This window comes from Gymnodraco acuticeps, unplaced genomic scaffold, assembly GCF_902827175.1.
Source record: "Gymnodraco acuticeps unplaced genomic scaffold, fGymAcu1.1, whole genome shotgun sequence".
NCBI lineage: Eukaryota > Metazoa > Chordata > Actinopteri > Perciformes > Bathydraconidae > Gymnodraco > Gymnodraco acuticeps.
This window is the reverse complement of record NW_022990621.1, coordinates 215,922-275,868: the sequence shown is the minus strand read 5'-3', so window position 1 is coordinate 275,868 and position 59,947 is coordinate 215,922. Positions and strand designations below refer to the sequence as shown.

The window sequence follows — 59,947 nt, the reverse complement described above, 5'->3', positions numbered from 1 at the left end:
ATCAGAAATATTTTCCTCTTCCATAAAACAGGTTTGAGAAATAAATGTTCCAATATAAAATCAATTACTCAATATAATTGACTCTTCCCTCCCCTTTCTTACATATGTCTCATATGAAATAATAACTTAGGAGTCTATTTAAGCATGGTGTAGTTTATAATCTATTAATCGAGAAGACTCAGTATCACCTGTGTGCAGCTTACAAAAAACAATTGTGAGAAACATATATTATGCAGGAAATGCATACCTTTGTTGAAAAACAAAGCATATCTGATTTGGGAGGAAAAGCTTCATCCCCTTAACATCTGAGTTACCACTGAAGGCATTTTGAATGATAGTGGGTGTCTGAGGGTGTTATTACTAAGAAATGTCAAACAAATTCAAAACCTTACATTCGAAAACAGGTTTGCATTCCTCCACTTAAAGTGACGTTATCATTGGAAACAATAAAAGCTAATTGTTTTGATGTAGAATCTATCAATTGAATCGTCAGAGCAGAACAGAATGGTCGTATTGTAGCCTGAGTTCCGTGCAGCCTTTAGTTTCACCAGGTGGAAACATTGTCCATATAATGTGAACACATGTAGAACTAGACATTAAGAGGCCCCTGACATTAGGCCTATTTTTTTAAATAGTAGGGGCTTTTAACAGCTTGCCAACCTACAGGCATCCTCTGCATAGCAGTATGAATAGCCTTAAAAAAACAACCCACTCTGCGGTAACGAGAGTCATATTTCTGAACCAAATGCCCTAAGCTAAGCCGTTAGTCCCATCTGACTGACCCAAGGGTTGGTGCTGGTGTGACCGGGAGGCTTCCAGGTGTTCAAAGCAGATGTCAAGCTTTCAGTTCATGGCTTGGTGGGGGGAGTGGCCCACGTGAGACAGTATTGTTCAGTTTGAGGAGCGGCATTGTCTCTGGGAATGTCATTTCATGTAGAGCAGCCATAGCATCTCTGTGACTGCACTCAGAACTGTGTCAGAACTGGGTGATTCTTAGTGAAATCGTCCAAGGCCATAGACAGAATGGAACCACGTACCAACAAAAGGGACACAAGGTCATCAATGTCTCTCTTTACCATTGGCCTAATTGCACAACAAATTAGTGGGAAAAATGTGGAGCACTAATCTATCATGTGAAATGTTGAGTTAATCTAAATAATTCCTTATGGGTTGAAATCAAATTAACATTAGAACTAAAGTCAGTCAAAATTGGACTTTGCACGGATCAGAATCTAATCAATACACCATTTTCCCAGCTCTGTAATGAAAAGGATAACAAGATTAGGTACATTACAGGAGTGTTTCAAATACCCAAACATGCACACGTATCTTATTCTAGTAGAGATTAGAGGACAAGGTCTAATTTTGTGAACAAAATGATCAATTCAAAGTTATTTTGTTTATTCTATGTTATGTACCTAATTAAATTTAATAATTAATCTTGAATTACTAATAACTTTAAAGAAGGCAACAATTTACAATTTGGATGAAGTGATTACTCATCCAAAGTGTGTGTGTGAGTGTGTGTGTGTGTGTGTGTGTGTGTGTGTGTGTGTGTGTGTGTGTGTGTGTGTGTGTGTGTGTGTGTGTGTGTGTGTGTGTGTGTGTGTGTGTGTGTGTGTGTGTGTGTGTGTGTGTGTGTGTGTGTGGTGTGTGTGTGTGTGTGTGTGTGTGTGTGTGTGTGTGTGTGGTGTGTGTGTGTGTGTGTGTGTGTGTGTGTGGTGTGTGTGTGTGTGTGTGTGTGTGTGGTGTGTGTGTGTGTGTGTGTGTGTGTGTGTGTGTGTGTGTGTGTGTGTGTGTGTGTGTGTGTGTGTGTGTGTGTGTGTGTGTGCTTGTCTGCCCAAGGTTTAAAACATTTGGGACAGCACAGCAGTGAGAATATTATGAGAACCAATCTGTTGTTTATACTAAACTCGAAGGAAGCTAGACTGGAACATTTTAAATAAATCAAAACACTTGCACATTAATTAAATACATTTCACATTTAGCTCGAGCTGGGTTCAATACTTTTCTTTATGGTATTTAAAATTGGGCTCGAGTAGAACCCCTGGATTTGGCTTGCAACACAAAGTGATACTGATCTCTGTAGGACTTGGAAGTGTTATGATTCGAAGTGTGGGCCTGTGGAAAAGAGGCCCTTGGAAAACAACATCTATTTTTTAACTGTGATTACTTATTTTAAAGAAATTGCAACATTATACTTTTAAAGAATTGCTCAATTAATTTAACACATTTATTATGCACACAATAAAAACTTCAACAAATATATTGATCCTGGCTTAACCAGCGACCTTTACTCTGTTGTTCATATGCTCGGTTTCAGAAAACTTGTCAGTAGTTTAACAACTATTTTAATTTGAGTATTGTCTATGGAGAAGCAGTTTAATAAAGAATGTTAAACTATTTTTAAAACTGTAATTGAACTTCAACTTATATTAATTACCTGATTCCAGTGGCCAGTTGGAACAGAATAATTAACACAGTTTCCATTTTGCAACAACAGCGCAAAAGGTTTCAACAACAATTAGTATTATGTCTGAGTCTAGTTCTGTCTTATCTGCTTTGTTTCGGAATGTGTTCAATACATTACGTTTTTATTCATTATTACTATACAATACATAGATTAAGAATAAATGAAACAAATAATACAACATTGACCTAAAAACAGATTTTGCAACCCTGATCTCCTCAGGCAGGTCTCTGAGGGTCTCGGGGCGCAGGACGGGCATAGGGTTTATACAAGGTCACAAAGATATCTTAACATACCAGCAATACCATTTAAGAATGGATTCTTAAAGCAATATAATCTTCTTTTCTTCTTACACCTACAGCGCACACCCTGCACAGTGGGCTTCTTGTTTACATTTTCCCCTGCACACTCAGAGGCGGGACATAAAAACACTTTTTATTTTTCTCAGGTCATTTACTTTTGGTGAGATAACTAAAGTTTAGTTCATTTTACCCTGTCTATGGACTGATTCATTATTGTTACAAAACATACACAAGACGGCGGGACAAACCAATATAGACCCCCATACAAACAATCAGACAAACAAAACATGAACTCGTAATAAACACCAGCGCGACAGCAAAGCTCATCCAGCTCAATTTAGTCTGGATTTTAGAGATATCTTAGAGGGGGTGGGGAATTAGTGGGGCGTCTTCTCACGCCTCACCCTTGTATACAAGTGATTTATCGGTGCCTGAAAGCCGTCCAAGAGCGATAACTAAGCTTATCCTCTTGCGACAACCACTAGGCTATTTGTTTCTAGTGGCGCTGTGCCCCCCCGATCGGAGCCCACAGACTTTTTCCCTGCCCTTTCTCTCCAAACAACAGCTCAGTTGACTGTAGTCCGTACGACCAGCCTATATCTACTCGCCATCGAGTTCACCTCAAGGTGAAACACAGTTTGCCTATGCTTGCTTGCCACTACACACCTCTGATCAATTAGCCTATAATTTTATGTATGCACTCCTGACCGCCACCTGCTCCAGAGAGCCGTAGCGCATCGGGTGATGCACGCACTTCGCGCTGGCCCGTCTAACCATGAGAAAAGCGGTCCTAAATAACCAGTGCTTTTAGACCGTCCCGTTTGAAGGATGGTGGTGCCGTGAGTTAAAACCTAGACAAAAAAACTGTGATTTTCTTCCTCTCAGCTATACTGCCCCAGCTCCACAAATACAGGGGAGGTGTTTTTACACACACTCCCAAGGCTGGAGCCGGAGCCGTTTTTTATAGAGAGGTGATAACAGTATGGTATCTCTTGGCTGCTTATTTTCAACTGCTATGTTTGGCCGATAAGACCCTCAAAATCCGGCGATTTGTCCAGTACAAATCTTTTACATTACATTACATTGCATTTAGCTGACGCTTTTATCCAAAGCTACTTACAATAAGTACATTCGACCAGGAAGACACAACCTTGAAGAAAACAGAATCATATAAGTACATCAGGTTTCATAGAGCCAAACATTTCAAGTGCTACTCAACTGGCTTTAGGTAAGCCAGTCCTTTATTAGTATAAAAGTGCTTCGTTAATAGTTCTAACGCTCGAAGTGGAGTCGAAAGAGATGAGTTTTCAGTTTGCGCCGGAAGATGTGCAAGCTATCTGCCGTCCTGATGTCAATGGGGAGCTCATTTTTACATTGCTTTCAATTCACACAGAAGCTCCACTTCACTGATGCCTTTCTTTAAGGTATCTCTAAACATGAGCTGTGTCCCGAGCAGCACACACAGAGGAAATCAGCCAGGACTGAGTCCCCAGACACTGATCTCCTGGGTTTATCATCCCCAAATGTTCATTAACCAAAAGGAAACGCAGCCGATCAGTTTCACAGGTAATTTTAGGATACCGTCAATCACAGATTCTGGTAAGGCAATGTCCAAAGTAGATTTGAAAATCACACTTACCAGAATCTGAAGATCTGTTGGCATCCTGCCGACAACGCCAATTTGTTGAGGAAACTTCTGTGTAGCTATGCAGTGGGAGTCACCGACTCAGGAAGGAGACACGGTAGGAGCAGCAGCTTTGATGTCAAACACTGATGGTTTATTTGGAGTTACGGCCGGAGGATTCACATCACAAGTCCAAGAGCCAGAGGTTCTGACTTCACGGTAGAGTTGCCACGTCAATTCTGGAGAGCCTCTCTCTTGCCAGCCCATTTAACTGGTTCCACAGAGAGTCATCAACATGTTTTGATAAGATAGCTTTAGATAGTTTGGGCACACTAAGTTACCAGCTTCCGCCACTTATGGCCTTGGATATGTCATGCCCTGGAGTCCTCAGACAACAGAGAAGGAAGTGTCTCAGTGTACCCACAATACAGACCATCTGTGACCCAGTATTGACCGGTCACAGAATGGGAACAATAACATTATTGGCTGAAACAGCCTGTGTCCTTAAAGGAGGTAAACAGACGTCAGGGTTTGTCCTGTATGTCATATCTTGGCGTCTATGATAATTATTTCCATAACAATAATAATAAAACATCATGCATATATGTGTTGGTTGAGTTTAAAACTACAATGTCAGCTGCAAACATAAACTTTGGAAACATTAATCAAGACTTTTCCTCTAGTTTTGACATTATTTCAAAAGTACTAACAGACCCAATTCTAAATAACTAAACAAGTTCTACCAATAACATTAATTAAGTTGATATTCATCTTTTTACATTAAAATACTTTCCCTTTACAGAATATCGTGCCTCCATCTCTTTTAATGTTTCTTTTCATTTCATTTTTCTCTTTCTTCATCTCTTCACTTCTCATCTGTTGCGAGGTAACTTCAGGATTAACTCTGGGTTTTCTGTCCTACGGCGCTGGTTCACTTCTTACTGGGGTAGATCTCCATGGTAACTTGTGCTGAACGGTTCCAGGGCTGCAGTCGAATAGTCCAAAAATCAGCTCCTAACGTCTAACCCTATCGTCTATTCCTTGACCTCTGAGTGAAACGTCACGGGGTTAAGGGATAGTGGATAGGAGAATTCAAAAGGACTTAGGAGAAGAGACTGCGGTACTTTAGAGAATCCGAATGCACTTTCACTATCCGACGTGTTTATGATGCGCCAGCGGACGTCATGAATGTGCGTCTGCTGCTGTGGGGAAACTATGGAAACTACAGTTTTCTATACAGCGGACTACAACATGGATGTTTAATAAGAACCACGGACTACTGTAAACTCATCTAGAGACTCTGTGCTCTGATGCTGTTGCTTTATGCTTTATGAACGTGGACAACAGAGAAACATATTCTTCAGGACCAAAGTTGGAATTGAAATAAAAAAGGAAAGTGAAACTTATGCTCGTCACCCTCTCCCTCCGGTCCACATTAATACAAATGATCCCAATACGTATGATTGTATGAAAAGATCTTAAAATCAATACAAATGTATTTATTATAAACATTAGTCCTTAACATCTATCACTGTGTATATCACCATTCAAACATCTTTTAAAAGTTGAACACACTCCACACAGCTCAGTAAAGACTGTGAGATGTTGACTTTATTTGATCATTTCAGTCAAAACTAACGTTCATATTTCTCTTTTTGATTATAATACTGATGAACGTTCAGAACAAAGCACTTTGGCAACTTACCACATACGTTTTAAAATGCTTAATAATAGGGATGCTCTGATCAGGGATTTTGGGGCCGATCACCGGAATCAGTATCGGCCGATCCGATCATAGGGTGGGTGGGGGCTATGGGGATCTTCCATTTAAAGTGATGTTTAAAACTCAGTTAATGCGGCTCATTTTTATATTGCTTCAGTTTATAATCGTAACGGATCGAACAGTTCAGATAATTTTTCAATACATGATGCGCTTCCAAAAACATCAACCAACATAATTATTACATTCAAATTAAGTACATTATTCAAGTTTACATTAACTTTGGATAATAACACGGGAGAAATGTTTGGAAGCGCTCTCTCTCTCCTCTCTCCCTCTCTCTCTCCTGACAGCCGGTCAGTATCTCGTGCAGCTCACTGATCCAGTAATGAGTGACCCGACAGTGAAGAATAAATATATTTATAACTAGTTTAGCTTGTTCCAGAGGTAAATCAAATAGCTAAGTGTGTTAGGTCTAACTCTTATGGCGCGTTTCCACTGCAGGCCTCGCTCGGTTTGGTTAGGCCTTATTAGGCCCGGCTGCGTCTATCGTTTTTCCAACCCAGTTTAGATTTAACCACGCCTACTTCCGCATTACGCAAGAATCGACGTAGCTCTACCAAGCCCCCAGGAAGTGCGCCGGACTCAGATGAAAATATTCGTGCTGGCCAAACGGCGGTACTACACTTCCGTTTGGTTGCTAGGCCCAGAAACACTTTTTCCCATTGACTTACATGGGGAAAGAGTGGTCTGTAACTCGTTGGATAATTTTTTTTAAACTAAATAAACTACCCAGTATGAACACTTGTATAGCCCTTTGTTACGTGCCGTAGTGTTTGTGTGGTCGTGTATGTGTGTTTCTCTCTCTCCCTCTGATTCCCCAGGTGCAGCCTGATTGTCCCCAGGTGCAGCCTCTCCCCAGGTGCTCCGAATTCCTAATCAGGGCCTCCATATAGGCCCGGAGGAAGACTGCAGTGGGCTCTCCGTTTTTCCTCCTCTGGCTGCATGTGTGCAGACCTGTGTGTTGCCATTTGATAGGAGGGGAGCTCCGTGCTATAATCGATGCTGTATAATTCTGTGCAAATTGGCTGGTGAGCCCGTGTTTCTTTTTTGGTCATTAAACGACTGGTGCGTTACTAAGAGATCGGTTTTCTCTCCTTTTTTTGTCGTGCTTGGTCATCCTTGTGTGTGGTTACTTCCCTTTGTACCCCCCTAGATTTAGAAGGGAACGTAACACCCTTATTAAAAACATTCGTTCCTCAAGTTGTAAAAATGTGCTAATAACGTTATTCTGAGAGTTATTTCCCTCTGCATTATGAACGTGCATCTAACCCACGGGACCGCGCCGCCCGGCACGTTCATGTTACGTGTCCCGACCAATCAGAGCACACTGTGCTCACAGGGAGGGTGGGGCTGGAGCTATTGGAGCTACAACGAGCCGTTAAAGGCAGAGAGTGAAATTCAGTGAATACACGTAGTTTACAGAGATGCTGTATGAGAAACCAATGTGAGTTGCGTTTATCTTTACCCATGGATGCACAATAAGAACGGATCCATATCGTCTTACTGCCATCCCACGGAGCTGTAATAATGGATATATTGCACATGTTTGCTGTAATTCATTATCATACTACATGGGCTGTATGATTAAATCTTGTACCGTAAATGTTGTATTAAATAAAGTTAATATTACCGACATTATTAACGTCCCTGTAGCTTCGTATTGCACTAAGAAGCTTATTGCACTGTATATAAATATATATATATATACAGTGCAATAATAATTTCATGCTAAATGAAGCTCTGTTGGATATCACTAGATCCTGTTACAGCGTAATATAAGTACATAACGATTGATGTGTACATTAGCATCATTACTAGCCGCTTAACGAAAGACGTTTTAAATATCTTATCAGCTGGTGTAAGTGCAGAATATTGAATATAACCTTGACTATTACTGTGTACTTCATTTATCTGACAGCATTATTTAATGATACTATTTTATATATATAGATATTTATTTAATGATACCATTTTATATATATATATATATATACACACATTTATTCATTTATAAACATATATATATAAACACACACTTATATGTACTCACACATGTATTTATTCATGTATACACACAGATGTATTCATTCATTTATACACACACTCACATATACACTTTATATTAATTAATTTGTACACACACATACATATATATATATATATATACAAAACAACACAATATAATAAAAACAGTTGCAATAATAACATAATATGGTATGATCAATTCTACCCTTTTGTTTTTGCTCCCATATTTCAATTAAAAGATTTTTTTCAAAATCAATATCGGTGGGGGCTCTTTTGCAAAGATAATCAATAACACCACCTGACAGTTGTTGCAGATTATACAGCATACTTGTTACTTACACACATGTGCGATGGTCTCAAAAAAGCCAAAATCTGCACTGTAAAAAAATATATACATTTATTAGGCACTCTGAATAAGGGTTGACTGTGTAATAATCATGCCTGTTATTAATGTAAAATGTTATATGTTGTATTATATAACAAAATATACATTTATAACATATTAGAAATGTCTATCTTTAAATAAAATATTAAATAGATACCTTTACATCCTAAACAGAAGGTCAAAACGTTAATATGTTACATGACAAACAAAAAAACGAAACATTATATATAGGCTATATACAGATGTTTGCTAATGTATCCCTCTTATATCCATCAGGAATTAATATTAAATGATAAATTAACATTACCTCAGCACTGCATAAGTGTGGTCGTCAGTCATATTGACAAAGAAGCACTATTATATTGTATATATTAATATGCGGCGTTTAAAAGGATGGTATTTCGCTTGTCAGATTCAGATTTCGCGGGTGTGCCGTGTCTATGACGCTATCGCGTAGAGCTACGTCGATCCTTGCGTAATGCGGAAGTGGGCGTGGTTAAATCTAAACTGGGTTGGAAAAATGATAGACGCGGCCCAGCTCACTTTAATGCTGCGCTTCCATTACAGTTTAGGAACTGGGGTAGTTACTATAGTAACGCAGTGTAGGCGGAGCCGTGACGTCATCTTCAATGAGCGCCGTTAGCTGTTAGCACTCAGAGCTCACAGCTCCTCATATCTGTTCAGAAACTAGACAAAAGTTAAACAAGTACAAACCACAGACTGCCTGTGTCATGGCGAATACAGTCGCTGGTTTATTTATGTCTGTATAGGCCGTTGTTGTGAGTGTGGACGGTCGGAGCATATATAATGTTAGCTTAGCCAATCTCCATTTAGAAAACAAGCATTTTAAAAGGGTTTTTCGCCTGCCGTCTGTCTGCAGACTTGTCAAAGCATTAATTCATGGTTTTTACTAACCGGTATCAGTATGTTGTTACTTCGGCATCATTTTGAAACGTGTATTACAATTAAATCACGGTCAAATATGTTCATCTTGTTGTAGTTGTAGCCCCCTTGCCAGCGATTCTCTCTCTAGTTTAGCATACTCAGCCCGACTCAGCCTGGTTGTTCCTGGCCCTAGAACTACGATTTTATGGGGCCAGAAAAACTGTGAATTAGGACCTGCTAGCCAGTACTAGGCCAAGTGGAAACGCAACCAAAAACGGGCCTCGCACGGCTCGGCACGCTTAAAGCGAGCTACCGGCTACAGTGGAAACGCGCCATTAGTGTGTGTTTTGCTCCGCTCACCGGTCCGTCACAGCGGGTGGAGCTGCAGGATTTCTGCTTTACACACATTGCATACCGCTATTTTATTGTCTTTTTCGGACACCTTAAAATACTGCCAGACCGGTGAAGACATTTTGGCGAGCTTGTTTTGCAGCGCACAGAGAAAAGTGTCATGTATTTTACGTCATGTGATCGGCTCTCCTGATCGGCCTTTATAGAGAGCACCGATCGGTCGGCCGATAACGATCGGCGGCCGATCGATCGGAGCATCCTTACTTAATAAGCACCGTAACTTTCATGATATGATTTCTCGGTCATAATCGGTTGTTTCCGTGAACGGCCGAATATTCCTTCGCCTTAACCTGTAAAGCCTGAGAGCCCCCGGTACCGGGGGCTGCGGGGGTTTTTTCTCACGAGACTGTGTCTCAGGGCTTCTTAACATTTATTAAACTATTAATGTTCCATACTCACTTAACGGGAAGAAACTCAGCTAACTGACGATACGAACCATTTTTACCGAAACAAATACAAGTCTCACAAGAAGCGTCTAAATGAGCCCTGAACGAAAAAATGCTATGCACTTAGCACAAAACTCACGGTAAAAATAACCTTATTACTTATCGTAACTGCACAAACAAGATATCGATTAGCAAGCTGAGATTCCACAGATTCCAGAAATATAAGTATCATCACTGAGCGATCCGAACTCGCGACAGATCCATGTGAATCACAACACGTAGCATTACGGAGCATTCACGTAACATCGTCTTAGCTGTTGTTCTGATCAAAAGTCATGTTCAATGGCATTAAAACGATAAAAACGCTGCTGAAGGTTAATCCAATGTGTCACTTTGAAATGATTACTGATAATCCATCCTTCCATTTTTATGACAATAACGGAGTTTTCTTATTAGCTGCTACGATAGCCACTAAAGTGTATCGCAGCTTCCGGTTCCGGGGCACTCTGGCTACGCATCACTCATTCACCAATGGGTAATGTTTAGATGGATTTTAGGAACTTCCCCTCCATTCTATTGGCTCTAACGGTTTAAAAGAGATGTCAATCATCAAAATCGAACGAGGGGGGCCAGAGATATGGAAGTAAGAAGTATGAAGTAAGAAGTATGTCTGCATGTCTCCGTACATGCACTCCCTTAGGATAGGGTGAGGGAAAAGAGTAGGAACTAAGATGTATGCACCACATCTATGTACCATGAGCGCATTGCTCCTAAAACGTTTTTTGGCACTGACACCAATCAACAGTTGTGCGTCGACTCTGCAGGGATCACGGCACGTATATGCCTCTCCCTGCTTCCACCGTCTACACACACACAACCAAATTACATTTATACCATGAGCGCATTTCTCCTAAGCCGTACTAGTAGAGAGAACCAAATATGTAAAACACTTTTTTGTTAATTTATGATTTTATGAGATGCGCATCGCATCGGCCTCAGTGATGGAGATGCACATCCCTACTCTGAACCCATCTGAACCACTATCTGAAGCAGTCACTGGCCTAAAACAATACAAGCCTCAATACGCGCTTCACCAAAAACTTCCTGGATAACTCAAACCATGCTCCGAAGCCTCGGCACGTCACATCACTAGTTCAATCAGGAGAGACGGTTTTGATGGAAGAATACATATTCATTGCCAGGGATACACAATGAATATAATGGTGATTTTAGCGATTAGGCCCCATTGTGCAGGAGTATCATTCGGGAGGGGAGAACCGATCCGATGAAACCCCCCGGGGTCTAGACTAGGGATGGGTACCGAGGTACAGAGCCCCGGGGTTAAACGGGCCCCGGTGCTGAATTATTAAAGACTGTGGTACCGTTAAGCTCCGACGTTAGCAGTCTTTTTATCGGTGCTGGAGACATCTAAAAAATGTCATATGTATTATTGCTACACAAACAATATATTGCAGTTTTAGTGTCGCCAACTCTGTTTCTAATATGCAAAAAGACTGCAAAATGCGTCTTTATTTGTAGTATTTTCGATCTTTCCAATCCAGACGAGAGATCTCTCTCCCCTGTCTGTGTGCGAGGGGGCGGGGCAGTTTACACATACGCAGCTGCTACATGCATGCAACACACACACACACACACACACACACACACACACACACACACACACACACACACACACACACACACACACACACACACACACACACACACACGCGGCTGCTACATGCAGCAACACACACACACACGGCGGAGATGGGAGGAGAGAAAGCGCACCAAGGTGTGGTTCAACGTTACCCGTCTCGATGTGGACAATGCTCGTTACCAAAAGTGCAATAAGAGTTTAGCAGGTAAGGGCGGTAACACGAGTATTTTGTCTAAACATTTAGCAAAAGTGCCCCACATTCAGACGGAGAAATGCCCCGTTTTCGACTGTCTTTCTAAAGAAATTCTACAAACATGGTTAGAGGGAACTGAGTTATTTATTTTGTTAAAGTTTCAGCTATTTTGTTTACAGTTCTGTCATCAGATTATTTAATACGATTTGTTAAAACATTGTTTCTTTTGATGTGAAATATTATGTATTTAATTTAAATAAAAAGCAATGTTAGTTTTGTTTACAATTTGTTTAGTTAGTTTACCTTTTTTTTTTCTCCAAAAGAACCGATGAGAGTACCGTTACAATACCGGATAAGCGGTATCGATAAAAGTAGTAGTACCATTAAAACCTTAACGATACCCATCTCTAGTCTAGACACTGGTGGTGGTGAAGGGATAGTTGGGTCAGTCTGAAGAGGAGTGGCTTAGCTTGACCCTGGATTCAGAGGGACAAGAGGTGAAAAGGGGTGGAGGAGGGTTGCGTTGAGTCACCTGAAATGACAGCTGTCAGAGAGGGGAGAGCAGATTTAAAAGGCTATGATAGGCTGATTGGTTAAACTGGGGAGTGATGCCCCCGATCACTTATTGAGAAGAGAGAGAGTAGTAACATGGAAATAGTAAATGAAGAGTAAAGACGGTCTTCCTAGTTGAACTTACGCTGAGCTTCATTTCAATCAGGAGAGACGGTTTTGATGTAAGGATACATATTTATTGCAAGGGATACACAATGAATGTAATGGTGATTTTGGCGATTAGGCCCTGTTGTGCAGAAGTATCATTCGGGAGGGGAGAACCGATCCGATGAAACCCCCAAAAGAAAATAAGTATTATGAAATGAGTTGTACGGGTTTCTTACCATACGAGCTGGATGCGGAGATCTATGGGATATGATGAGAGTTATACAGGGATGGAGAAGACGTGTTATTGAATAGCATAGAATTAAAGAGTGCTGCGTTCACACCGGACGCGATGCGAATATTCGCATTGCTCCAATTGCTCAAGTTTCACCGTACACCATTCGCAGCCCCGCCTCTTTTTATTTATTTTTCTATTTCTACGGTCTTGGTAATGCTGACTCATATGACTCAAAGGACTCGTATCATCCGGATCTCTTCAATGACTGACTCAGAAGACTCCGAGCCGGCAGCGGCGGCAGCAGCTTGGCGTGGGGGTGCCAGCTTCTCCGGTCGTACTAAATCAGAAGTTTACCGAACAACTGATAATAAGGTGATTGTGGAAGATGAACTTTTGAACTTCCTTGTCATCAAAATGAAAACTCTGAATCATGATGACATTGTTTTATTGGCCTCAAACAATTTCAACTCTGAGTGGATCGAAGCCTCGAAGAAGATACTGTATGAGCTGTGTCCTCAAACGACGCAGCGCTGTGTTACACACAAAGGAGCACAGAAAGACACTAACAATATAAAAGCGTGCTTGAAGGTGCTAAATGAATGTGGGGAGAATATACCAAGATTCGTCTCCCACTATCTGGATGACCTCCCACCAGTTTCTTACGACCACATTGATGTCTCAGCATTGCTGGGGCGGTTGGAACAGCTGAATAAGGACATGTGCTGTGTGAAAAAAACGCTTGAAGCTCAAACTGATGCCTGCGAGGGTCTGCGAGTGACGACCATGGCCATCGATGACCGGGTGTCTGCAATTGAGAAGCCCTGTGGATCTACCGGCGTGGTCCTAGGGGCGGGGTATGTGAGGCCATGCAATCAAGCGCGGCCAGCAGCTGTGTGTGCTGACCAGGAGGTAACAGTGGCTGGAGGAGGCTCCAGCAGCTCTGTGGGATCCGTGTCTACACCACAGCCACCAAAGTCTCCTTTGTGGTCCCGTGTTGTGAAAGAAGGACACAGAAGCAAGGTGACACCTGAGCATAAGCCAGCAGCAAGACAACGGGGAATGCAAGTCGGCACAGAGTAGGTTCAGCTCATTTCACGTCACTGCCGAATGCAAGGAAGTGGCAGAAATGTATGACCCAGAGCTGTGGCCAGCTGGCACCTATGTCCGACGCTATTATGAGCCAAGACGGCCTGCTAGTGGGGTGCTTGTGGGGGATAGCACTACTACAAACAATGTGGTCGCTACTGTACAACACGGGAATTATGCATCTGCTGATGTAAATGACTATAGTACATAAACAATAGGATGCGGGTGGTACAGTGCTGGTCATAAAGCGAGGCGGCTGGTTGTTGATAAACTGTTGGAGGAATGTGATATTCTGTGCTTATAAGAGACATGGTTACCTAAGCAAGATTTGGAAAGGCTGAATACACTACATGCTAATTTTCATGGAGTTGGAGAATCAACTACTGATCTCTGTGATAAAATTGCCCATGGCAGGATACCTGGTGGTGTGGCGATTCTCTGGAACAGTAAATATGATCCTTTGGTTACAGTGGTAAGATTGGACGTCGACTGGGCCATTGGTATAGAGATCAAGTATGAAAATAGGTCATTTATTATCGTAAATATTTACACACCTTATGAATCATATGAAAATGAAGATGAATATCGCAATAGAATGGCATTTGTTAACGCATTCATTAAGGATAATGCCACAACCTGTGTGTATGTAGTGGGGGACTTGAATGCTGACATTTCGGATGATAAATCTCTGTTTGGCAACTGTTTACTGCATTTTTGTAATGATAATAATCTCATACTGTCAAGTAAATCTCTTTTACCTGAGAAAAGCTTTACATATATTAGTGAAGCATGGCATACTGTGTCATGGCTAGATCACTGTATGTGCACAGCTGATGCACATGCTTCTCTGGACAACATTGACATTTGTTATGAGTTGGCCACTACAGATCACATTCCTTTTGTATTGACCCTAAATGTTGAACATATTCTGGTGCTATCTGTTGATGACAATAACACATACACAGGGAGGCTGGATTGGTCAAAGTTAAGTGAGAAGGATATGAATCACTATACCTAACTCACTGACAAATCATTAGACTTGGTTGTAATTCCTAGAGAAGCAATGCTGTGCAGTGACACCAACTGTAAAAATGCGCAGCATGGTAGTGATCTATGTTTTACATATGATCTTATTATTGGTGTGTTAAATGCCTCAAGTAAGGGTTTTTACAACAGTAAGAAAAAGGAGCATAGTATAAAACCTGGATGGAATGAACATGTGTCTGAGCTACACTCTGCTGCTAGAGATGCTTGTAAATTCTGGGCCGAATCAGGAAGGCCGAGACAGGGGTCTTTGTTTGAACATAAACAGTCCACTAATGCCAAATATAAGTATGCTGTCCGCTTCATTAAAAAAAATGAGGACACAATGAGGGCTGACTCACTTGCCAGAAAGCTGCGCAACAATAGTTGCTATGATTTCTGGAAAGAGGTCAAAGTCATAAACAGCTGTAAGACTCCCTTACCGTCTTCCATTGAAGGAGTGTGTGGGTCAGGCAGCATCGCAGAACTGTGGCGACAACACTATCATGAGTTGTTCAACGGTGTTAAGAGTGATGCATTTGTGGTTGAAAAGGTTGACTCCACTGAAAAATGTTACAGTTAGATCAGAGGAAGTCTACAACACTATAATGAATCTAGAAAATAACAAAGCTTGTGGCCCGGATCTCATCTCAGCTGAACACTTAAAACATGCCAGTCTTAGGCTTGCTCCTCTTCTTGCTCTGTGTCTTACTGGTTTCCTTAATCATGGTGTCTTACCAGATTCCATGTTATCTGTGCTACTTGTGCCAGTCATCAAGGATACAGCTGGGAAGATGAATGGCATTGATAATTACAGACCCATTGCTTTAGCTAGCATTCTCTCCAAAGTGCTGGAGAAAATTCTGTTGGATAGGCTGGAAAGGTATATTACCACAGCTGACAACCAGTTTGGTTTCAAAAGAAAACATGGCACAGATATGTGTTTTTTTGCTTTAAAAGACATTATAGCAAAATATAGAAGCCATAATTCCACCATGTTTCTGTGTTTTATTGATGCTTCCAAGGCATTTGATCAACTGAATCATTACAAATGATTCGACAAAATGTGCCAGAGAGGGATACCCAAGTACATAATAAGGATCTTAGCCTTTTGGTATGCACATCAGACTATGCAGGTGAAGTGGGGCAATACTGTGTCTGAACATTTTTATGTTGGTAATGGGGTCAAGCAAGGTGGGATTTTATCTCCTTTGTTGTTTAATCTGTACATGGATGATCTGTCGAGGAAACTGAACTTGTGTAAAACTGGTTGTGTCATCGGAGCTACTGTTGTCAACCACCTTATGTATGCAGATGATTTAATCATCTTCTCCCCGTGCAGTGCTGGCTTACAACAGCTTCTGAGGACTTGTTCCCAGTATGGCATTGATTTTAATATTAAGTATAACGCCAAGAAGAGTAGCATCATGATTGTGCGAAGTAAAGAGGATAAAAAGGCTGTATTTCCTAATTGTATTCTCAGTAGCAACATTCTTCTTGTGTGCAGTGAGATGAAGTACCTTGGTCATTATATTTCTGATGATCTCACAGATGACAAAGACATCCATAGACAACGCTGCAAACTATGCCCAGGCAAACATATTAATGCGTAAGTTTCACAAGTGCTCTGTAGATGTCAAGGTATCACTTTTTAAAGCTTTCTGTACACCATTGTACACGGCTCACCTGTGGAGTAACTACAAGGCTCACCTGTGGAGTAACTACACGGCTCACCTGTGGAGTAACTACACGGCTCACCTGTGGAGTAACTACAAGGCTCACCTGTGGAGTAACTACAAGGCTCACCTGTGGAGTAACTACAAGGCTCACCTGTGGAGTAACTACACGGCTCACCTGTGGAGTAACTACACGGCTCACCTGTGGAGTAAACTACACGGCTCACCTGTGGAGTAACTACACGGCTCACCTGTGGAGTAACTACACGGCTCACCTGTGGAGTAACTACACGGCTCACCTGTGGAGTAACTCGGCTCACCTGTGGAGTAACTACACGGCTATCCTGTGGAGTAACTACACGGCTCACCTGTGGAGTAACTACAAGGCTCACCTGTGGAGTAACTACACGGCTCACCTGTGGAGTAACTACACGGCTCACCTGTGGAGTAACTACAAGGCTAGAAGCATACACAAACTAAAAGTTGCATACAATGATGCTTTACGGTTGCTGATGAGGGTACCACGATGGCACAGTGCCAGCCAGCTGTTTGTTAACTTGGGGGCACCTACTTGTCACGCCCTTTTAAGAAAATTAATGTACAAATTCATGTGTCGCCTCGAAGACTCGGACAATTATGTTATTTCGATTTTAATTAACCCTGTGAAGAGTTCTACCCGGTTCTCTTCCATGATTTGGAGACATTGGCGCAGCAGCCTCTACAGACAGTGAGCATGTGTGGCTCGCTGTGATTGGACTGATTTTATGTTTTTATCTGTTTGTTTTTTATCTGTTTTGTGTTTAGCTTTTTATCTTATTTATTGATGTGTGTTTTGTCTTTTTGTGTGATATGGACCTTGAGTCTGGAATAAAGATTGGATTATGTCTTCATACAACTTTGTTTGATTTATTTTATATATATTATTTTTTTGTGCTGCAGGTACCTCGCTACTGGAGATTCATTCAGGACAATTGCCAACAGCTTCCGTGTTGGTGTCTCAACTGTCTCTACCATCATCCCTGATGTGGCCACTGCTATCTGGGACTGCCTTGTGGAGGAGATCATGGCTGTGCCCTCTACAGAGGAGTGGAGGTCAATAGCAGAGAAGTTTGAGGAGCGGTGGAACTTTCCTCTCTGCTGTGGAGCATTGGAGTTCTTTAACTACAAAGGAACATTCTCACTTGGTCTTTTGGCAGTTGTGGATGCAGAGCGTTCCTTTCGTGTCATTGATGTTGGGGGCTATGGAAGAACTAGTGATGGTGGCATTCTGGCCAACTCTGCTTTTGGTCAAGCCCTGAAATCTGGCTCCCTCCAACTGCCTGCTGGCCTGCCACTCCCAGCAGGTGACCACCTGGGACCGCTGCCACATGTATTTGTTGCAGATGAGGCCTTTCCTCTCAGGAAAAACCTCATGAGGCCATTCCCTGGGCGCAACCTTCCCAGAGAGCGCAGAATATTAAATTACCGTCTGTCTCGAGCTCGGCTTGTTGTGGAGAATGCCTTTGGGATTCTTTTATCTCAGTGGAGGGTGTACAGGCGTGTAATTGAGTTCCAGCCAGAAGTTGCAGAGAAGTTTGTGAAGGCTACCTGTATTCTCCATAACTTCTTGCGCAGGACAACCCAGGCAAATGTGGCACCCCTGGGATGTGTGACCACATTAATATAATTATAATTATTATAATTATTATTTAGAGTTAGAATATGCATTTATTTTGTACATCTGTCTATTTTCATTTCATTAACGGGGTTGAGCAATGCATTTAGTAGTATGGCGGAACGGTTGTGTTCCGGAGACCGGTTAGAGGGACGGACTTCCGGTGTTTCCTCAGAAGCAATCTGGAAGGAAACCCAATAACCTGTGTCCTCATTGCTCCTGTCTCACCTGCTCATTACAGGTTGGTAAAAGGTGCAAAAATCATACCCCCCCCCCCCCCCCTTAATGTTTGCATATATGGTGTGACGGTCCCATTGAAAATGTGGAGTGTTTGTAGCGCTGTTTACATGTTTAAAAGAGTATGAATGTGTGTGCGTATTAGCTTAGTTTCCCCGTGCGGCGCCACCTTGGGGATAACGTGGTCTGACACGGAGATGGTGCGAGTGAGATTGTGGCCGTTTCTCAATCTCGAGGAAACTGGCTTCCAAGCCAATATTTCAAGGATGCTACGTCATCGAGTGCCGCCGAAGTACTGTTCTAATCTCCAGCATACTTGGAATTCCACCGAGGCTGCGTCCTTGGTTTGGGGGAAATTTCGAGGCTGCACATGGGTAGACTTTGCGTCCTTAAAATCCCCACAATGCTTTGCGCACGGAACACTTTCAAAAACCCTTGCGGAGAATGGCTGAACCGACGCAGCACACATTTAAATGTAAGTATGTAGTGGCGTAGAACATGTGTTGGTAAATATGTTACTTTGTTACATTTGTTTGTTATCACCAAACATGTGTTCCGTGAAAGTAAAGCAAGTTCATAATTAGATAGACATCGTGAGGTATTTATTTTTGGTACAGTTTATGTTGAAACCGTTAGAGAGAGTGGCACACTTGTTAGCCAGTTCCATTCTTCTTCGTTTTCCGAAGCTGTGGCTTGGAAGCGTACTTGCTTCGTTTCTGAAGGAAGTGACTTGGAAGTACGCTACTACCAAGCCAGCATCCTCGAGATTGAGAAACAGCCAGTGTGTCTGAAGGCTCCCGCCCACTAAATATTTCCATATATGTGTAGTTATGAATGACGTTATGAATAATGTGCACCTTATGAAAGGTTTAGTTTGTTACACAGGTATGCTGTAGTGTTTGTAGCATTATGATTCTCTAGTTTAAATGCATTTTAGTGACCTGCAATGAATGGCAGAAGGGTAATAGTCGAAATTACAGTTTCAAGGGATATTTAATACAGGTTTAATACTGTAAAACAAGATGTACGAAAGGTACAAAAGATTAGTGAATGTAAAGTTCAGCTTAAATGTGTGTTTGTCACAGAAGGGGTTATTGACAGTGGATGGAGCTGTCAGGAAAGTGAATGTTTAAGTAAATACACTGAAATGCATAAGAGTATTAAGATGTTTGAATACGTTTGTGTAATAAAACTACCAGTAGAAGCAATCTGGAAGGAAACCCAATAACCCGTGTCCGCATTGCTCCTGTCTCACCTGCTCATTACAGGTATCATAACTGTTACTGTGGTCCTCATATCGGGGACCCGTAACACAAACACACAGAGGGCCTTCTCAGTTGCTGATGTGGAGCCACTGCCAGGTCTAGGAAGAATTGCAGCCAACAACTCTGCAAGAGAGGCCATCAGAGTTCGGGAGGTCTTCACATCATACTTCAATGCAGAGGGAACGGTCCCATGGCAAGACAACGTGTAATGCACCAGCACACATTAAAAGGCTCTTTTAAGAGCCACCCACTCATACTATTGAGCAACCTCCTGCAACATTTATATCCCAACACCAGATTTAGGTCTCCAATTCATATAATTATTTCTGTTAAATCCATGAATTATTGTTTTGTGAGGTAGTGCCACTTTCTCTTAATGTGACGACCCCTCCACACCATGATGGGTGCCGTCGGCTCTGTGTGTGTGTGATTACAGCAGTGGTTCTCAAACTTTTTCTGTCAGGCCCCCCCTTTGGTGAAAAAAAAAAGTCGGGCCCCCCCCAACACAAGTCAGGCTCAGTAGCGGCGCCAGAGATTTATTTTGTGGGTGCTGTGGGGTAGCTTGACGTTTCATAGAGGGTGCTCAAACATTTAGGGTTTCCCATTAATGTACCGGGCGCTACAGTGGAATGTTCTACTGCAACACTCCCCACGCATATACACAGTGTACCCGACTGTTACAATGAAGGCTCGATAATCAGCTCACGGCATATAGGTGTAAGCAGGGGTCAAGAGCTATTTTTACAGGTGGTGTGTGGACCTCACATAGGGGGGTCCGTGGGCAAGCTCCCCGGGAAGATTTATGTGTTTTCTTCACTCCGCTGGGAAACTGCTCTCATGTCAAGAAGCATCAGATCAGTGCATGCGCTGCATCAGTGAGCGATACACAGTAAGGGGGGCGGGGCGAGTATCTGAGGATTTCATCGGAGGATGGTTTGGTGGTTCCTCGATTATCGCTCCTCCATTATCGCTCCTCGGTCCTCCGGCAGAAATAAGACGCTACTCAAGATGGCGCAGACAAATCAATTTCCGGTGAGACCGAGGACCGAGGAAATGAAAATAGTCGACCTGAGACGGGGCCTCGGTCTCCACAGACAGCCAAAAGTGTGCAAGTGACACTTTACTCTTTTTGTCGTTATTTTTTTCTCACGCTGCGCCTCCCCTGAAGCTCTCTGGCGCCCCAGGGAGGTGCGCCTCACACTTTGAAAACCGCTGCTTTACACTACTGTGCACAATACAATCACCTTAATTACGTTATTAATTATGTGATGACCATAAATAAAAGTACCTGATGGCGAAAGAATAAAGGAACATACGTGGGTAACATTAAACAAAGTTTTATTTAGATATTTGAATACAAAATTACAATTTAAACATATATACAGTGATTACATTTTTAAAAAAAAAAAGCCTGGTTTGTTCCCTTCAAAGATTGTCAACCCATGGCAGGTAATCTATTCAAATTCCAAATTTAGCACAACTGTGCTTGCTTAATAAATTAATTAATGTATTTCAAACTTCACGAAGTTCTTCTGCTGCGTTGGCAGTCTTTGAAGGGAAGGAAGCAGGCTTTTTAGGAAAAGTTCATCCTCAGTTAGTGGGGCAGCAGGCAGAGCACCGGATCCCCGCATTGCCAAGGCCTCAAGGAGGCGTTCATGCACCTCCTTTTCCTTCTCTCTCACTGTTTCTGGGCCTTTTTCTTCCTGCATGACAAAAACACATTTTTAGTGAAGGTACAGCAATGCATCAATACAATAAAATGCAATCAAAACTGTCATGTACATACCCTTTGGTGCTCTGCCTTCACCACTAGGTCCTGCAGGGGCATCCGCAGGGACAGCGTGGTGATCCTCTGCCTCACTGCCTCACTGCCCTCTGAAAATGTATGTTGTTCATCTGTAAATATTGAAAATATAAGAAAGATGTCTTTTGTATTTCATTGAGGCAAATATAATGAGATAATAAAATGGAACAGGTAATGTAATTCTAGATGTTGTGTGAATACAACTTTTTACAATTGCACTTGTATTATTATAATTACTTATTGATAAATTAAGCAGTTATAGCCTTGATATTCTCTTAAACTTAGATTTGTACACAGCCCATCACAGTAGTGACTACTAGCCTACATGTAAAGATAGCATTGATATACATTTGTTTCTGTATGACTAGCTATGTAGATATTCTGTATGACTTTCTTATGCAGTGGCGTTTTCTCCCAGAGGCCAAGGGAAGCCAGGCTTCCCCTGTTTTTTCGGATTGTAGTTATAATTTAAATAAATAAATAAAAACACTTTGTTTTGTTTCGATAATTCTCCTTTGCTGTGGTGTTGCTGCCGGCCCGTCTCTCCCCCATTCTCCCCCAGTATTTTACAAAGAGTGAAACAGCGCCCCTCTAGATGTTATGGTGAAACAGTAGATTGCACTCTCTGTTGCGAGAGGAGGCCAGCCGAATCTGGCTTCCCTTGGTGAAAAAAAATGGAGGGATTGACCAATCAGATGAGGCTCACGTGATGCCCCTGCCAACCTGTGATTGGTCAGGGCCATGCCAAGGGAAGCCAGAGGCGGCTGGCTTCCCTCACAATCCAATCAAATCGCATCAACTTAGTATTGCAGTGACGCATCCTAAAATCCGGAAGTAAGCTGCGCTCGGTTTCCCTCATGTTTCCCTCGACAAAAAAGCAATGGGATTTCTCCATAGGATTTAGGAAAATAGCTCGAAATAAGGTCAGTGGAAAACGAACCTGTTAGATAAATGCAAGTTTTGTTCAGTCGGATAATATCCACATGTCTACCCTACTTTTATCATTTTCGAATCATAAATCTAATCGATAGAAGATAGATCGCGTCACTGCACCACTCTCACCGCCGTTAGAAAGTAGCAAGCAACTGAAGCAAGTGCAATTATGGAGGGTGGAGATTTGGAGTATTTAATCAAAAATAATTGTACTAAACTTCCGCTACAGCAGCAACTAAAATACAATCTGATGACAGGCCGATGCCCAAACTGGAGCTGTGTACAGCGAGGAAAAAAGGAGCGAATCGAACGTAAAACGTTAAAGGTCTCCTGATTTAGTTTGTGAATGAATGCTTATTAGAGTTTCGGCTGGAGAGTGCGTGCGGACCTGTCGGTTAGATCAGTGGTTCTCAAATGGGGGTACGCGGACCCCTAGGGGTACGTTGGAGTACTGCAGGGGGTACGTGACATTTATTTTATGTTAATGAAAAAAAACAAAAAAACAATTTCAGGAAAAGTAAGGAAGTTAGAGCAGTAGTGGGTTTTATATTAACAGAGTTACACATATTTCAAAACGTGAAGTGTAATAACTGCAGTTGCCTCCCTGTCAGAATGACAAAGATCCTCAGTGAAGCACAAGCCCATATTTCTCACTATATTGCAAGTACAACTTATTAAAAAGATCAGTTAAATGCAACTAATGTCGTCTCAGTGTTATTGCATGATGTTAAAATTGGTTTGCCATGAATTTAGAGATGGATTCTAAACATTTGAAATGTAGCATTTAAGTGTTTCTCAGTTACAATGTTGTTGTTTTAACAAATCAGACACCGATGGTGCAGCGCTGTACTGTACCTCTTTATATAGGCATTTATTCCCTAATAAAATGATTCTGCGCTGATCAGGGGGTACTTGGCTGAATTTTTTTTTCAAAAAGGGTACATTATTGAAAAAAGTTTGAGAATCACTGGGTTAGATAACAGGCCTGTAAGTCCTGTATCTGATACAAATGTGTGTAAAATGATACCGTGTGCTGTAATCACTCATCTGGTTACGTTATTACATTGACCACCACACCCCCGACCCAAAATAAAGGACGTATTATTGGCTTCCCCTAATTTTTTCCCCACGCCACGCTACTGTTCTTATGCAGTGAATGAGTGTCTCCACTTGTCAACCAACCTCTCCCGTCTACTCCCTGCGCTTCAGCTCCGTACTCTAAGGTCTTGTCTTCCTCGACACCATATTGCTGGTAGTTTTTCTCGGGGTAACAAATGGGTCGAGGAAGGACAGGACCGCAGAGTATTTCCATTTGTTATTGGTCCCTGCTGCTGACCCACTCCTCCTATCCTTCTCCCTCTTCTTTTCCTTGACATAGGTGTCCTTCAAACTCTTCCACTTCCTTCGGCATACCTCCTCTGACAAGAAAAAACCGTTTACAAACAGTCACTTTTAACCGTTATCTGCCGTTAAACCGGCAGTTGAGCTAACTTGGTTAATGCTAATGTGTTGTTGTCAACGATGACACCTGACTCGACGCCGAACCGAGACACGGACCCATGCCCTGGGTCAAATGACTAGTTAGCAAAGGGACGTGACACATGAATATATATAACGGGCTGTAAGTGCATCAAATGCATGAGATGGAGACACATCAATATCAGGCTTAAAAGTGCATGAAATGCACAGTGGTTTTTAACATGAGACGGTGGCACATGAACGAGTATCCGGGCTTAAAAGTGCATGAAATGCGGGGGGTTTTATGAGAATGGTGACATACATATATGTTGTAATCTTGAATGTAATGTTATTATACCCCCACTCATCCAGTAAAAATAAAATGATATAAAAAAGAAAGAAAATAAACCACATTAACGAGCTGGAAATAGGCCTAGTTAAAATGCACTAGAGCTCAAATGGAAAGGTATAACCATGGTGATACTTCTGTGCAGCCCCTGTAAAAACACATCAAATGATTTAGATTTTAATGTGCACATGTCAGTTTGCAGCTTCAACTTTAAAATAACTACTAAGATCAATACTTTGAATCAATGATTAGCTCAAAAATCACAAGTGGATCTCGGGAACAGCCGTTAAGACGAAACAATCTGTGCTCAGGTCCGTTTACAAGCTTTTGTCTGGCTGTCTTCTCTCAGCGAGTTTTCTCAGTTGTCATCACATAATCATGAAGTGTGAAACTTTGGTCACATGCCATTTGTTTTTCAGGTATCTGTGCGCTACCACATGTTTAACACGTGGATGAAGAGGGAGCAGAGAGTGCGGCTGCAGATTCCCCCGCCCTCCCACACCACAGCTCACCAACAGAATCTGCCTCAGCAAAGCCCCTAACAAAGAGACAATGTTGTAGTCCAGTTGGAGGACTCCTTCAGGAGGGCTGTCACCTGCGTCCGTACCCTCTTCAGGGAGCAATTACCAAAGGAGCCTTTAAACCTGAGAAGAGAACAGGTTCTGTACCTTTCTTCAAATCAGAGCAGTCATCCTAGAACCTATGAACACCCTGCTACAAGGGAGCTGACTGGACTTTTGTATGTGGTTCACAAAATCTGACCAACTCCTTAAACAAAGAATTCAAGCAATGAAGTATTTCAGAAAAACTGTAACTCTAATGAGTAAATTATCTAAGAATCTTGACTTCACCGTGAAGTGTTCAGGGAAACTATTTACTGAAGAAATAGTCCCTACAAACACTGTTCATAAAAATAAATTCATTTATGTGAACGTATGCAAGGTGATGAGACAATAGAGCAATTGTTCCTCTTTCTGGTGAAGTGGAGTTATGTAACAGTGAGTGGCAGCAGGACATGAACGATTTCTTCTGTAGCATTCTGAGTATACAGCAGTGCAAAAAAAGCTTGAGTTCGTTCCATTTACGTTGGAAGCCGAAGTTCAGAACTGGTAGTGACGTCAGGAAAAAGATGGTCACGGATTGTGAGCAATACTGGTTGATAACTACGCTTTATTTTGTGAATACAAACATGGTAGCATCATATACACAGATAGAAGATGAGCAGTGCCATTTGTAAAGTTGATATCATGGGACACCAATAATACAGAAGAGCTAAAAATGTTATCAAGGTGTTAATGTTCATATGTGCAGACTCCATGTTGAATGATGATCTTGGGTATGGCGAGGCGTCTGTCAGCTCCCAAGTAGGGAGTGCGACCTCATGGGGCGCTCCAGTTGACATTTCAGTGGGAACTCTGATATTCCCACTTCCCAGTACAACTGGAACACACCAATATATCAGCATGCAGGTAAAACGCTAACTATGTACACCATGTTACATGATCAGTAAGCATGCTGATGAAGTGTTTTCATTCACCCTGGTCCAGGATTGTCAGTTTTAACTACCTCAAATTGCTTCATGTTTTTCCAATGCTGTGAACAAATACAACTAAAACCACCTGCATTGCTACAAACCACTAAAATGTGTTTAAAAACATGCAAACGTTTTGCCAAGCAAGCCTATAACAGTAATTCTGTCCAACGTTCAGCTTCCTTCCTGCTCTGTTTCTCAGACTGTGAGACATTCACCACTGGGAGCACCTTCTAGAATTTCCCACCAAATTAAAATATAATTGCATTCTTTAATAATTAGAGCCAAGTGTCTGACCGGAGTGCATTTATATAACTTTATTATGACTGAGTTTTATTTCACACACACATTCATTTCAATAAGATCAAGTCAAGGCAAAGCTCTTGACTTGTGCACTGAGGAATACTGAGGTTGATGGTTTAGCTCTGAGGCATCGAGGCTCTCCACAGCAGAGGTTTGCACTCCAAGGCTCCGCAGCGTCACATGACGGCACAGCTCGCCTCATTGGAATAAATCCTTGAAAACAAAGCAGCAGCAGTAACATATTTCATCAGTGACCAACGGGGGGGGGAATGAGCGCTCCATGGTCCATCCTGAGAACAGTGAGGCAGCCCACTGTCTGACCAAGCACGTTCAGCAGTTTGTTAGTACAACACAGAGGCAGCCATCATGTGAAACAAGCCATGCATGTGTGACTACACATAGCTGCACAGCAGGTACAGGCAGGGGGGGGGGGGGGGGGGGGTACCTACTGTAGAGCACGCAGTCTGCTCTGCTCTCAAGAGACTGAACAACACTTCTTTCTCTTTGGCTTCAATGCGGGGAAGAGAAAAACAGTGACGTTAAGTTCCATGTACAAACTCTTTTTATCTGTAAGAAAACGTCCTCCTGTTTTTTATTTTTTTATTGAAGACACATAGAAAATACATTTGGTACATTGATAGGGACCACAGTTCAAAGCTACTAGTAACCATTTAGTCTCTACTATTGTGCATCAATTGACAAGTTATACATAGTTGATTTTCACTTGAAGGCATACAATATTTAAATCACCTTCATATCTAGAACAGACCAGATAGCTAAAATATAAGGGAGTGACGTACCGACTAACAGAACTAAACAAAAAAATAAAATAACTAAATAAATACAAAATAAAAATAATAAAATAATAATACTAAAACAATACAAAGACAACAAATAAATATAAATAATACATAATAAAGGGGGGGGGGGGGGGTGTCCATTAATCAGTAGACGAAAAAATGCGAGAGATTGGAAGAAGGTTAAGAAGGGTTGCCACTTAGAGGTTAGAGGTTACTTAGAGGTTGCGCCTCTTAAGGAATATTGAATTTTCTCCAATTTTAGAAAAAACATAACATCGCTGAGCCACTTAGCATTGGAAGGAGCTTTTTTGGATTTTTAGTGAAGAAGAAGTGAAGAAGTCGTCTTGCCAATAGCGAAGTAAATGCCAGAATATCCAATTGCCCCGAGTTGTATCTATTGTAATATTCTGGGCACCTAAATATGGGGACAGACTTTCACAGTGAGTGAGAGTATTTTTTAGATATCCTCAAAAAACTTCTGCCAAAAGGATAATACTAATGGGCAGGAGAAGAACATATGGGATAGGTTGCAGGGAGAGGCTTGACATTTGTCACAGATGTCAATAACAGTGGGATATATTTGTGACAGTCGTGCCTTTGAGAAATGAATCCTGTACAGCACCTTGAACTGTATGAGAGTGAGACGAGCACAGGATGAACTTGTATGAATCCTTTGAAGAGCAGCGTCCCACCAGTGATCATCTAAGTTTACACCCAGCTCAGCCTCCCAGGCAGCCTTGATTTTAGTGATGTGTGAGCTGTCATCGGTCAGGAGTTTGTTATACATTTTTTAAATAAGTTACTTTTGAAGGGGATCAGAACAAATAAACTCATCCCATATTTGATTAGGGGCTAGAGAGGGAAAGGATGGAAACAGGGATTTGGTACAGTGTCTAATCTGGGGTCATTTGGGTGTATTTGCCGTTTCTCTGGAACCCGATTTTGGTGATTGAAACCTCTTTTTAACCGTTAGAGCCAATAGAATCTAGGGGAAGTTCCTAAATCCACCTACACGTTACCATTGAGGAGTGAGTGTGATGCGCACGCAGCTTGCCCAAACCGAAAGCTGTTACGCTCTGAAAACTGAAAACTAGGCTTATTGCCATAAATATGATGATGGATTATCAGTAATCATTTCAAAGTGACAGAGACACTGGATTAACCTCCAGCAGCGTTTTAATGCCATTGAACACAACTTTTGATCAGAAAACAGCAAAGGTAAGAGGTATTTGCCGTTTTGGCTACGTAAAGCTACGTTGTGTGTTGTCTGGGTTTGCCTTCGCTGCCCTGAGTTCTGGTCACACAGTGATGATACTTATACCTCTATAATCTAAATCCAGTTTGTTCTTCAGAAACTATGGTTGGGAGAATATTTTCCAAGCGACGTGCCGAAGCCTTAGCAAGTATTTTCGCATCCACATTTATTAAGGAAAGTGGCCTATAAGAGCTGCAGAGATCCGGACCTTTGTTTTTTTTTTAAAAGCACACTTATGAAGGCTTGTCTTAAAGTGGGAGGAAGAGAGCCATTCCGCAGAGATTCCTTATACACTGAGTGTATTAATGGGGTCAATTCAGATTTACATCTTAAAAGAAATTCTACTGGGAATCCATCAGGGCCAGGAGCTTTATTATTTTGCATGTTATTTATAGCGAGGATGATCTCACCTAGGGTTAATGGAGAATCAAGTTATTTTGAAACATCAGGACCTATGGTAGGGAAATTGAGAAAGCTCCCATCTCAGAAGTGTTGGGTGGCGATTCAGACTTGTATAGAGAAGAATAGAATGAGCCAAAGACGGAGTTAATGGTACTTGGATCTGTATGCACCGTGCCTGATGAATCTTTTATATGGAGGATCATACGTGAGGCTGCCTGACAACGCAATTGGTGGGCCAAAAGGTGGCTCGCCTTATCACCATGCTCATGCTCGTACGTTGAACGTGAGCGTAAAAGAAGGTGCTCTGCATCAGTAGTTGTCACTTTGGAAACAAGTTTGGCATTGATGAAGAAATAATCAATTAGAGAAAAGGATTTGTGCATATGTGACCCGCTCTATCGAAATCAAGCGGAAGTCGCAATGGCTCATTTCAAAATAAACGCGGATTTGCGTAAAAAAATAGTTTTTCGGGTGTTTTGTTTGATTTTAAATAAACAAAGTCTTGGCTTTCAGAATATGAAACTTTTATTTCCAAAATTGCACGATAAATACATGTTTGAAGCTTGTAAAGGGAAGATGACAGCTCTCCCTCGCACTCTGCTGTTCCACAGCACCGCTTCCCCTCCCTCCGGGTGAAATGATGAATGTAAGGCATATAGTAATCATAGATAACACGGCAGGGTCCGTTACAGTTTGTTTTCATCTGATTTAAATTAAACAAAGTCTTGGCTTTCAGAATATTAAACTTGTTTCGGCAAATTCAGATGATAAATACAACTTTGAAGCTTGTAACGGCATAATTACAAGCGGAGAACGGAGCAACTTGACGTCACAGCAGGCATAACAACAGCCGGTGTTTCTCGTGAGTGTTTTCCCCGGGAAACAAACACAATACACACAAATGCAAAATTACACAAACACACGTATAAACACACACACACACACACACACACACACACACTCGCAAGCTTCCCCCAGACCAGTAATCCAAACGAAAATATCTTCCCTCCGTAGTATTTTGATCATTTGCTAATAACCAATCAGATCGATGGATTCCAGAGAAGAGAAAACTTTGAAGGCCTTTTTCTCAAAATGATGACTCGGTGACAGTCATTATATAATGTGACATATTTTGCTTAATATTTGGAGTACAACAACAATCCTGATATCATTAGAAAGCTAGGCATCTCCTCTTTCCAACAGTGGATACAACTCAAAATGTGTCTTTGGGTCAATGCGACTGATTTCGATGGAGCAGGTCACATATGAGAAAATATTAAGGAATATTCCTTAATGCAGGGGTTATAGAATCTCCAGGGATCAACGCAGCCGTTCTTGGACATGAAATCAGAAAGCGTTTTTGACAAGAGTGATGCGGTCAGCGTTTTAGGAGAAGAACGATCTAGCCTGGGATCGACAACGAGGTTCATATCCCCTGCAAATATAAGCAGGATTTTATGCAATGATGCAAAGCTTGTTCATGAAGTGTGGGTTATTAACATTTGGAGCATAAATATTGACTAACAATACAGGAACATGAAACAGCGTGCCTGAGATAATTAAATATCTGCCATTGTCATCCGCTATACACTTGGAAGATGTGAAATTAACAGACTTACCAATTAAAATGTCAACCCCTCTGGACTTAGAGTTGAAGTTTGAATGGAACACCTCAGAAACCCATGGACACTTAAGCCTGACCTGGTCTGTGCATATGGGTTTCTTGTAGAAACATTATGTCTGCATTAAGTCGTTTCAGATGAGCAAATGCCCTGGATCTCTTCAAGGGGCCTTTAATGTTCCAGCTTACTGTACAAACCTCACTGGTGAGCCAGTAGGAGCGATTCCTAAATTGCTAGTATTGGTGGACATTTACTGAGGACTTTCTATACAGAGAAAACTGAATATGAAGCTCCACCCCGAAAGAGACAGAGGGAAACAAAGCAATAATAAAAAAATAAAATAAAAATACCTCCTGTTTTGTTGGCTGGTTTTATAACTCTGTGTGTTTACCTGTCTCCGAAAGTGCTGGATGTCACTGCCTGCAACATACTCTTCATCAAACAGTTCAGTTTCCTCATCCCCTCTATGCTGCATACACACCCTGCGCTCTGCCATTTCCTGGAAAAGGGATCACATGACTCCGATGATGAGTTCCATTCTACACTAATAGCTGAGACAAAATTATTTTAGGTAGTACTCTAAACAAACACCCCTCCAAGATGGCGGCGTGCTAGGTGGCAGCAGCTCCTGGTAAATAATTTCCCAAACTGGGATCACTAAAAGTATATCTTATAATTCTTACAAATGGATGGATTGATGGATCTAGAACACTGATGAGGGTATGACCCAGATTCTCTGAGGCCACTGTGGCTCAGGGGGAATTTTCACCCATCGGTAAGGCGGTGGTTTAAACCCCAGCCCCTGGGGTCAACATGTCAAACTGTCCATACTGCAGTTTTTGTGAGTGTGTGTGTCAACATTTTTGGCTCCTTATGAGCACAGAATAGTACACTGCCATGAGTATGTGTGAGAACTGACTTTTGACTGCAGTGATTAAAGCAAACTCCCGGAATGTAAATACTGCTCAACCTACCTCGTGGTCCTGGTTGAGGAGAATCACCCTGACATCAGTGACAGGGACCCAGCTTGTCTGGCCCTGCAGAACCAGGTCCCCAGGATCAGCTTCCGCCTCAGCACCTGCTGCCCAGATCTGACACACACACACACACACACACACACACACACACACACACACACACACACACACACACACACACACACACACACACACACACACACACACACACACACACACACACACACACACACACACACACACACACACACACACACACACACACACACACACACACACACACACACACACACACACACACACACACACACACACACACACACACACACACACACACACACACACACACACACACACCACACACACACACACACACACACACACACACACACACACACACACACACACACACACACACACACACACACACACACACACACACACACACACACACACACACACACACACACCAGTTTGCTTTGTCTGCAGGGAAGCTGTGGAGAACACAGTAACAGTGAGCACTCACTGTGAGCGTCTGGCCAGCAGAAAGGCTGCTGGAGGGGGGGATGTGGAATGAGAGGTCTCCAGAGTGGGGGTACAACCTCCGGACCACCCAACCCCCCAGCGGTTGCTCCTGGAGACGATGACATGAGACAAACAAGCAGTTTAATATATACATGTCATTTTGTTGCATAATATTGATGTTCTGCAGGGGGTCCCACTTTGAGTCCACTCAAAAAGCTATCTGAACACATCATGAGAGAGAGTGAAGCGAAGCAGTCTGAGAAGGGGGGGGCTGTGTATCATAATGACATTAGGAATAGGCCTACGTCACACTTCCTGCTTCCGGAACGTTAAAAATCGCAGAGCAGTGTACACATACCTCCGGTAGTTAGTTACCATAGTTACGTGACAAACTATGGCCGCCTCCTCTCGTCGCTGTTATTGTAGTGTACCGGTCTCGAAAAGTGGGCGGAAGAGGCTAAAACCCAGTCTTACTCCAAGCCGGTTTCCCTGGAATAGCTGGGGGGAGAATCGGAGGAGGAGCTTCAGGCTTGCACGAACAGCCCACAGCTGAAGACGACGAGAACCCGCCTCAGACCACAACTACTACGCCCGCAACTCCTCTGGTGTAGTGGATGCCGCTGCTACTGAAACCAACAGGCAACTGGAAGCTAAGATCAGGAGTTTAGAAAGTCAACTGAGGGACATTTCTTGTACACTGAACATCAACAGGTATTGTGCGACTGACGAGGAATTCCGATTCTACACCCGATTTCCGTCAGAGAAAGTGTTTTGGTAGTTTTGGGAATCCGTCACCCCCTCAGCTTCCAGATTAGTGTATTGGAGCAGAGCCCAGAGGACAAGTGATGCCATAGTACTAGAGAAACCGAGCCCTAACAGGAGGCTAGCACTTGTGGATGAACTCTTTCTCTACTGCTGTCAAGTTGCCGTTGGCATGAAAGAGAAAGTGATTGCTGACATCTTTGGCATCAGTACCACTACAGTGAGCAGAGGGATAATTACCTGGACCAATTATCTATACATTGTTTTGGGGTCAGTGGCAATTTGGATGACAAGGGAACGGGTGCAAGCAACAATGCCACAAACATTTGTTAGTTACTGTCCAAATGTGCGAGTGATTCTAGACTGCACAGAGATCAGATGTGAGGCATCATCATCACTCACCCTCTAGTCTGAAACATTCTCCACCTACAAGAACACCAACACCTCCAAAAGGTCTGATTAGCATTGCCCCGTGTGGTGTAATTACCTTTATTTCAAAGCTGTTCACTAGTTCAATATCAGACAGATAAATTACACGGCAGTCAGGGATCCTCCGCCTACTTGAGCCTGGAGATGCGTGCATGGCTGACAAAGGCTTTGTCATTGACCAGATGCTGTCTGAAGTTGGGACAACCCTCGTAATCCCCCCATTCAAAAGAGGCACCAGGTTCAGCAGAGAGGACACTGAAAAAACCCAGAGCATCGCCCGACCAAGGATCTTGGTGGAGAGGGCCATCAGAAGGGTAAAAGAATATCACATCTGGGACACAACCTTTCCTTTGACCCTTTCAGTACACACTGTACACTAGGGCTGCACGGTATTGAAAAAAACTGACATCGCGTTTTTCCCCCCCCCTGCGGTATATATCGCGGTTTTTTTAACCTGTTAAACCCCAAAGTCCCGGCGGGTACTTTACTTTTTTTTTTCACGACAGTATCTCAGGGGATCGTAATATTTAAGAACCTATTAATGTGTTATACCAGATTAACGGAAATAATCTCAGCTAACTGACGATACAAACCATTTTATACCAAAACAAAACACAAGTCTCATAAGAAGCATCTAAATTACCCCTGAGCGAAAAATACTAACGCACTTTGGCACAGAACTCAAGATAAAAGTACCCTTATTACTTATCGTAGCTGCATTTACAAGATATCCGATTAAAGCTGAGGTTCCACAGATTATTTAGATATATAGTATCATCACTGAGTGATCTGAACTCGGACAGGAGAAGCAAACACAGACATCACAACACGTACCTTTACGTAGCTTCGAGGGGAGATGTCTCACCGTAGCTGTCAATCTGATCAAAAGACGTGTTCAATGGCATTACAACGAGAAAGAAAAAACGCGGCTGAATCGGTTAATCCATAGGTTTTTAACGTCTCTGTATAAAAAAATGATTTAATTTATAATCCATAATTCCATTTTTATGTAAATATCGCAGAGCAAAAGTTAGCTGCTAATGGTAGCCACTGGTAGCTGCAATGGTAGCTGCTGCTTCCGGTCTGGATATCCGGAAGTCTCACACACACACATTACCAAATAAGGAATGTGTGATTTCCCCTCGATTCCATTGGCTCTGACGGTCAGAAAGAGATGTCACATGTCCCAATCCAGTAAAGTGGGCCAGAGATATGGAAAATCCACCCAAATGGCCCCAGAAGAGGTTTTTTTTGCTAAATCTGTCTAAAAAGGTCATATCACTTGTTTTGCATCAATCTTGATACAGAGTACTTATTATATGTTGTACTTTGGATTCCTAAAGCTTTTACCGCTTTTATCGCTCATTTTTTACCAGTGTTTTGATGGTCTGCAAACTAGCGGGGCGGGGCCTGCTGTGATCTGATCAAGAATGATTGTGATTGGTGGTTTGCTGTGCATGCAGGGGAAGTTCTACACACACCAACACATGAACAAATAAGGAGTGAGAGTGACACGTAGCCAAAAACCAGTGGCTACCATTAGCAGCTAACTTTTGTGCTCCGATTTTTACATAAAAATGGAATTATGGATTATAAACAATTGCTTCAAAGCCACAGATACATTATCAACCTATGGATCAACCGATTCAGCCGCGTTTTTTCTTTCTCGTTTTAATACCATTGAACACTTCTTTTGATCAGATTGACAGCTACGGTGAGATGATCTCCCGTAAAAGCTCCGTAAAAAGTACGTGTTGTGATGTCTGTTTGCTTCCCCTGTTGCGAGATCGGATCGCTTAGATACTATACTTAAATAATCTGTGGAGTCTCAGCTTTAATCGGATATATTGTATGTGCAGTTTCGATAAGTAATAAGGGTATCTTTATTTTGAATTCTGTGCTAAAGTGCGTTAGCATTTTTTTTTTTTAAATGAATAAAACCGCACGTCCCTGCGGTGTGAATACCGCGCATGTGCATACCGCGGTTATCGCCATGACACGGTATACCGTTCAGCCCTACTGTACACAGCTTGGATGGTTCCCTGCTTCACCCTCCTGAGGTGTCGGACAGTTTTCCAGAACAACTTTGGTGCCGCCCGAAAGTTCTTTTCCATGTCTTCTCCGAACTTCTCCCACACCCGCTGCTTTGCCTCGGCCACGGCTGCTGCTCTTCGGACCTGTCGGTACCTTGCAACTGCCTCGGGAGGCCCCCGGGATAACACATCCCTGAAGGCCTCCTTCTTCAGTCGGACGGCTTCCCTGACCACCGGTGTCCACCAGGAGGTTCGAGGGTTACCACCCCTTGAGGCACACAGCTCCCCGCCACGGCTTCGGCAATAGAGGCTTTGAACATTTCCCACTTTGGTTCAATGTCCCCAGCCTCCACAGGGATGCCAAAAGCTCCACCGGAGGTGTGAGTTGAAGGCCTCCTGAACTTGGGCCTCCTCCAGACGTTCCCAGTTCTCCCGCACTACACGTTTGGGCTTACCAGGTCTGTCCAGAGGCTTCCCCCGCCACTCGACCAGATGCTGATCAGTTGACAGCTCCGCCCACTCTTTACCCGAGTGTCCAAAACATACGGCCTCAGGTCCGATGATACGATAACGAAATCAATCATGGACCTTCTGCCTAGGGTGCTCTGGTACCACGTACACTTATGAGCATCCTTATGTTCGAACATGGTGTTTGTTATGGCCAATCCATTTTTTAAATGTTCAATAATGATTTAGTTTTGTTTACATTTCTGTGTTTAAACATGAGAGCACATTTTACTGTAGGTAAAAATACGTTATATCTAAAGTTTCAAGGCTTTTATGGTCTTGTGTGCATAGCTACAGTGTAGTTATGACAATCAAAATCTTAGGTCACAGGCTCCTCCAACAGTGCAAAACAATAAACAGATAAAATAGTATACAAGTAAATTAAAAAATGTTTTATAGAAACAGAATATGATAGAAACTCTGCAGAATAGTCTATATACAGTAATTGGAATATTGATATGATTTGTGACCCGCTCTATCAAAATCAGTCAAAAGTCGCAACGGCTAATTTCAAAATAAACGTGGATTTGCGTAAAAAACTATTGTTTCGGGGTTCGGGTGTTTTGTTTGATTTTAAATAAACAAAGTCTTGGCTTTCAGAATATGAAACTTTTATTTCCAAAATCACACCATAAATACATTTTTGAAGCTTGTAAAGGGAAGAAGACGGGCAACTCTCACTCGCAATCTGCTCTTCCGCAGCGCCGTCCCCCTCCCTCTGGCTGAAATTATGAATGTAAGCGTATAGTAATCATAGATAACACGGCAGGGTCCGTTACAGTTTGTTTTCATCTGATTTCAATTAAACAAAGTCTTGGCTTTCAGAATATTAAACTTGTTTCGGCAAATTCAGATGATAAATACAACTTTGAAGCTTCTAACGGCATAATTACAAGCGGAGAACGGAGTAACTTAACGTCACAGCAGGCATAACAACAGCCGGTGTTTCTTGTGAGGGTTTCCTCCGGGAAACAAACACAATACACACAAAATCACACACACGCGAGCGAGCTTCCCCCAGACCAGTAATCAAAACGAAAATATCTTCCCTCTGTAGTATTTTGATAATTTGCTCCGCTAATAATCAATCAGATCGATGGATTCCAGAGAAGAGGAAACTTTAAAGGCCTTTTTCTCAAAATGATGACTCGGTGACAGTCATTATATAATGTGACATATTTCGCTTAATATTTGGAGTACAAAAACAATCCTAATATCATTAGAAAGCTAGGAATATCCTCTTTCCAACAGTGTATACAACTCAAAATGTGTCTTCGGGTCAATGCGACTGATTTCGATAGAGCAGGTCACATATGTGAGTTGCAAACAGATGAATGTTATGCATGTTCTTTCAAAAGTTCAGGTGTTAAAGATTCTTATGGCCTGTGGGATGAAACTGTCCCTGAGTCTGGTGGTTTTAGTCCTGATGCTGCGGTACCGCCTGCCAGACGGCAGCAGACAGAACAGTTTGTGGCTGGGGTGATGGGTCGGTTGCACGATTTGCAACCAATAATTTTACATCTCCGGTGTGGGAATATTTTGGATTTAAGCCAAATCAACCTACGGACTTGAATGAGCCGGTATGTCGCATTTATTTAAAAAAGGTAGCAACAAAAGCTGGCAATACGACCAACCTAAAACTGCACCTGAAACACAACCACCCCATTCCGTTTTCCCAGATGGGAGCAAACACGGCAGCTGGAGATGGAGAGCCTCCACCTTCCCGACAGTTTGCAATCAAAGATGCATTTGCCCGACAATGCAAACATGTTGGTGTGCCTTGCTCGAAATCTTTTAAATACAGATTTGGATATGGCCTGTTGAGGTAAGCTGGGCGTAACTCTACGTCCGACGTAGAACCGAAGGTTAAGACCAAACTAAAGTTATGACTAGTGCACCACTTAGACTTAAGCCCTGTATGCGTTGCGCCCGGGTGTAACTTTTACGCCTAGTATGGAGCAGGCGTAAATCGGAAAGACAGACTAGTATCCATAGTAACGTAAAACAGGCAAGAAGGATATTAACGATGGCAGGGCGTCTTGTTTACATGTTTAACAATGAAAGGGCATTAAGAAGAGTCTCAATTTCTCCTTCTCCAGCTCAATTTTTTCGTGTTCCGCTCTCAATTTGACGGTCTCCACCTCCACACGAACGATTTCTTTCTCCGTCAGTTCCCGCTGTAGCTCTGACAAATCCCTCTTTCTCTTTCGGGGTGTGGCCATTTGGGATTCCCCTTGAGTCATCGCTGACACTGTGGGTGTGGGAATTCCCTCTTCTCTGCGGTCCTCTGAGTCTGTAAAATGGTAAAATGGCGTTGCTTGGCAACAATTACTGTTTCGCATGTATTCGCGTGGACACGCATCTTAAGACCAGGCGCAGCTACGCCCAAGACTAGTCAGGCTTGGTGCACTCGGTGTAAATTCGAATCACTACGTCGGACGTAGCTAAGCCCGACGTTAGAGTTAAGCCCTACTTTTTTACGCCCACCTGGTGCACTCCACTCCTGGGTCTTTGTATGGACAGTGGACTGTACACTTGACTGTTTTAAGGAGGTTTTTTTTGTTTGCTTATGAGACAATGTGTGCTCATATTTATTTATATATATACGATGACGGTCGTGTCATCAGCAAACTTCACGATGGTGTTGGAGCTGTGTGTGGCCACGCAGTCGTATGGGAACAGGGAGTAGAGGGCTGAGCACGCAGCCTTGGGGGGCTCCGGTGTTGAGGATCAGGGTGGAGGATGTGATGTTTCCCACCCGCACTGCCTGGGGTCTGCCCGTCAGGAAGTTCAGGATCCAATCACAGAGGGCGCTGTTGAGCCCGAGGTCTCTGAGCTTGATGACCATCTTGGAAGGCGCAATGGTAGGCCTGTCGCGATAAGCAATTAATTGACTTATCGTATGATAAATAAAAATGAACTCGATAACTTTTCTGACCTCGATAAATTGCCAGCCAGGCGCGCTGTTACTGCCGGCCACTCTACCGGCCAGGCGTTCTGTGGCTGCCGGTCAGGCACGCCGTGAGGGGCGGGGCTCACACACAGTAAGGTCAGAACACTCCGCGTGCAACAGTGTAGCAGCCAAATTAATAATAGAGTGGCGAAGTCACGCCCATCTACTTCCGGTCCATGGGACCATATTTCGGAAAAATTATGCATTGAAGTCAATGAAGAGAGAAAACTTATCTTTCGATCCCGTTTGAATTGTGCCATGAATTATACATATGATGTTTGTCAATCTTAAAAAATCATTTCCATGTCAAAAAAGTCACAGTTTGTCGTAAAACTGTTGAAATATAAGACTATGAAAAATACGCAACTAGAATCGAGTCGCGTAAGTGATGTCATAACTGTTTTCCTCCACTAACAAGATGCCTGTGTGCTTAGTACCAGGTTGTTATCATACCAGCAATTGGTCTTGCTCGTTCTTTCGCTTCCCGTCTGATGAAAGGACCAGGAGTGGCTGGATCAAGTTAGCTACCTAGCTAGTAGCTAGCACGTTAGTTAGCATTACAGCCTTGTCATTTGTATTAGCCTTACCATGAAGTAACATTAAGTAACCCAACATGTTAAACAGTAAGAGTAGTAGTCATATTTCGTGAACCCTTTGAAGAGTACTTTCACACCGGTGTGATCATTCTATAATACACAATTTAAGCCCGGGGGAGAAATGCTAACGCTACATTAGCAACTGCGATCTTTTCTACTTCACGCTATCTGCACAAATGGTTGACATTAAACATTAAAAAGACCAGGCAGTTCAGAGAGAATCAAAGGAAGGCAGGCAGGCAGCTTTGCATGACATTCTTCTGGACGTGTTTCATTGTGGTGATAGTGAGGATAGTCAATCCTTTTGTTGACAAGACAGTAGTGACGGCCATTTTGGTGACGTGCGTTGTTCTGCTAGACCGGAGATGTTGTTCATTCAGTGTTTCACACAAACAAATGTGTTACTTCACAGTTTTACGACACATTTTTTTTTTTTGACTTGCAAAATTATCTTTTAAATTGACAAACATCATATGTGTAATTCGTGGCACAATTCAAACGGGATCGAAAGATAATCTTTCTCTCTCCATTGACTTCAATGCATAATTTTTCGGAAATAAAGTCCCATGGAGGTCCACCGGAAGGGGAGGGACTTCGCCACTCTATATAGAGACAAGCAGGAGACAACGTGTGACTTACTCGAGGGGAATTTGAAGCTAAATGGAATTGGTTGCAAAACCTAATTCCACATCTCCGGTGTAGGAATATTTTGTATTTAAGCCAAATGAACGAGGCGAACCTACAGACTTGAATGAGCCAACAAAAGCTAGCAATATGACCAACCTTAAACTGCACCTGAAACACAACCACCCCATTCCGTTTTCGATATATATATTTTAATTTTATTTTGTAAGTTTATTCTCACATATGTTCCTCTGGTCCAGGTGGGAGAGATGGTGAGAAGGGCTGAACGATTAATCGATTTTAAATCGAAATCACGATTTGAAATGATGCCATTATCAAATCGCAAAGCCTGCAATCTTTTTTTTTCCCTTTTTTTTCTTTTTCTTGTGTGTCAGTCATCCACACCAATCAGAAGTGCTGTGCTCCACATGTACCAGCCATTGTTAACCAATCAGAAGTGGCCAATGATAGAAGGTGATTGACAGATTGATCCAATCACCTGCAAATCGCAAATCGAATCGCAATATCTGTCAGAAAAATAGCAATTAGATGATTTCCCCAAATCGTGCAGCCCTAATGGTAAAGACTATGGCGTCGTCTGTGGACCTGTTAGCTCTGTAGGCAAACTGCAGGGGGTCCAGGGAGGGAGGAGGTGATGAATGTTTTGACTAACGCAGTGTCCACACGGCAGCATGCGTTGAAGCTTGCCGGCGGGCGTGTCTGAAGCTCGACCAACAACCAATCACATGAATCTCCCGCCCCGGACACACAAGCATGCGGTCTGATTGGCTAGACTCAAGCTTGTACTGGCATATGATTTGATTGGCTGACGCTTCCGTCGAAGCTTGAAAAGTTAAACTGTTCTCAACATTTGAAGCGAGTAACGGAGGTAAAGCGCCGCAAGGGAACCACAATGCAGTTCGGCAAAGCGTGACGTCACCCCATTCAAAGTGAATGGGAAGCTGCGTTGAAGCTTCAACGCACGCCGCCGTGTGGACGGGCCGTAACCGCTCAAAGCACTTCATGATGATGGAGGTGAGTGCTACTGGGCGGTAATCGTTGAGGCTGATTTTTGTCTTTTTGGGGACAGGAACGATGGTGGAGTGTTTGAAGCATGTGGGGACTACAGACTGCAGCAGCGACCTGTTGAAGATGTCTGTGAACACCTCTGCCAGCTGAACTGCACACACCCTGAGAACACGGCCAGGGATGCCAATGGAAAATATGTATTTGTGTCTTGAAGCAACGGGGTGTGTGGAACATTTGAGCTAAGAATTCATGCTAAAAAGTGGGAATAAAGTTCCCCACTGTCCAGTGGCATTACAGCCTTACCGTCTCAGAGTTGTTCTTCAGTCTGATATATTTCCCATCCATGTCGACTCCGGCCACGCTCACAGAGCCGTGCTGCGTTGCATGGCTGCCCGAGGCTCCCTCGCGTTTCCGCTTCTTCCCTCTAAGCTGCCGGCTGCTGTGTTCATGTGTCCGAGGGACGGCTGAGTGCTGGGAAGGGCTGGGGGTTAGCTGCAGTCTGCGAAGAAAATCTGATTTATTTGGATTAAAAGAAACCAAGTCACATTTAATCCATATAGCCTAATATCATAAAGTACAAATATGCCCTCATTAATAAATAAAAAAAGTCCTTGCAGCTGCAACATTAAGTTATTTCAACATCAACAGGCGCCGCCATGACCCCTGAGCCGGACTGTGAGCAGAGTAGCAGCCGGGCTCTGCTCCTGATGTATGACAGCAGATTGCACAAAGATGACATCCGTACCTCTGCTCCTCAGCTTCCAGCATCTTCCTGTAGGCATTGATCTCCATGTCCAGCGCAAGCTTAACATCCAGCAGGTTCTCGTAGTCTACCAGCTGGGTAAACATCTGGCTCCTGATGTTCAGCAGCTCCTGCTCCTTCTGACCCAGTCTCTGCTGCCACACCTCACGCTCCTTGTCCAGAGTCCTCTCCAGATCATGAAAGCTGCCCTCCAGCAACATTTTCTGATGGAGAAAGGAAAAAGAATAAGACGACAAATGCTGGCAAGAGAGAATCAACAAAGCAAATCAAAGGGAATCTTCGAGTTATGGTCAAACAGGTTTTACACCACTGCCGTCGCCCCATACTTCAGCTGCCCTGCTTGGATCATCTTCCAATACATTTTTACCTCAAGTTCAAACCTGAGGTTTAGTGGCTGCACAGGTGAGACCTGAGCCTGGCGTTCTGTAAACAGATGTGTGTGTGTGTTCTGTAAACAGATGTGTGTGTGTGTTCTGTAAACAGATGTGTGTGTGTGTTCTGTAAACAGATGTGTGTGTGTGTTCTGTAAACACAGGTGTGTGTGTGTGTTCTGTAAACACAGATGTGTGTGTGTGTGTTTACTGTAAACAGACGTGCGTGTTCTGTAAACAGACGTGTGTGTGTTCTGTAAACAGACGTGTGTTCTGTAAACAGATGTGTGTGTGTTCTGTAAACAGATCTGTGTGTGTTCTGTAAACAGACGTGTGTTCTGTAAACAGATGTGTGTGTGTTCTGTAAACACAGGTGTGTGTGTGTGTGTTTACTGTAAACAGACGTGCGTGTTCTGTAAACAGATGTGTGTGTGTTCTGTGTGTGTTCTGTAAACAGACGTGTGTTCTGTAAACAGATGTGTGTGTGTTCTATAAACAGATGTGTGTGTGTTCTGTAAACAGATGTGTGTGTGTTCTGTAAACAGATGTGTGTGTGTTCTGTAAACAGATGTGTGTGTGTTCTGTAAACAGACGTGTGTTCTGTAAACAGACGTGTGTTCTGTAAACAGATGTGTGTTCTGTAAACAGATGTGTGTTCTGTAAACAGATGGTGTTCTGTAAACAGATGTGTGTGTGTTCTGTGTGTGTTCTGTAAACAGATGTGTGTTCTGACCCACGTCTCTCTGGGCCTGCTGCAGCTGGGCACTGAGGCTCTCCACTCGGAGCCGGCTGCTTTCCAGCTCGTCTTTAGTGGCTGACGCGGTGTTGTTCTTCTCCAATGCAGCCTGCTGGGCATTCTGCAGCTGTAGCACAGGACGGAATTCTACATCAGAACATATACTATACAAGTCATTAAGGAGCTCTGGAAACACATCATCCTAGCTTCTTTTTGAACCTTGGACGTGAAGGTCCGGTGGAGCTCTTCTCTGTACTGCTGCAGCTGGGTCTCATGGTCCTGGCGGAGCTGCTGCATGGTGTCCGACAGTTTACCCTCAAACTCACTCCGCCGGCCTGATTCCACCTCCACCAGACGACTCTCATGGCAGCTTCGGATCTCTAGGATCTCCTGCAAAACATCCACTTAACAACTGAGCTGATACAACAAATAAACATATTAAATCAGGAAAGACATGAATCGGTGGAATTTAATATTGCTAGCCTGCTTAGCAGCAGGTGTTTTACTTACCAGCTCGGTGATGTTCCTCTGGAGCTCCAGCTGTTCTTTGAGTGTCTGCACCTGGTTTTCTAGGTCCACTCTCCACAGGATTTCAGAGCTCAGCTGGTTCTTTGTCTCTGACAGAACCCCCTCTACCTGGTGAAAGCCCCCACCCCCAACAAACACAGTTAGAACATTTGAAAATATTAGCCTGATCTCTGTTAAAGTCATCGCTTTTAAAAGGTGTGATGCACATTTGTTTCCCGCAGTACAGTGCTTGAATGCATGCATACATGTCAGAAGCATGGGTCATTCAAGTTTGAGAGGAAACAGCAGTGCTGCTGCTCGCCTGCCCCACCAGCACCCCAGCTTACTATCCCCCGAGCCGTTATATTATCATCACTCCATTTTCTGTGTAAATCTGTGGAGTGATGAGGCCTAGATGCCAAACTCAAACTATATGCTGCTTCTAATAAACATATAAAGAAACACGGGAGTTGTCTGACTGAACTTACAAAACTGACAATGAGTCTAAACCAACCAACAGTATCTTTATGGGAACAACCACCACCTCCAATATTTAGAATGGAGGGATCATAGTTTACTATGTTAAGCAAGTTAAGCATTTATTTTGAAAATCCGATGACATGTCAGTCTGTGCCACAATTCTCACCCAAGGTTACAAAGCGTATTAAGACAATTGTTCAATCATAATTTAGATGATTTTAGTGAGGGAATATATATCCAACAGATTCTGATAAATGGGTACAGTGTTTCCCCTACCATTGTCCTTTAAGGCGCTGCGCCCCGCCAACGGAGCCCTGCACCCCCCCTGAAATTCAAGGTGTTTTCTTTGTTGTTGTTTTATATATATATATATATATATATATATATATATATATATAGCACCAAATTGCAACTGAAGTAATCTATGTACAGTCACTTTTCACATTGAACATGTGCTCTTTTATTAAATAAACTAAATGCTTATGTTATTTATCCAATTGATGTGCATGTTTCAGTGTCTGACTTGTTTATTTTCTGCAGATTTGACTCGGATAACGACTGACTTTCATTTGAAGTTGTGAGTTTAGTGTGTATGACCCTAAGAAACACTGATGCATCAATCAATAACAATAATCCAGCTCCTCTCTGCTCCAGAGATATACCACTATGTTTGTTTGTTTCTTGTGTTTTTGTAGTTGTTTTTTTTAAACAGAGCCCAGCTAGCTATTTATTTTCTGATTTCAATCATTATGGAACGCTAGGCTAAGCACACCCTGACTTATGCTCAGACATCTAGTATCATCCTTAGGGCATTTGATCATTTCGGATACCTTTTCTCCATTAGGGCAAAGTAGCTGACCTATCAACATAATGCAACCTGGTCAGACAACAACATTTTCCAGAAAACAGACAAGCAGGTTATTTTGATTATACTATGAGGAGTGGCCAAGAGTAAAACCTTTTTTTATTTTTCTATTATCCTCGACATCATTACACCTGCAGTTAGCCCTGTACGTCAGTTAGCATCAGTTCCTACGTTTTCCAGCTGGCCCTGCAGGTCAGCAAAGTCGTCGTGGAGTCTCCTGTTCTCACACAGCAGATTCTTGTACTCTGCATCCTTGCAGCTTAAAGTTGCTTCAACTTTCCTCCACTGGGCCAACGCATTCGCCAGATCACTCTCCTTCTTCTGGTTCCTGAAGGTGGAGAACATGAGAACAAAGAAGGTTGATTACATTGGTCAACAGCAACGACGACATGAAACCCCCTTTCATTTCTTGCCATGTATACAGACACTGCAATGACATGGCTGGAATCCCCCATGCTAGTAGCGCGCTGTCAAAAGCTTCATCATTTCAGCTCCGTAACTTCAGTTCCGTGTGTGTGTTGGACCATATAAACAAATGTGTTCAACAAAACGTACCTTACAAATTTTTATAGCCTTAAAAGTATTGTACATCTGCTCTAATAGCAAAGTACACATTTCAAACCATATTCAGATTAAGGATCATTGTTCAGCTTAGTAAAGTGTAACAACATGTTTGGCCCCCAGCGGAGCACATTATAAAAGTACCCATCAAAATATAGTTAGAATAGCGACAGTAAAAGTAGTGATTGTGCAGATTGGTCCATCTCAGAATAATATATATGATATGTTTTATAATGATTGATCATGAAAGTGTTCTCAAAGCTGGTAAAGGTGCAGCTAGTTTGAATGACTTTGTATACTGCAGGGTAGCTTGTGGATTTACTCCAGGTGGAACTAAAGTCTGATTCAACACTTGATTAGATTTCACATCATTCATCCAGATCTGTGAAGTAACTAAAGGTATTAAATACATGGAGTGGAGGAAAAGTACACCATTTACCTCTGAACTGTAGTGGGGGTAGAAGTATTAAGTAGCAAATAATGAAATACTCAAGTAAAGTACCTTACACCACTGCTTCCGAATCTTATTCTACAGAGGGACAGTCATGTAGAAATATTTTCATTTGTTTTCTACAGCTGCTTGCTTCCAACTCCAATCAGGACTGCATTACATCACTTCTGAGTGGAATCCTGAGCGGATACAGCTCCAGCACCTGCGTGCACCTACATTCTCACGCTTTACCTGGCTTGGATCTTTCTGTAATCCTCGCAGAGATTTCCATAGTCGATCTGCAGACGGGCCCTCTCTCCGGCCAGGCCGTCCAGGGACTTCCGGACATCGGCCAGCTCCTCCTCGTACAGCCGCCGCACGTTGCCCATCTCTCGGCTTTTCGACTCATCCTTTTCCTCCAGCTGGAACAGTATTGAAGACCTCTCACTCTCCAGCTCTTGGACCCGGTGGATGTAGTTGGCGAGGCGGTCGTTGAGGTGTCGCAGCTCCTCCTTCTCCTGGCCGCGCAGCAGACGGGTCGGGCTGGGGCTGGAGGCGGGCAGGCCGCGCTGCGTGCGCCCAGCACCGGCTGCGCTGTGGCGGCCGGCGGAGCGGCCGCTGGAGGCAGCTGCAGCGGGGGTGGCAGAGGCCATGATGCTGGAGGCTGGACAGTTCTGCAGTCAAAGTCGGACAACCAGTCGGACAGTTCAGCCTTACTGACACTATGGGCGGCCGAAAGGTAACGTGAACACTCAGGGATGCGATGATATTTAGAATGAATAAAAGTCACATTGAAACGCTGCTGTGTTTGTCCCCTTTTGTTAAATGAGCCTTCCCTGCGTTAACGTTGTTAAATTAATTATCATGACGAGTTGACACAGAACAAGTTAAGAGTGCCAAGTCATCCTAACCTTTTCCGGTTTGGATTTTCAAAATAATACGGTATTGTATTTATGAGGTACATTCTCAGGAAGTATCCGTGCTGTCGAATTTAGTGGTTTTTTTGTACTTGTTTTATGCGTGAAACATTAAATATTCTTCAATAAAAATTACAGCAAACGAAATAAATTCCTTTCATAGGAAATGCCCTTTTCTCGAACGACTTTACTTGGAAGGCCAAACGGAACGGTTTCTGTAACTCAGTGTGTATCTTGATTTAAGTGAGAGTGCTGCAGGACATCAGCTGATATGATTGGCCAGAAGCCGGAGCTTATGTCACCTATCACAAGACTGCCTGTGCTTCCCGAACTTTTTTAATACAATATGCTCTGGCTTTAATATTCATAGTGGATTAATCAAATAAACGTTTTTGAATTATTCTATAAAGTATTGACAACATTTCGCCCAAATTCAAAATAAAAATGTAATACACAATGTGTTTTCAAAGAGCACAGCTGTAGGTCACTCTCTGAACCTCTGCATGCACTCAGGTGAATGATGGAGGCTGACAGAAAGTAGGTTTGATTGATATGTCAGCTTTAAAACTTTAGGGTTGCTCTGTATTTATAGTATTCTCAAAAATCTTTAAAATATCTGTCTACCAATGCTTTTTGACTTCACAGCACATCGGTTCCTTCTGAAAATAAAAACCTTAAAGCAGGGCCGTATCCAGGATTTCCTAAATACCGAGGTCCAAACATGTTTGGGGGCAGTGGCGGCGCCAGGGTATGGCTGAGGTAGGCTACAGCCATACCAATAAATGGGTTAGCCCTACCTTAGCCTGACCATGAAAAAGTATGTTAAAGTAAGCATGTTGAGAACACGGATTGCGAAAATCTACCGGTCGTGTCCACAACACACAAACTGATCCTGCTGTAACAACAAGTGCACGTTACTGACGCAATATGGTTGAGACCATTCGGGCTTATGCTATCGGGGTGTAAGGAATAGTCTAAGTAGTGGGGGAGTTTTATACACTAAAGGTGTGGAAATTCGCTATAATATTAGCGCAGCCGCGGTCAGATCAAAATGCCTCCGAATGCAATTTGAATAGACCTACAGCCAATCAGAGCAACGAAACGTTGGGTCTGCTGCATCATGCATTACTGATACGTCACGTTCACAGTGAAAAGTCCCCAAACTCGCGCCGAGTAAATTGCAGACAGACAGCAGAATTTCTAGGATTAATTGTATATTTCGGATGGATAGATTTGTTCTTAAACGCCCTCACATTGAGGTACAAGTCGAACAGGTGCCAGAGTCACACGACCCACCTGAAGAGTGAATAGTGAGTTTTGAATATATTTTGTAATATGTATGACAATAGAGACACAGGCCACCTGTGTGCTGTGTCTGTCTCTCTCTATTTACCTGTGTCTGTGTCTCTCTCTCTGTCTCTCTCCCTCACTCTCTCCCCCTCACTCTCCCTCTCTCTCTCCGTGTCAATTCTATATGCCAACTTGTCTTGTTTCTGCCGCTGCGTAGCATGTTGTAACAACGTGGAATTAGCAGAATAGACTATTGTATTGTTTAACTCACACCTGTTGCTCTCGATGTAATTTAGCTGATAAAAGGAGACTAATAAAAGTCTCACGCATGGCGTTTAACTGTCAAGGGGTACGATATAGCGTGTATGTAATTACATTACAAATACTGACTTGAGCCCCACCACTGTATGGGTTAGCCCTACCATAGATTACCCAACAAAAATACTCTGGCGCCGCCACTGTTTGGGGGGTGTACCCCCCCGAGATTTGGGGGATTTTCATGATCTAGTTAGGTGCTTTTTAAGTCCTGTGGGGGGTCACACATTGGATAATATATTGATTTCAAACCATGTCAGTGGGCTGACAATGTCAGCATACATTATTTTTGGAAGTGTAATACATAAGAATCAGCTGATTGTTACTATGAATGATCTGGACATGCAGAAGAGCTAAAATGATCACAACACATTGTCAACATTAATTTCCCATGTCTCTCTCCTTTCCATAACCTGCAGCCTCTCTTCCATCTTCTTTAGTCTCTCTGTCTTCTTCCTGTTCATTACTCTCTCTCTCCTCTTCTCTTTCTCTTTGTTCAATCTCTCCCTCGTTGTTCACTTGTTGCTCCTCCTCACTTGTCGCTCCTGCCAGTGAATTAAAAGCAATTCAGTTCATTTCACTTATTTGTTTGCATCTTTTTTATTTAAATCTGTTTTGTTTGATTCTCAAAAGAGAACAAAGATGTAAGCAAATTGTGTTTTATACAATTCTATGTTATTATGACATCATAACTGCAATAGATGTATGTTGTTTTAAAATTATGCCTATTGTAAATGAAGACTATTGTTATAGATGTATAGATAGATAGATGGGGTTATTAAGCCTACATTCTTTTGTGTGACTGCACCTGCAGTTCCTCCCTGACTTCCATCACGTTCTCTCTCTTTCTCTCTCTCTGCCTCTCCTGTCTCTTCCTTACCAAAGCTGAGCTTCGACTGACGTAGTCTTTTCATTATATCTGAGTCAGTGTAAAAAGAAAACAATACAATGTTATATCTCCAATGTTTTACTCAAATTGAAATGAAAGAAAAGCATTACAACGTTTGTTAAAAGGTAATCCTTCTGACATTGGATGAATGTAATTAACTTTAGCTCTCTAACTAGTTTATTCACGCAATTTAAATTAAAGTATAGCCTATAGCTGCAATATAAGTTACGTTAGTGTGCATGTTGTCGGACGTCCACTGACTAATGTAGAGCGTTCACACAGGATCTGCTGGTCATATGATGTTCTGATGAACAGAAACACAAGCAGCTCGCTGGACTCAGATCTCTAGATACCTCATCACTCCTTCGCTGCTCCGGTTCAAGTCCGGGCTGCGGTGGTTTGTTGATACATGTCGTCTTCTTCTGTTTGCTTTAATCGAGGCTACGTAGTTATGCAGCGCCCCCATCGTCATTAAATGGAAGAATCCCGTTTAGTGCAATTATTTCACAAGTTTTGTTATATACACAGCTCGGAGAAAATTACAGAGGTCACCTAATGTTGTGAATCGAGTGGCCTGTGTTCGTCGTCCATAACATACGCCTGCCCATACCATAACCCCACCACCACCATGGGCCACTCAATTCACAACATTACCCTGACCCTACCCCTAACCCTAACCCTAACCCTAACCCTACCCCTCACACCAGATACTGACTGGTTTTCGGACCCCCCCAGACCCCCCCAATAAAGCAAAAATGCACATTTCAGAGTGGCCTTTTATTGTGGCCAGCCTAAGGCACACCTGTGCAATAATTATGCTGTCTAATCAGCATCTTGATATGCCACACCTGTGAGGTGGGATGGATTATCTCGGCAAAGGAGAAGTGCTCACTATCACAGATTTTTTCAGATTTGTGAACAATATTTGAGAGAAATGGTTATTTTGTGTATGTAGAAAATGTTTTAGATCTTTGAGTTCATCTCATGAAAAATGGGAGCAAAAACAAAAGTGTTGCATTTATATTTTTGTTCAGTGTACATAAAGATACACTATGGTCCACTTGGATAGTTTGCCATCTCCATTCTCCACGAAATACCTTCAAAAAATGAGCTTATGTAGTTTAGCCAATTGTTTTCAAGTATTTTGATCGAACAGGAAAATGTGCACTGTTGTAGATATTTGATAGTGTGTGTGACGTACTATGCAAGAGGAAACAGGCCATCATCAATAGCCATAATGTCCATTATCGCCCACCTCATTAAAATTCGTGGAGTCCTCCCTCTAAAAAGAAATTGCACCATATATTTGATTTCACATTTAGTTTTATGACATTTTTAAACTGAGGCGCAATACAGTGTATGTAAATCAGGAAGTTTGTATAGAGAATTAATGATTGTAACTGTATGATGGTCTGTAGGGAATTATACTGAAACACATTACTTACCTCAAGACTTGAGACAAATCTCTCTTTTCTCTCTCCTGATGTTTGTTTGGCCTCTCAGTCAGACTCTTTCTTTTTTTTACGTTTGCTTGTACCTAGGCCTTCTCTCATATTTGGACATGTTATATATTGTATAATCTACACCTGAAGCACTATGGTATAGTAAACTAACACAAAAGCTGGTCAATGTTATGTGTAATCTATTTAAAGAGGCATATATAGGCCCACACACACTCATCCGCAGATGATAAAATCCTTTTTTAAATGATCTATAATTGGCTGATGTTTGAAATAAAGCTGAGTTTCTTGTGGCTTCAGTGATAGTACAGTATACATGTTGCTGTGTTTAAGTGTTTTATGTCCGGAAAACACTCAGAAACAATCCAGTGGGTACAGCTACAGTCACAAACAAATAAATATATGATTATAAAGATATACGTTTGATTAGGAGTCATAATACAGTGTATGCTTTGACCTTGGTATATATTCAGTATCCAAACAAGGCCTGATTTATCCTCTCATATTACCAAAACTTATAAGTCAATATAATGAGATAACTAAGTCAATATAATGAGATATTAAGTCAATATAATGAGATAGTAAGTCATTATAATGAGATAGTAAGTCATTATATTGAGATAGCTAAGTCATTATAATGAGATAGTAAGTCATTATAATGAGATAGCTAAGTCATTATAATGAGATAGCTAAGTCATTATAATGAGATAGCTAAGTCATTATAATGAGATAGCTAAGTCATTATAATAACTTACAGGTTTTTTTTTTTTTTTCCTGTGGCGCAAACAGGCTTCCATAGAATCTCTGCTTGTGGATCGTCTTTTTACCTATGCTTTTTACACACACAGAGTTTTGAGACAAACTTTCCGCCGGTCTCAACCGAAATCTGCTCGTGTCACTCGGTTATTTTCGGAAACCACGTGATGGCCTGGTAATGACGACATTTCCTTATTTCACGGTTTCAAAGTAAGAGCATGAAGGCTTCCCTCTGGAATCGACGCTCGCAGCGCCATGTCGAAGTGTGCATATTTTACGTATTTAATCAGACCTTCGATTATAAGGAGGACAAATATCATGCATATAACCACAGAATCGCTGGAACTGTAGCTTTCCAGCGGTACCTATTGTGAGACCCGGCGACTCAGTCTCACAGCAGCCAATAAGGCGGCTCAAAGCAGCTTGACTTTGCGTTACACTGCGTCCATGGATGTGGCCGTGTCTCAATTCAGGGGTTGTATCCAAGCCCCCAGGAAGTGCGCCGGACTCAGATGAAAATATTCGTGCTGGCCAAACGGCGGTACTACACTTCCGTTTGGTTGCCAGGCCCGGAAACACTTTTCCCCATTGACTTACATGGGGAAAGAGTGGTCTGTAAATCGTTGGATAATTTTTTTTAAACTAAATAAACTACCCAGTATGAACACTTGTATAGTGTATATAGCCCTTATTAAAAACATTCGGTCCTCAAGTTGTAATAATGTGCTAATAACGTTATTCTGAGAGTTATTTCCCTCTGCATTATGAACGCGCATCTAACCCACGGGACCGCGCCGCCCGGCACGTTCATGTTACGTGTCTCGACCAATCAGAGCACACTGTGCTCACAGGGAGGGTGGGGGCTGGAGCTATTGGAGCTACAACGAGCCGTTAAAGGCTGTGTGGGATTTGGGCCCAATCCCAAACCACTCCCTCGACCCTACCCCTCCGTGACGGAGTGAACTCCGTCTGTAGCCACACTCGCAGCTCAACGAGGCTCCCTCCTGTCAGATGGAGGGAGTAAATACAGCAGCAAGCTTTGGGACGGCCTCCCCTCTCTCCGGCAGAAACAGGAAATGCCATAACTGTATGTAACAACGGTTTCAAATCAGCATCTCTTAGAAAAAAAGTTCAAATAAAACTCCAAACATCTTTCATTGTGTTTCAAAGCTCTTTTAGTTTTAAACCTGATGTTTATAAGCTTCTTAGTTTTTGCAACGGTCTGTAAATATACACAACTTTATAATAAAATGCACAATTTTACCTTTTTCTAGACTAAACACAGGTACGATCCTAAGTTAAAAACATATGAGGTTATCATGAGGTTGTTAACATCGTAGTTTATCAGTGGATGTTTGCTGGAACTACTTTTTAACAGCTTGTTTCCCGACAGACACACACAGCGTGACTCCGGTCAGGTAGAGACCGGTCTCAAGTCAGCATCGCTGCAGACTCGCTGTTTGAGGGCTTGATAGCCCACTCCCCCTCCACACCGCTCCACACTCGTTGCTTTGGAACAGCCCTTAATATGGCAGACCCTCCGCGTGAACGCGCAAACGGAGGGGTAGGGTGTAGGGGGCGGTTTGGGAATGGGCCTTGGTCAGGGACGCGGGAAGGGGGGGTGCTGAGGGTGCTGCAGCACCCCCATCTGTTGGCGGAGAGTTGTAACTGCAACGACAAAAAGTTCACTCAACAAATCAATCCAAAAGTTTTATTTTGAGTTACTATTTTTGAGTTAGCATTTTAGTGTAAGCAGTCTATAAAAAGCTTCACTATATAAGAGAAAGTGATAATGCGGTGTGCTTCTTCTGTTGCTCTGCTATAGAAAAGAAGCTCGTCAGTGCAGACAAGATCAGGGATGGGAGTTTTGTGAAAGCAGGGTTTAACAACTGGCGAAAGGCAGGGGAAACATTTAGGGAGCATGAGAAGTCCCATCAACACACAGGCCGTCAACAAACTGGCAGCATTAAAACGAACACCGATGAATGCACTGCTCTCACAAGCTGTTGCTAAAGACCAAATGACTGCATTTAATATGACGTTATTATACAGGACCAAAGCCCCGAATGTTTTTTCTGTAGCCCCGGACAATTCTCCCTCAATAATATAATACATTAACCATGCTTTACCTTAACCTCATCATGAGAGGACGGCATAATTGTAATTTCCCGTGTTCAATGAATGCAACAGAGGCAAGACACCAGACCAACCAGAGTGTTGAATGGAAATAAACATCTGTCTTATTGGCTGACAGGTACCTATCCTGTGAGCTGTGACAATGTTTAAAATAAACTGTCAGTCGGACTCAGAGTTTTTGAAGATGGACATAAGAAAACATTTTCTTAAAAAAGACGACAATTCTCAAGTGGTGGCTCACACAACAACCCCAGAGCCACCACTTGAGCCAGGTAAACAAGGCATGTAAATGTCAGTAAACTTCCAAGTTATGCGAACATGTAAGCATTGAATCGCGGGGGTAAGCTAAACCGTTAGCAAGTAGCTATAGCTAGCCAGAGATATTAAATAAACACTTTGTCATACAATCTAAATGTAATGTTTTTTAGCGTTACCTAGTGATTTCAAAGAAAGCTCTCTGGGAAATGTTGACGTACTGTTCGAAATGAAGCTAGAAGCTACCTTACAGTACACAGTTAATCCTGAGTCCTGTCAGATAAAGTGTTTCATAGTTAGCTTAGCTAAGCTCAGCTTTCAATAGTCACATTAAAACAGTTACTAAATCAGCCTACTATCACCTAAAGAATATATCTAGGATTAAAAGACTAATGTCACAGCAGGATTTGGAAAAACTTGTCCATGCTTTTATCTTCAGTAGACTCGACTACTGTAATGGTGTCTTCACAGGTCTCACTAAAAAATCTATTAGGAAGCTGCAGCTGATTCAGAACGCCGCTGCTCGAGTCCTCACTGACACTAAGAAAGTGGATCACATCACTCCTGTTCTGAAGTCTTTACACTGTCTTCCTGTGTGTCAAAGAATAGATTTCAAAATACTGCTGCTGGTTTATAAAGCACTGAATGGTTTAGGCCCAAAATACATTTCTGACCTCCTGCTAAATTATGAACCATCCAGATCTCTCAGGTCTTCAGGGACTGGTCAGCTTTCTGTCCCCAGAGTCAGAACTAAACATGGTAAAGCAGCGTTCAGTTATTATGCTCCAAATATCTGGAACAAACTCCCAGAAACCTGCAGGTCCGCTGCAACTCTTACTACTTTTAAATCCAGGCTGAAGACTTTTCTTTTTGTCGCTGCTTTTAATTGAACTATTCATATCTTAGACTGCACTGTAACTTTTATCCATGTACTTTTTCTTTTAATGTTTAGTTGAACAATTCATATCTTAGACTGCACTGTAACTTTTATCCATGTATTTTTTCTTTTAATGTTTATTTGATTAGCTTTTCTTTTTAATGACTGATTTTAAATGCCATTTTCTTAATGTCTTTCATTTTTTGTAAAGCACTTTGAATAGCCTTGTGTTGAAAAGTGCTATATAAATAAACTTGCCTTGCCTTGCCTAAGCATCAACCTAGCACTGAAAGATATGGATGTTATGTGACAGTATTTCTGAGAAAAAGTCAGCTGAAATGGTGGCATAGTTGCCACTGCTTCATGTGTCGACAGCATGTTTGAACGTATTTGCAGCAGTACATTGCCATAACAACACCTGAATTTAAATGTGCAACCTCTTTTTGAGACAGATGTTTTGCATGAAATTATAATTCTTCTGAATGATATTCCTAATGACAGCTAGTTTCTATGTGAACATTATGAGATGGACAGCCAGAGAATAAATGAAAAACAATTATGAAATACTATATGACAGTAAAACAAGAATACAGTTTAAAAGGGGAGTGATTTGTAAAAAATATAAGAAAAAGTAAATCTGTTTACAGTTCTGTTTCATATGGCTGTTGAGAGATGTATCCATAGATCTCTTAATTTTGCTCTCAAAGTGCACCAGATTGATGCTTTCAACTTCAATATTTAAAAAGAAATCTTCTTCGTGTTTTATGTGTAAAAGTTATTTTGATGTGTAAAAGTGAGGTTACATGTGTAGATGAAAAAATAATCGTTTATTCATCCCACAACGTACACCACCCCAAATTGATCATGTTGATAGTGCTACAGGTGCGCTGCGAATAAAATTAGACCCTGTTGCTCCTTTGAAAAAGAAAAAAAGAAAATAATGCCGAAACCCGCAAAATAAAGCAAAAGTCGAGACAACTTGAAAGGATATGGCGTTCCACTAAACTTGAAGAATCTCGTTTAATTTGGCATATTACTCTCAATGAATATAAGAAAGCACTGCGTAAAGCAAGAGCAGCTTACTACTCTTCATTAATAGATGAGAATAAGAATAATGCAAGATTTCTTTTCAGCACTGTTGCCAGGCTGACAGAGAGCCACAGCTCTATTGAGCCTTCTATTCCCATAGAGAGGGGAAGTCAGCTGTGCTATCAACAAATTTGACCCGCCATCGGAGGGCTTCCTCCCCGGGTCCACGTGCCGGTGCTTGGCGGTCGGAAGAATGATATTTTGCAGGACATGACGGAGCTCAGGAGTCTGCACTTTGAAGCTCCTGGAGCGGACAAAGATATGTGCACTTGCCTGAATGATGGAAATAAACAAAGAATGATATTTTACAGGACATGACGGAGATAGGTGTATTTTCATAGCTTTTTGGAAATACACCAAATGTGATTTTGCAGGGAAATACGGAGCTCATTTACCCATGTGATGTTGTGCAGTACATTACTGAGCTCATTTAACGACATGGAGTACCAGGGGCACTAAGGGGCACTAAGGTCTTACCCGGATGTCCTTATGTGTTTAGTCAGAGTGAGAGTGCTTGAGTTTGGGTACACAGCTAGGCGCACCCACCCGTGGAAAGACGAAATATGACAAAACAGTTAAAGTGTGAACCTCCAGCACAGGGGGGGTGCCGTGAAGAAGGCCGAATATGGATGCTGATGGGCGGACGGTAAAGCACCGCAAAATCCACCCCCATTTTAGGGTTTCCAGGGGCATGAGGTTCTGTAGGGTGTGAACATCTGGGTTTAGTCCGTGGGGGAGTGCTTAAGTCCGGGGGCCCGGGGTCTCACGGTGTGCGAGGTTATGGAAGTATGCATGTTAGGGAGACATGCTGGAGCGGCTTAGTCCGTCCTTTGGGACTCTGTGAAGGGCCACAGAGAGGTGGTTTTCGCGGTCTGTCTCCTGGAAGTGTGAAAAAATATGTTTGCCCATGTCAGGGAGACATGCTGGAGCTGCTTAGTCTGTCCTTTGGGGCTCTGTGAAGGGCCACAAAGAGGTGGTATTCGCGGTCTGTCTCCTGGAAGTGTGAAAAAACCTGTTTGCCTTTTGCCTTTGCCTGTGAGTGTGAGACCCTGCTAACAGCAGTGAACCTGCTGCCAGCATTACTAACATATTAATCAGGCGTTTTAACACTATAGCCCACAATTCCTGGAGGTTCCAGGCCGAATTTGGGAGCTCATAGGCGGCCTGTCATGCGCCCCCACCCGTGGAAAGCAGAAAAAAGTAAAGAAAACGGTCAATTATATCTTAAATTAATAAAAAATGAAGTTTAAAAAAATTCAACGGAGGAGGGGCCCCGGACACTTTTGCACTCCCCCGTTGCATTTTATAACGTCAAAAACAATGCATTCATGTTTTTCAAGCTACCATCTGCACGAAATCGGAAACCCGGTTTTTGAGAGCACTCAGAAAAAAACGGCTGTTTCACATCATGGAGGAATGTGTCCGTAACATGAGTGCTTTGGCTCTCTGGATACAATTGTTGCATGGAGACCCTCCAGTATGGTTCTTACCAAACTTTAAGTTTTTGAACTGGTCTCTGGAGGAATGCAAGGGGAGTTGTCAGGGAATTGTGAGACACTATTTTCGGATACAATTTCTCCATTTTCACCCCTTTTCTCTGGTTCTCCCAAAAGATAACTTAGAGTTTTTCTGACTCTGGAGGAATGTAAGGAGAGTTGTCACGGGACTCTACCCGCCTTATGGGACACTATTTTCGGATACTTTGTTTCCATTTTCACCCCTTTTCTCTGGTTCTCCCAAAAGTTAACTCAGACTTTTTCTGACTCTGGAGGAATGTAAGGAGAGTTGTCAGGGGACTCTACCCGGGTTATGAGGCACTATTTTCGGATACAATTTCTCCATTTTCACCCCTTTTCTCTGGTTCTCCCAAAAGATAACTTAGAGTTTTTCTGACTCTGGAGGAATGTAAGGAGAGTTGTCAGGGGACTCTACCCGCCTTAAGAGACACTATTTTCGGATACAATTTCTCCATTTTCACCCCTTTTCTATGGTTCTCCCAAAAGTTAACTCAGACTTTTTCTGACTCTGGAGGAATGTAAGGAGAGTTGTCAGGGGACTCTACCCGGGTTATGAGGCACTATTTTCGGATACAATTTCTCCATTTTCACCCCTTTTCTCTGGTTCTCCCAAAACTTAACTTAGAGTTTTTCTGACTCTGGAGGAATGTGAGGAGAGTTGTCAGGGGACTCTACCCGCCTTATGGGACACTATTTTCGGATACTTTGTTTCCATTTTCACCCCTTTTCTCTGGTTCTCCGAAAAGTTAACTCAGACTTTTTCCGACTCTGGAGGAATGTGAGGAGAGTTGTCAGGGGACTCTACCCGGGTTATGAGGCACTATTTTCGGATACTTTTTTTCATTTTCAGCCCTTTTCCAAGGATGAATTGAACCTTTTTTTTTACATTTTTGTCAATTTGACCCAGTTCTGGTACCGCATTGCCTGGGGGATAGGACCGAGAGATGACAGACTCTCTGGCCGCCTCACAAGTCACTATTGTCGGACACTTTCTTTGCTTTACCCCGGTTCTATCACTCTTTCCTCCTTTGACCATAAAACGTGTTTCCTGCAGGGGTACTGCCTGGTTCCGGGGCTCCCCAAACCCTCTCATGGTCGGGGCACCATGAATTGATGCATCGGACCCAATGTTGCCATCACCAGCCCCGCGTTGGTGCGGAGGTGGGACCATTTAACCCGGTGGTAACCCAAGTCCTCCCTTGGTCCGTGTACCAAGCATTGAAGCATCGGACCCATTGTTGCAATCACCGGTTACGCTAACGCAAAAATAATTTAAATACAATTCACTGTGTCTGTTTTAGTAAGGATGTCGTCCGAATGCCCGGTGTGCAGACTCTTCTATCTGGCTTTGAACAAGCACCTTAAGCACAAACATGCAGTGCGGAACTTGGAGGAAAGAGGCATCATTCTTAAAATGGCCAGTGGCAGAATGAATGTTCAGACCAAACCCTGTCCCATCACATGGTGTTTGAATGCTGGGAAGAGACTAGACCGTCATGTAACTCATGACCACCCTGAGTTCTCCCGAGATGAGGCACATCAGGTCCTGGCAAGGCTGAAGTATAGTGTGGCCCTGCAGTTGCTCCATGACCTCCGAGAGACTAATCCCATCATTGGAATGGCTACATCATTGGATATAGACAATGAGGAGGAATACCCGGTGCACCCTCCACCCCACATACCGAGTGTGACGAAGAGGACTGCAGGCAAGTGATGCTGGAAAATGTGGCATTAAGGGCTCAGAAGGATGCCCTCATTGATGAGGTGAAGACCCTGCGCTCCAGGCTGAAAAAGGGGCTAAAACCCAGGAAGCAGAGTGCCACTGCTGCTGTGCTTGAGGAAGAGGAAGAATGTATACGATTTAAGGGCCTGGCAATCTCAAGTACCTCCGGCATAAACACAGTAGCCTCCGGCAGCAATACCCCTCTCAAGACCCCGGTCAAGACTGTCATGCATTCACCAGAAGCCTCCGGCAGCAATACCTCTCTCAAGACCCCGGCCAAGACTGTCATGCGGTCCGCAGAAGCCTCCGGTAGTGAGACCCCTCTCAAGACCCCGGTCAAGACTGTCATGCGGTCCCCAGCAGCAATACCCCTCTCAAGACCCTGGTCAAGACTGTCATGCGATCCCCAGAAGCCTCCGGTAGTGAGACCCCTCTCAAGACCCCGGTCAAGACTCTCATGCGGTCCCCAGAAGCCTCCGGTAGTGAGACCCCTCTCAAGACCCCAGTCAAGACTGTCATGCGGTCTCCAGAAGCCTCCGGTAGTGAGACCCCTCTCAAGACCCCGGTCAAGACCGTCATGCGGTTCCCAGAAGCCTCCGGTAGTGAGACCCCTCTCAAGACCCCGGTCAAGACTGTCATGCGGTCCCCAGAAGCCTCCGGTAGTGAGACTCCTGTATGCCAGAAGACCTGTGCGTCTGTCTACAATAAGCTGAAAGCTAATCTGGCTAAGGACTGGCCCTCTCCCCCAAATCACTGGTCCACTGGGAAGGGACGGGGGAATACCATGCGTGACATCACGTTGCCTCAAAGCATGGAGACGTACATTCAGACATACAGGGATCATTGTGAGGGTGTCGCACCGACAGTAAAACGGAGAGAAAATTGTGTGTCCAAGGTCAGCCGGACAAAGAACTTCCTCGTATTCATGGCCCATGGTGTTAACCGGCTGTCAGATTGGCTGTTCCTAAAAGACATGAAGAGGGTCCGTGGCTGGAGCGAGTATATTGCAAAGTCGGGCCGGGCAGTCACAACATCGCTGTTGTTCCTGAAGAATGTGAACCATTTCCTGAGGTACTTGTCTGAGTCAAAGCTCCGGGGGTGCAGGCTCACCCAGTCTGATATGACCCACATCATCAGAGAGGTGACAGCCAACATGAA

General features: G+C 42.8%; 1 protein-coding gene across 3 annotated transcripts; it reads right to left on the bottom strand.

Annotated features, from left to right (window-relative positions):
* Positions 1–21,388: 21,388 nt before the first annotated feature.
* On the bottom strand, positions 21,389–46,470 carry lmnl3 (lamin L3). 3 transcript variants are annotated; one of them, XR_004570288.1, is made up of 12 exons: positions 45,818–46,470; positions 44,746–44,902; positions 43,233–43,358; positions 42,942–43,112; positions 42,724–42,849; positions 41,598–41,818; positions 41,156–41,351; positions 31,921–32,028; positions 31,392–31,508; positions 30,809–30,916; positions 21,747–21,856; positions 21,389–21,663 (listed from the first exon to the last, which is right to left on the bottom strand). XR_004570288.1 is itself a non-coding variant. In XM_034229079.1 (12 exons), the coding sequence occupies exons 1-11, from the start codon at positions 46,216–46,218 to the stop codon at positions 26,814–26,816; spliced, it is 1,764 nt and encodes a 587-aa protein (XP_034084970.1). In that variant the 5' UTR covers positions 46,219–46,470; the 3' UTR covers positions 26,329–26,551; positions 26,788–26,813. The 3 variants fall into 3 exon arrangements, 2 of the variants coding, with proteins under 2 accessions (XP_034084970.1, XP_034084969.1); XM_034229079.1 differs by lacking the exons at positions 21,389–21,663; positions 21,747–21,856 and adding exons at positions 26,329–26,551; positions 26,788–26,846; XM_034229078.1 differs by lacking the exons at positions 21,389–21,663; positions 21,747–21,856 and having other exon boundaries at positions 29,921–30,916.
* Positions 46,471–59,947: the final 13,477 nt, after the last annotated feature.

What these genes read in the sequence shown, in the direction of transcription:
- lmnl3 (XM_034229078.1), bottom strand. Translation starts at nt 46,218, where the DNA reads ATGGCCTCTGCCACCCCCGCTGCAGCTGCCTCCAGCGGCCGCTCCGCC. An exon ending in TGAAGAACAACTCTGAGACG is followed by an intron (nt 32,029 to 41,155) that starts GTAAGGCTGTAA and finishes CATCGTCTCCAG; the next exon opens with GAGCAACCGCTGGGGGGTTG. An exon ending in CTGCTGGCCAGACGCTCACA is followed by an intron (nt 31,509 to 31,920) that starts GTGAGTGCTCAC and finishes TGTGTGTGTCAG; the next exon opens with ATCTGGGCAGCAGGTGCTGA.